We start from the raw sequence: 72,089 nt of genomic DNA, 5'->3' as shown, positions 1-72,089 counted from the left end.
TCTTTTCTAAATCATAAACAACTGTAAAATATCTGCTGTCGGCAACATGCTTTTAGGCACTAACCACGCGCTAAAGGCATTCTAATTCATTTTTTATTATGCAATGCTCAGTCAAGGTGTAACGCAAGTTTCTAGAGCTGTAATAGGCCATACGAATGTTGATTTGAGTTCCCCCTGTAAACGACTTTAAGTAATAACCGAAGAGACCTGTATATTAAGGCAGCTACTCAAACAAATATTGGCTGAATAATCAAATAGGAATCACATTCCTGAAGATCAAATGGAAGTACTAATATCCTTCTTACTTCCATCAATATTTATTTATTTATTTATTTATTTATTTATTCAGAATACCCCTAAGGGCCCTCTCACAGGAGGGTATTACATAGGGGAAGGGGGGGGGGCTATAACACATACAGGTACATGAAATGATTAATAGAACCAGAAAACACACAAACTAAACACCGTACAGCTACTAAATACATTAGAATAAATATAAGGTCAATATTCTTACCGCATAATCTTAAATAATCAGAAGAAATAATATGAGTCAAACAATAGTAAAACTAAAAAAAAATATTTTAAAATTGAACTACACAAAGAAGGAAATAGAGTCACAAGAGTACAATAAAACGCAATCTAGCTTACTACAAACACACGCGCCATTAAGCATAAAGAAATGGCAACATCACCAAAATTACGTGTGAATAACTGAAGTAGGCAAACACAGCAATAAATAACACGAACCATGAACATACGCAGTTTCTACAAAAAACACGGTTTGCAGAAAAAAGAAAAAAGAGGGGGGAATGCCGCAAAAGGTTCACACGCTTTCACTCATGTTTAGTAGGTTCTGAAATTCAGTGATATCGGTGACGGTTGCAATGTTTGAAGGTAAGTCATTCCACTCGGTTATTGTGCACGGTATGAAGGATCTAGCATAATGAAAAGTGCGACAAGGGAAGCGTTCGATTTTAAAGGGATGATCGCGGCGCGGAAAGATGGCAGGGGGTGGCCTAAAGAAGTCCTCGTGAAGTGATGTGTGATGGTAGAGCTTATGAAGTAGTGATAAGCGAGCAATTTTACGGCGACGTGATAAGAGTTCCAGTTCGGCACGAATTTTCAATGAAGTGACACTGGTGTGACGTGAATAATCAGAAAAAATAAAACGTACAGCACGGTTCTGCAGGGCTTCGATGTTTTCAATAATGTAGTCTTGATCGGGATCCCAAATAGCTGAGGCATATTCTATTTTAGGACGGATTAGGGTGATATAAGCCAGTTTACGCAAGTGCGAGGGGGTGTGTTTCAAAAAACGTTTAAGGAACCCGAGTGAGCGATTTGCTGAAGCAAGGGTGACGTTAATGTGGTGATGCCATGACAGGTAAGACTGAATGTTAACCCCAAGGTATTTATAAGAACAAATTCAAGTAGAACAATTATTCAAGTAGAACAATATCTTAAGTTGGTGCAGCCCTGAACAAAAAAAATGTGAAAACCTCTGTGGTTTCTAACAGCCAAGTTCGCTAGCCTTACTTGTTCTTGCCAAGTACAGGCATGCCTCGCTGATAATAAAACACGCTCGATATTAGTAAGTTGGAGCTTTAAAAGCCTTTCGCTAAGTTGTTTTCTGCGGTGTATTGTCTATAACTGCTATCTGAACGAAATTATTTGGCTCTAACATAACAAAAGAAATAACAAGTATCTGTGCTAGTGACACTCCGCATGACTATACCTTGCGACTTCTGTATTGATGAAAATATGTTATTGTCTGGGAACCATTTACTTCGACTGGTGAACATCTGGCACATTTCGCCCAATAATGTGAATGCACTTCCTTGTTGTTTTCAACGAAGCATATCGAGCCTACAAACCATTACCTCTATGCTAAAAACCGATTACCTCTCTGGACTTGGGCACACATGTTGCCTTGCTGTAAACTCCCGGAATGAGGCAAGTCGATTCCGTATGCTGAATTCAGTGAAAGGGTGACATAGATCTGCATTTGTGAAAAGCTCTGTGATTAGCAGAACTGCGGGTTGAATCAATAGCACTTCAACTGCAATTTAAGAACTGAAGTATTACGTTTGTTTTGTGGTGCTAATAGTGGATCTATGGTGATATATATCACAGTGAAAAAAAAAGCCGGCTAGGGAAATAACAAGATATAGCAAAAAATGTACATGTCGTTCTAAAGACAGTACTGAGAAATTGTATCACCTTATGTATTAAACATTTTGCTAAATGAAATACTTATGCATATTATACGTGCGGTATCGCCTTGCAAATATTTCACCAAATCCCACTTCTTAAACAAGAACATGGTGAGCTCTTTGAACTTCTCCTAAAGGCATTTAGAGTTGAACAGCATAGCTTCTTGGCTACAGGGGTGTGCACGAAAAGAAAGCAGCACCTCCCCCCCCCTCCTTGTCAACACCTAAGAGGAGGCGGTGCTGTGCAACTACCAATAGTTAGCCACACTAGACTTTAGAATATTAGCAGCTGAACAATCCTGATGTAGCCTCTTGGGAACTTTATTGGTTCCCATCTTTAGAGCTGGAAAGACAGGGACCGAAGATGGGCCTACTGAGAAGCACGCCATCTCTTCATTTTTTTTGTGACGTGTAGATGCAGGCGCTATTTATTTACAGTGTGCGTTTCGTGTTAAAAAATAACGACGAGAACGATGGCGCACGTGCAAGAATACGCCACGGTGGCAAGCTCGACAGGGGGAGAGGGAAAAGAAGAGCCACGTGCGGTAAAGAGAAAGATAGATGACGGCGTTTGGCGTTCGACGGAGTCAGGCTACCGGGCCCAAGGGTGAACACCTGGGACGTGGTCCGACTTTCTTGCGACGGGCTCAGTGTGGTCGCTGACGTGACCTGCCTACCACACAATTCTTCTGCAAGGCTCCAAGCTTCTTTGTAGCCTCCGCAAGCCACCAGTAGCCTCTTCAAGCCAGCCTGCAGCTCTCGTATTGGCGCCACATCATCGCATCGCCCAAAGTATTCGACTCCCTAATAATTTAGCTTGTGCCGGCCTAGAGACACTTTCTATTAAAACGCTACGCTAGTGAGACTCTCGTTAGCTCATTGGTTTGGGTAACTTAGCTTACTTAGTACGTCTATGTGATTGTTTTTCTCCATGTTTGCAAAAAGTGTAGTTGTTTTATAAATTTGTTTTATAAACGTTGCTTTCTTACATAACCACTAGTCTTCTTTAATATTCGATTCAACGAATGTACGCATTAAATTTTTTTAAGACATATTTATCGTTTTTGCGAGTCAGCGACGTTAAAAGAACGCAATTCAGTTATATTATCCAAGAACGCAGTTCTTGGATAATATAAAAACAAAGATCCTTGATATCAAATAGCTTCTCTGCATATTGAAGAGGCATACATACTTGGCTCTCAACATCGACAATCTCAAGCACGGTGTCGAAAAACTGCCGGTTTGCCACCTGCTTGGAGACAGCAAAGTGGGCCAGCTCGTCGTAGATGGCATTGTCTTCCGCGTTGTGCTTCTGCCAGCCACCAAGCACTGGGATTTGCTCTTCTGCACTGCAGGCGATAACGACGAACGCAACCATCCCGAGCCCATACAGGGTGAGTGTTGACGAAGCCATGGTTGCCTGTAGTTCTGTCGTTTGTAGTATAAAGAGGAAAATATGAGTTGTTCTATTGAATAGATCTAATTTACAAACAACACCGTTATATTGCGTTTTTAGCGCACAAAAACTTTTCCGCCTTCGAATATTCGGTTTGCGTAGAGCAATCGAATATGCTTGAGACGGCCATATTTTACCACTCAGAAGATCCCACTTAAGGAGATATTTGTTTTTTTTTTCAATGACACTATGGGTCAGACGCTAAGGTTGCATACGAAAGCTATCGACACAATGGTGTGAAATTGAAAGAATCGTGTGGGACCAGTCCTGAATTGAACCAAACTGATTTCTTAGTGTACGCAGTGGCAAGATTGATCACTCAGTTATATACTTTCGAATCACCTTTTCTAACAATCAGACGTAAGCATATTGCATGCTAAGTGGTCAGCATTACTTCAATCCTCGCACGCGTACTTTTATTTATTTGGAAAACAGTAGGTAACGAATCCTGAACACTACGTCAATCCTTGCTGATGAAGCTTACAGAGCCTTTCATAAAAAAAATCAGAAGAAAAAAATCAAGCATTGTAGTTAGAACCTGCCGAACTAAATCTAAACTGGAAAAAAAATATTATCAGAGTTATGACTTGATAGTACAAAATTTATAATTTCTTTCGCAATTGGTGTTTTGAGCTTACTGCAAGGTGCAATAACTATACATTAAAATCTCTTCGCCTTGAGCGGAACTTTAACAAACAGTAACACTCAAGCGATATATGTATGACACCTTACGAGAACTGATATTGAATAGCTCGGTATCTGGCCAAAATTCATGGAACATGGTTTATTTATTTCTTTCTTGAAAGAAGGATGTTTTCAGTGTCACGTTTAAATAACCCGAGCCTTTCATTACACAATACAAAACACGTGGTTGCGTAGAGACAGTTTACTACAACTGATGCTGAATTTTAATTGAAAATAAGAGAAACATTTCAACTTCAATGTAGGGCCTACGAAGCTATGAAGCCTAAGAAATCCAAGCTTGCATCTGCAAAATTTATTGCTTATTCAGGGATGCATTCCGTAGCACTCATAAGCTTTCTCTTTTTTTTCTGTTTATCCTCAGAGATCAGTCTCTGCTGCTATGAACTCTTTTCATAATTCACAAGTCTGCTTCTCTGCACCCGATATTTGCACAAACAATAGCAGCATCTGTCGTGCTTCAAGTGCATAAATGGTACTAGTTTAACGTTCTTGGGCTTGTCTGTTATGAGTGTTTATATCAAAAGAGCAGACTCTACAACTTCTATGTCCATCCTTAGCAAACCAGGCGTCAACAGGCTAGTCGCAGTAAGTGTTGTTTAAGCTAACTAGCTCGATAGCTAACTTTACAATTTTGAAAAGAGTGTACGTTTATTGAACAATTTCACGAAAGAAAAAAAAAGTTATCCAGAAGTTTCAGGAATGCGCACACTCAAAACTCGTCTTCCAATTGAAATACCAGCTATTTCGTTTTTCTAATATTTACTCATGCTAGTCTAGAAAAGATGTAACAATATGTATGAAGGTATAAAAAATACATCTAGCAGAAACTTCTTGGGGAATCCTTTTGAGTGGAAACCTCGTAGTTTGCCTTTACGCTTTGACCTTTGCTTCATACTCTGAATAGTTTGATTGAGTTCAGGCATAGCGGTTCATCTTTTACAGGGCCGTTTACTACAGCAGAGTGTGAGGCACACTAAAATCAAAGTTTATAGTGCTACCTACATATGGTTTTCGCAACAATGGGATCAACGTAAAATACTTCAAGTGGGGCAGCGATAATATTATGCAGTGAAGTCATCGGGAATGAAGCTGCGTGGCACTTTAATGTTTATGTAAGTTCCGGGGAGTGGACAAGCAAAACCTTCAGCAAAAATAGTATTTGCAGAAGTATATTGACAGGTCTAGATTTAAATGTGTGAGCTAAAATACGGTTATAAAAACATATTCTAGATAAAGCTCTTTGCAATTGCAATAAAAAGATGAATTAGTGGCTGCTGTACATTTATTCAAGTATGGCGTGTCACAATGAAAAAAGTTACTTAATTATCACCTGCAATACCAGCATGAATGCTCTTGTACCCTATGCCTTGATGAAGTTAAAGCTATTTCAGCTCATCAGAACAGTATTCATATACACATTGTTGAAACTATCATACTTATTTATTAGAGAAATTGGTATTTAATAAGTATATATAACAAGGCTTGAGATGCTTTACTACAAAAAAAAGAAAAAAGGACAATGCACTTGTCAATTTCATATGATGCATGATAGGTAGGTAGATTTATCCCACGGATGCTTACAAATCACGAAATATTACTATTATTTCTATAACTAATTTTTTCGACTGATAAGATATTCATGCGAAACACTCCATCAGTTTCTACAACGTTGCCACCTTAGCTGCCCTAAATTGCATAGGTGTTTGCTGCAAGAGAGTGTAAAAAAGATCAGGAAGGTGGAATGCTGTGTTTCTGCTTAGCTTACGTAAACATCTGTTTTGATCATAAAGCAATCAAGTAACCTCTATGAGGGTATACATTAATGAACATTTATTTATAGTATAACATTTTACTGCAAAATGTACATAAAGTTGAACTCACCGCTTACGCGTCGCCAATCGGAAAGCTTCCTTGAGAAGGTTGATGATAAAAACAGCACGGTCTTCGAGTTTCCTCCGTAAATACACCACGAGGCTCCCTTATGGCTTTAGGTTTTCTTTTTATACCTGCCGCGCGCAGGGGGCAGGCAGGCAGGCAGAAAAGCTCTCACAAAACCGGATAAGAAGGGCCGTTGTCGCTTAACGCACCTCTTCGCACTCGCATTCTTTATTTTCCTTTTTTTCTTCAGCGGCTGGGTATCACGGTCATCACGGTGCTAGCTTTTATTGCAATCGCAAAAGGCTACCCTTGTAAGGCGATGCATGATTAAGCCCGCTAGGTAAACTTGTTGCCGGCTCTGATCACCGCGTTGGCTTCAATTGGCTCACGACAACTGAAGGCCCTCTGCCGCAATTCGGTCGGTATTCTAATAATGCAGTGAGTTTATTTTGAGCTATTGGAGCTGGCAAATAGGCTGCAAACTCAACATAACTCTGTGGTGTGGACATCTTCTAGTTGCGACATAAGGTGGAAAAACATGTTAATGGTATTTCATGCGTGTACACTTGCTTTAAATTATTACATAATTCAGCTTAGCACTGCATGCAACCCAACGCTAGTGGGAAAAAATCTGATGTCATATTCATAACCCAAATGGACGTTTTCCTCTGATTACGTGCAGTAATAATGCACGTAATCAGAGGAAAACGTAATCAGAGCACGTAATCAGAGTAATATTGCAGTGAGTCTAGTTTGAGCTATTGGAGCTGGAAAATAGGCTGCAAACTCAACATAACTCTGTGGTGTGGACATATTCTAGTTGCGACATAAAGTGGAAAAAGATGTTAATGGTATTTCATGCGTGTACACTTGCTTTAAACTATTATATAGTTGAGCTTAGCACTGCATGCAACCCAACGCTGGTGGGAAAAAAATCTGGTGTCATATTCATAACCCAAATGAACGTTTTCCTCTGATTACAGCCACATGACTGGCAATACAAGAGGATGGGTTGCCAGGCACAAAAGCAAGTTTAAGCCTCTAATCTGGTAAACACAGCCGCACTATAGGTTTAGATGAATGCAACTCATTTTCCAAGAAGATCTGTGCAACACATATTTGCGGCATGAAAAAAAAAACGTTGTTGTTTAAGGTGGCACCAAGGTGACATCTGCACCAAGACTGTACGTATAGCCATGCACTTGTTCTTTGTAAAAAACGCGTTAGAGAACACGGCACCACCGCTAGTTTCCTGCCTTTTTGCAGAAGGCGGCCTCTACGTTTATGCGGATGCACTAAAATAGTGCAGTGGTATGTTTTTGTATAACAGCATATGTTGAGCAGGCTGCGAAAACTTTACTTCATGTTTACGTGTGAAGCAGAACACAGAGACAGGTTACAAAAGCAATGAAGTGACGGATAACTGCTGCACTCACATCTAGCTTACGTGAGTATAACGTGATTATTATACACCCATGGCAGCATACCCAGTGTAACCATGACGTTTTAGTTACAATTTCGGCGATGTTTCTAAAAAGACACTTCGTCAACGCTTGAAACTACTTGTGCTATTATGGTGTAATCCTGCTTTATTTGTGGGTGGAAAGAATGTCCTTTTCTGGGGATAAAAGCATGCTTACAGACTCCAAGCGCTGCCATCTAATGTGAGAACATGCATGAACTGTTATTGATCCCTTTTTTTCTGAAGGCTTCGTGTTAACGCGCCAGCTAGTCTGTTTGATGTAGAGTGCCCAACTCTCACGTATCTAACGATGGGTGAGGAGGAGAAACAAAGTTTGTCCTTGCAGAACAGCACGAGCGACATCTGCAGTCACAAATACGCCACATCTGAGCACGTGCGGCGCTAGTGATGTGCCTGTCTCACAATCCTGATTCCTGTTTATCATCGCGGATGCAACAAACGCTTTGGCCGTTTAAAGAGATCTGAACGATTTAACAAAAAAAAACAAATAGCAAGAAAAAACACGAAGTGAACCATTTTTGCTGCGATATGATATCACGAAGCGAGTATAAAAGGCGCCTATCCAGGCAATTGCTGCTTTCTTTTTTTTTCGGTTCTATATTGTTGGCAGTGCTTCGACAGTCAAAACAGTCATCGCGGCCATGAAGATGAAGGGTGGAAATTGCAGGGCAGGCACATCAGTGACGCAGCGCATGATCAATAAGGCATATTTGTGACTGCAGATGGCGCTCATTCTGTTCTGCGAGGACGCTCCGTCGTAATAGACATGAGAGTTGAGCACTGTACTTCTTTCCACATGACATAGGCAAACAATAAAAAAGCTAGTGTGACACTCAGCAAACAGAGGAGGATGCCTAAAGGTGCACCGAGACCAATTTCTGCCGGCCATTTACGATTCAGCTTGGTAGATCTTTTTCGAGCTTGGCGCAGTAACGACATCTAAGCCAAATTTGTGGCTAACACAGTTCAGATTGTGTACTATTTTGTGTGCATAAAGCATCGAGACGACCTTATTTTCATTTCCTTCGAAATATCTATACTCTTTGTGGTTGTGTCTAGAAAGACTGAAGTGCCGACTTCTGCGCTGATATGCACAGAACTCGCTAGGAATAATCAGAATTGCTTAGAAAGTGGGTACACGCCACTGTTTTCTGAAACTGAAACCATTTCGAATCACAAACTTAGGCTGACCAGGGAAGTGACCAAGATATTTCACATCACAAAACCAAAAAGTGATTGCATTAGCTAAGCAGCAGTAGTTCTGCGTGATGACCAATTCTCTTTTTTGGAAAAAAACAGGAAGCTGTTGTAACATGAACGTCATGGTCAAACGTGGTACTCTTTCGGATATTGATTCATTGATTGATTCATTGATTGACTTGTGAGGGTTAGCGTCCCAAAACCACCATATAACTTTGAGAGACGCCGTAGTAAAAGGCTTCTGAAATTTCGACCAACTTGGGTTCTTTGACGTGCATTCAAACCTGAGCACACGGGCCTACAGCATTTTTGCCTCCATCAAAAGTGAAGCCGCCACAGTACCCTTTAGGGTTTGTGTGTATGCCACATTTTCTTCGAAAACAAAAAGCTACTCCAGAGAGCACTCGTTCTATTTTCTTTTCGTTGGTTTTCATACTAAATATTGCTGAAGGTCTAACGCCCCGAAACTAGCATATAGTTATGAGTGACGCCTTAGTGGAGGGTTCTGGAAATCTCGGCCATCTGGATGTTGTTTAGGTGCACCTAAATCTAAGCAAACAGACCTCAAGCACTTCCGGCTCCAACAAAAATGTGGCCGCCGCTTCCGGTATTTGATACCGCGAATTGCGGGTCAGTAGCCGAATACCTTAGCCAATAGAACACCATAGCGGGTTTTCGTTCCTTTTGTAACTCGTCTATGTGCTCTGTATTAAACGTAAACATAATTTAGCACCAACTCACTCAACTTCAACTTTACTTGTTTAGTTTTTTTCTCACTATTCCCCTCACCTTAACACCTGTCCTTTCTTCTTCCTTCTCTCACTTGCGCATTCACTCTTTCCTCTTATTTTGTTTAGGTTAGAGCAGAAGGGTACAAAACAAGGTCACGTGTGCTTTCAAGCCCATATATGGTAACTCTGGCTGCAGTTATATCCGCGTTCCAGCACTTCTAAATGCGATAGACTCTCTTAGGATACTTCGACAGAAATTTTGGTCTGTCTGTCTGTCTGGCTGTCTGTCTGTCTAGCTGTCCGTTCGTCCGTCCGTCTGTCCGTCCGTCCATCTGTCCGTCCGCCCGTCCGTCAGTCAGTCAGTCAGTCAGTCAGTCAGTCAGTCAGTCAGTCAGTCAGTCAGTCAGTCAGTCAGTCAGTCAGTCAGTCAGTCAATCAGTCAGTCAGTCAGCCAGCCAGCCAGCCAGCCAGTCAGCCAGTCAGCCAGCCAGTCAGTCAGTCAGTCAGTCAGTCAGTCGGTGAGTCAGTCAGTCAGCCAGTCAGTCAGTCAGTCAGTCAGTCAGTCAGTCAGTCAGTCTGTCTGTCTGTCTGTCTGTCTGTCTGTCTGTCTGTCTACGTGCCTGTGTTTCTTGCTTTTCTGTCGTTCAATGAATTAAGAAGAATGGTGAATGGGGAAGCGACCCGTCATCTTTATCTAGTTTCTGCGTTATTACAATCTGATAAGGTGCATTGGAAGGAACAAATACTACGCATATTTTGGCGCAACATCAGTACAAGGCCATTGGGTATTGTGGGGCTTCATTTTTAAAATGAATTCCATACTGTTGTGTTTGGCAAGCCACCTTTTTGCCGTGGCCGCCAGAATGAAAGAAAGGTTGCCGCCTCGTTTTGTAGAGATGAGAAGCAGCGCTAAGACGCCTTGCTGTTTCCGTGTACTGGGTGCTTCATGACTGAAATTACTTGATGGAGCACCACTGTCCTTGGCGTCTGCACAGAGATGCGACACGTGGCGTCTTCGTGTCGCAGTAAAATTCACAATGCCGAGCTGCCGCCGATTACGGACGTCGGACCACAACGCTGAGCGTCTTTGACTGATGAGCCTGTTAGATGGCGTGCATATCTCACGCACTGCCTTCTCGCCAATTGTCTCACGCAAAGCTCCAAATAAACATTTCATTCTCTCTACAGGCGACGCACTATGGCCTTTCGACGAACTTTGACAATGAGGAACACAGATACGCTAACAATTTATTTCTTTTCTTTGATGTAACTATTTGTCTTACATGGCTGCGTCCCAAACAACTTGGCGTAATGTGTATGAAGGACGTACGCTTGTGCAGTGTATCTCATGCGTCTAAACAATTAACAATGCTTGCAGCGTTATAATAATTTTAAAGCTATAAAACACTAATACCCAAGTACCACTGACTCTTCGGTGAAAGTTTAATGACCAAGAAAGATTCCTTTACGTGCCTAAAAGGGCTGTTTCGAGCGGTATTGCATTGCTCTGTTAGCTAATTGCCCAAGAAACAGACAGGTGGCTAAATAAATACCAATTGTATATCCAAGTAAATCATACAGTTCCTTACAAGATTTAGCTCTTATACGGAATACTTCACTCTTACCCTGGACAAAAAATTAATTTCGGTGTTGGGGTCACTAAGCGCTGGCACAAAACAATCGTTTTTTCGTAAGATTGAAAAGGGTTTCCTAGAACACGTCAAAAGCCTGTTCACCTTCTGAATGAACAAAGGACGTCTTAAACTCTGCAGAGTATAGGCGGCTGTGCTTTTGACGCATAGCACCTTTCACTGGCAGAAACATACATTTGTGTTATACTCTTTTATCCTCTTAAAGTGACCTGGTGACGCAAAATAAGACACAAGCAACGTAGCAGCTAATATAGTTAATATGTGATGTTCTCCTTCACGTGCCCGTCCACGTGCCTCTACCATAGCACCTATATCGAAATGCAACTGCCGTGGCCGAGATCGAACGCATAGTGGCTGCGACACCAATTCTATAATAGCGTTGAATGCATTATGCGCAAGATACCACATTCGTGCAGCAAATACTGTGTGGGGCACAATTTATCTGCATCAATGGCCGTGTACTTGAACGGCTCTTAATACAAGGTACGCATATAACGTATCTTGACTATATGGGTGCGGGGCCTGCCACTTAAAAAGCTTTCCCCGATGGGCGACTTGATCGTTACGCTGGATCAGCCTCTTGGCTGTCTGCTTCGAGAGCACCAACGCCCGCTAAAGAAATTCAGAATGCCAGCGACAATATCAGTCTGATTAACTTGAAATAATTCGCGCTTCAGTTGTGTATATGTTTGACATCAGCTGAAAACACTGCATTATGCAATCGCTGTCATTCAAGGCGCGTTGTGCGGTGTGCGAGTACCCTTTGTCGCAGTGTCGCAGTAACCCTTGTTAAACTGGCAGCCTTAACTGCGAATAACGTCTCCACGGTTACTTGTGGCCGCAATTTCCTTATGTTACAATGTATGTGAAACCGCGGTTTTGCCGCTAGCAGTGGTCGTAGAAACCGCTCTTAGCAACCTCGGTTAGGTGGTTATTTGAGACAACGGCGGCATTCATGCAGGATGCGTTAGCCGCCTTAACCAAGGGCGCGTTCGCACTGTGTAAAATATGTGAAACCATGCCTGGCCTGAACCGGGGCTAAACACATATAGCCGTGGCTGGTCGTAACTGCAGTTATCTTGCCTGCGCAGAAAAACTATGAGACGCTTCTTACAATGCTCCAGCAAGTTTAAGACGAGAGCACAAGAAGAAAGAAGCACACAAGACGGGGCTACACTTTTAACTAACTAAAGTTTAATAAAAACAGTACTCCCTAGGGCACCACCACGCATGCGTAAAAACCAGCAGCGTAATGCCAGCATACAATTATGCTCTGCGCCTCCTCCACCTTTTTTCTCTATCTTCACCACACCTTTACTTGTGTGCTACATGTTAAACTTCCTTATGTGAAAAACTTCGCATATTTCTCTTTTAATTTGGTTGGGTTACCTACTCACAATCAACACACGGCCAAAGTACGGTGTGGTTCCGCACCTCTTGCACTGCTAGGCCAAGTGCCCTCCTGTGCAAAATGTCAGGAAATCACGTGCTGGAACCTTGCAGTTCATATTGTGGACTAACTGGCCAGAAAACCACGCTAAACATGTTACTGAGCTTGTTGTCAGCCTTTTCACGTGTTCCTAGGATAAGAAGCCCTAAGCTTTGACTTTAAAATTTAGGAGTAGTGAAGCGCCATCGGGTAAATGGCGTACACGGAGCCATCACTTCCACGATAAAGAATATTGCTTTGGCGTTAGTCCGGGATGTTCCCTCATTAACAGAAATCCCTCACTGAGAGCCCCACCTTTCCTAGTGTAGGAGAAGTCATGAGCGGCTAATGACACCTTTGCCTTCAAAGCTGGCCCATGCATTTCACATCGTTAAAGGCCAACAACAACAATTTTTCGACCATGTCCAGGTAATGGTGTTTCTATGTTCCTGAGACACTCTTGTGTGAGCCCAGTAGCTGAAATGCTCAGAAAATTTTGAAATAATTTTTATTAAGCAAAAAAGTGCACTACCGAAACCGAAACCAAAGCGGGCGCCCTGTCCACTGATGACGTACTATTCGTTAAAAACCGGAGTCCCGCCGGTGCGGAGTATGAAAACTGTGAAAGCCAGATGAGACAAGTGCCGGCCAAACAACACAGAGGAAGGAAGAAAGCTCTCCTGTGCTATAGCCGTGCTAAACACCCCCGCCGTCGCCATTGTGGCCGCACGATAAACGCTGTAGCGGTCAAAGTACCGATGCCATCGGCTGCGTCACTTCCGTTGACAGGCCAAACATGATGTCAATAAGACAGTGTTGCCAATATTTCTGGAAAGCGAGGCGTACTTTTGGAGGCAATCTTTAAAATTCAATTGCAAACAACCAGTGCATTTCTCAAAACTCTAATTTTGCATAAATGACAGAAACGGGCAAAGGACGTACACAGAGAGTTTTATTGAGATCCACTGACCTCGAAAACATTGCCGGAGTTATCTTTAAACTACATGGCACATTACAGTATTAGCGAAAACGCCGTTTCTAGTTCCAACCACAAGAAAACCACCAAATGAGAGGACAATGTTTCCTTCTAGCAGCTTCAAGAATTCATTCCCACTGCTTTTGATCCTTCATCTCTTCCACCCCACCCAATATTCCTGATACTGCCCCTACTAAGGAGCGAAGAGCACGGTGTACCACTGCACGTGGGAAAGCCCAAAACCACTGGGATACCGCACTGCTCCTTCACCCTCACATTCCTCCTGAGAGAATGCGCTGACCAGTGCGCAACCACAGGAGTAGTGTTGGCTGATCCAGCGACTACATGGTTTGGCGCGAGCCGACAGGGCCCTGAACTAAGGGCTCCACCCAAGGAGGACTATCTTTTAGGCTAGCATTAATAATTGCTGTTTCTCTCTCTCCATGGCACCCTTTAAATTAGGTTGATTCACTGCGTACCTCCCATGTCCGCCTTGTTTGCTTTCTATGGGTTTGTATGTATTCTTGTCAAAAACCGGTGACGTCTTTGGCGGTATGTAGGCGCAATTTCGACACAAAACATGCTGTAAAACTGCGAAAAATTTTGCAGTGTAGGTGCTACATTGCACTTTCTCGCAGTTAGCTTTTACACTACTTTGTCGCTCCTGGCTGCATTGATTTCTATGTTTTTTCGCTCTGATTGTTAGCGCATGCATATCCTTGTCTACTGCCACTGTTTTCATCGCTTTAGTCTAGTAAATGGTACGTAATATTCACTCACCTTCATGCTGCGTCATACAACGCGTTTCGCCTCATAGGCTATTTTAATGTGACAGCAGTCGTGAAGTGTCAAGCTTTAGTATATGCGCGTATTTATGGTATACATACTCCACGTTCATGGAATGAAAAGAAAGATGCAGAAATCGAAAATACAACAAAAAGGGATGCCATGTGTTCATGTTTGCTTAGCCGCAATGAACAGACTGCACTTTACAATAACGAATCTGCGCGATATTGTTTGCTAATGACAACAATAAGTGTACATCAGCATGGATCTATTTGCCTATTTACGTTAAATGAACGTACAAGAACTGTGAAAATTACAAAAAAATGAATCATATTAGGACGGTTTAACACCCAATAAGCGCCAAATATACTTTTGAGAAACTATATTTGAAACGCTTTGCTAACGCTCACGCAACGGCGACTGCTTGAAATGCTCGTGCACTACTCGATCAGTTTTCATTAAGGCTGCATTGTGGTATACCGTATTATTTACACAGATAAACCAATGCAAGGGTTGTACGTCACATATTGCGCCTTTAAAGAGTGTCTGCCTTTTACGCATTAAGCTTGTGTACAGCATCGCGGGGACCGCGCCGTTTTTACATGGGTGGTCAAAAGCTCTCAGGCCGCTATCCGGTGTATTTCTGTGAAAACTCGACCAGGGAATGTCTGCCCAGGACTGTAAAATCATCATTCACACTTAGTAAACAGGTTGCACCGGTAAGCAGTTTTACGCGTTTTTTTTCTTCTAAAATCAATATTTTCCTGTAAACACTTCCCTCGATTCCTATAGAGAGTGAGAGAGAGTGAGAGAGAGATGTGGTATGAAGAGAGGTGGGGATGTTAACTAGAAAGCACGTGTCTGGTTTGCTACCCTGGACTGGGGAAAAGTAAATGAGAGACAGAGAAGTAACGAAAAGGGAATGAGAGAAAGAGCGTGGTACGGAAGCGAAAGCACACAAACACTTTGAAACGCCAAAAACGTTCGACGAGACGGGTCGATCGCAGACACGTCAGGAGGGCCTTCGTCGCTTTTTGACGTGAAGCTTGATCTTTCCGGTATTCCAAAATAATTTTTCCTGCTGACCCGCAGGTCGCGGAATCGAATCCCGGCTGTGGCGACAGCATTTCTTATGGAGGCAGAAATGTTGTGGGCTCGTGTTCTCAGATTTGGGTGCACGTTAAAGAACCCCAGGTGGTCTAAATTTCCGGAGTCCTCCACTACGGTGTCTCTCATAATAACATGGTGGTTTTGGGTCGTTAAACACCACATATCGATCAAAATTAATTTTTCGGGAAGCGGCTGGTTGTAGAGGTGTGCAAACACGGCTGACAAGGACTGTCTCTGATAATTGTACTGAGGGAACTGACACAAAATACGTTCAATGGTTTCGTCAGCGCTGCAATGATCACATGCAGCACTGTCTGCCCATCCGATGCGGCTAGCAACGGCGTTCGTAAAAGACACCCTATACCCCATGCGACAGAGAACGGTTGTCTCAAATCTGGATAACCCACATGGAATGGAAAGTCATAGGTATGGGTCCAGACGGTGAAGACGGGTGTGTAGAAACCAGGGGCGTGTTCCACAGAGAATTGGTGACATCGTGCGCGAGCGTAATATTTCTTGCTGCTACGTCGCTTCTTCACAGTGGATGAGATTCATGATGCCATTTTCGTGACCGTTATTTGCTGCAGCGTTGGCATGCTCGTTATGGATGATTCTGAAGTGGTCCGGTAACCATTGAAAAGTTACATCGGGTCCTTTCTGTAGCACTTACTGATACAATTGTTTTGTTTCAAACATCAATTGGTCTTAAGGTCTACGACGTAGCGCGAATCGAGTACAATACAGAGATGGTTCCAAACCGGTGAAAATGCACCATTTTAGAGGTGCTTCTTGATCAATCCTGCGGAGTGCACAGTGGAGTGCTACGAGCTCTTTGGCTGTCGGTGTTGTTTTGTAAGACGTTCGAAATTGGATGGTTTCGGATTTCGCTCGAAAGATCCCAGCTCCTGCAGATCCCCAAACTTTTGTCGAACCATCCGTATAATGTTTAACGTTGTGTTTGTATCCTTCGTGCAGCATATGTAAAATCAGCTGCTTCAAAGCTGGTGTCGAGAGGTCCGACTTTTTGCAAATTCCTGTCACTGTCAAGCGTAGGTTTGTACGGTCTAAACACCAAGGGGGTGTCCGGATACGTTTCGGAGGTGTGTGGCCTGTTGGAAAGCACTCACGGTAACTCAAAATTCTCTTACAGAAGGAGGCACTTGGTCGATCTTCTGGAAGCGAAGCGAGGTGGTGGGCAGTGGTGCGAGCAAGGTTCCTAATATGCTCTCGAAGCACCTCTAGACTAATGTGCACTGAGGCCGGATGGTCTCTGGCGATCGCGATGGTCTCCGCTGTGGATGTGCACCGTGGTAATCCAAGACAAACTCTGAGTTCCTGACCCTCAGCGTTTTCAATTTTATGTATGCTTTTTGCAGGTGTTCGTCAAAACAGGCAAGCTGTACCGCAAGTACCCCTGGAACAACGTCCTGTTTAGCTGCAACGTGGCGTGCACTGACGTGTCCCACTTTTTTTCTCCGAGGAAGTTCAAAAGTTGGAAGATGGCTGGTATGCGCTTTTTAAGAGTGGCCACATGGGGATTGCAGCAGAGATTTCAATCAATGGTGGCTCTCAAGAACCTGTGTGTGCGGGTGTACAGAAAATTTGTCGATTAATGGTGATGGGATATTACGTCATTGCCTTCCGCGTGAACGCAACCAGCACTGATCTGTCTAAAAAATATCGACATTTTGCTCTCTGAGGTACACCGAAATAGGGTTCGCAGCTTTCTGAAGTTTCGCACACATCTGCGGACGTGTTACACCAGATGTCCAAACACCAATATCGCCTGCATAAATAGTTATCTACACACACTCTGGTATAGTTTCCACAAGGCCGATCATGACAAGACTGAATAGTGTGAAGCTCAATACACCACCTTAGGAACACCCCAGTGTATGTAATGCTCAGATGGCGGCCCATCATCAGTTTCCATAAACAATGATCTCTTATGAAGGTAGCAGCAGTTCTAGCGGTACACTCACCCACCCAAGCCAACGGACTCGAGGGTATCAAGTAGGGCTTTATGGGAGGCATTGTCATAAGCTTCTTTGACATCCAAAAATTATGCTCTAGATAGCCATCGGCTAATTTTCAGGTGTTGTGCGAATGGCACCTGATCAATGAAGTTGTCGATGGAGCTACGAAGACGATGAAAGCCGGCCATGGCGTCTGGGTAGACTATCTAATGTTCTAAGAGCTACTCATGTCTGGCAGGAATCATTCACTCAATCAGCTTGCCCACGCAACTAGCTAGTGCTATTGGTCGGTATGACGTCAGCTCTAGAAGTGATTTTCCAGGTTTGATAACTGGAACCAAACGGGTGTTTTCCATTTTCTGCAAAGCGCTTCAGCTCGCCAAGACTCATTAAATTCGTCCGGGAAAGCACTACGTGCGCGATCTTCGAGGTTGCACAATGAATTGTATCATATACCATCTGGTCCTGGCGACGTCGATCGATTACAACAAGCAAGACCTGCGTCCAACTCTTCCACCAAAAAAGGCAAGTTCATACACGGATCAAGGGGATGTGGTGCGGAAGCAGCAGCAAGGACCCCTGTGAAATATAATGGGCCTGCAATCTTCCTACAAAAATGTTCCGCCATCCTGATGTCCTTTCTACGTTGAAAAAGTGCCAGGGCTTTAAACGGAAAACCTTGTTCGGGAAATGTGCGTAGGCTTCACACGGTTCTTCATATTTGAGAGGGGGTTTACGAGGGTCTAGAAAATCGCGAAATTTCGCCCACCATTGGAACTCCAGTTTATCCATACGACGCTGAATCATGTTTTGCATGCGCCGTGCTATGCGTAAATCTTCGATGGACTTTGTGCGCCGATATGTGCTCTCTGCACACCGATGAATTGCGCAAAGTTGCTCTAACTTTACGTCAATTTCTGAAAGCCTTGAGAGCACGCCGGCGTGCACATCGCGCTTTGCGATGCTCCTTTAATCGCTTGCTCAATGCCAGAGGATAAGCATTTCACACATGTATCTTCTATGTTATTTGTGAAAGGCAAATTGATCCCCTGGATAGTTTTTGGCGGTTGACCCCTGGCGAAGCCTTTCAAATTGAGATAGCTGGGGATATGATCGTTACCATGCGTCTCGATGTATAAATACCACTTGACGCTTGTGGTGAAGTGACGCGACAGAAATAATAAGTCTAAGCAGCTGCTCTACGCGGACCCTCGTAGAATTGTAGGACACTTATCATTAAGTAGAGAAGTTCAAGGGCCGACAGAAATTAAGACAGTTTCCCGCCTTTTGAGCTTCTCCGGATTGGGTGGTGGTCGTTGAAGTCCTCTGTAACTATCTATGCATCCGGTATGATCGCAAGTATGTCATCCAGACTTTTTCGATCAAAACGAGCTGAATTGTTAGGTAAACATACACTAGTGTGAAGGCGAGGGTCGAAAAGTTAGCGGTCGAAAAGTTAACATTGCGTAGAAAAGTGACTTCATGTCATGAAGGTAACACGAGATCACACGGTAGACTTAAATAGTCGTATGCGTGACTGCGTGCTGAGTGCCGATGTTGGACGGGGCTTAAGTCTCGCGCGTTATTTTTAGCACGTGCCATGCACCCACAAAGGAGGGGCCAGATTTTAATAATTTTTTTGTGGAGGGCCAACCAGCTTTGATGAATGTGCTAGTGTGAACCTACGAGTGCGCGCAAAACAATATATGTATTTCAGGGCGCGAGAGAATTGGTCGTCCCAAACTTCCTCCCGCCTAACCGCATTTCTGGTCACCGACAAAAACAGTCGTAGCATAATCGAGCTGCATACCATGACCATTCGTGTATGAATAAGTTTGCGCAAAACTAACGTCTGCTATACGAGTGCTGTAAGTCCTTGTTTAGGAGTATTACGCAAATAATGCCATACTGAAATTCAAATTCTAAAATAATAGGTATTATAGGTTGTGAACCATGGTTTTTATTAGGCAGAGTACTGCGCTGAGTAGACAATTTATACGAAATACGGCACTGAGCTGTCGTCGACAGTCTATGACCATTAGAAGACGACTCAATGCGAGAGTGAGCAAGTCCACCAACGGCCTCGTAAGAATGCAAGCAGTAGGAATTCAAGGGCTCACTTTTTGTGTGTGTGTGTGTGTGTGTGTGTGTGTGTGAACACAATGCCACAGTGTTTATAGAGAACTAATAGTTTTATTGTCTGTTCTCAGGAACTGTCATGTAGTATTACAAGGGCACACAACAAGATGCTGGCAAATGACTCACTTTCAGGGCACCGTAATGTATTTTTAACACTAGTGTTCGCAGCAGACGTCGTCACCTTGAGCTTATTGACGCGTACATTGTGGCTCATCCTCGTGCAGAACTTCTATTTGACTCTGCACATGCGCACTGGGCCACCCCCACGTGCTCGCGTCTAGCATGGTGTGACTTGCACTGTAATAAACCTAATAGAAAGACAGCTATTGCGCGCGGGTCAAGGCTGAAAGGGCGCAGCAAGCGCACTGGTCGTTAAGCTCGCAAGTAAAAATGGCAGCGAAGAAGAGGAAGTGTTTCGAGTGCGTGCACAGATACCCTCTGTCGGCTGCGTTGCAGCAATGTGACAGCCGGGGAAACTTAGTCACGCGGACACGAGAAGCTGTGTGTATTGGGTCTGGTTTACCTTGTATGCTGTTTGTCTTTGACGGCCCTCGTGTATACGGACGCGACCAGCGTTAGCGCAATTTCTCGAGCACTCGTGTCGTGCATTATAGCTATCATTGAGCAAGCATCTAACGCCACCGGATTTCTTTAACACTTGCTTTACGCTTCAGTCGTACAACTTTCCTTATGGAAAAAGGAGGGCGTATACAATTGATGTATGTGTTAGCTTGTACTTATGGAGGCCAGTACTTTAGTAACCACCTCCGTGAAAGACTTCTTTTAACATAAGGCAAAAAAGAAGATGAAAATTAGGTGCTTTTCATGTGACCAGACTTGATATTATGTTCGTTTCATAGAACAAGACAGTCCTTCACGATGGGCCCCTTAATATTTGCTTCATTTGCCTTACTCAGGGTAGATCATACAGATGGCATATCGCAGAGAGTTCTTTTTACGACTCGGTGTCATTCCGTGAAAAAATATTTCATATTTCCATGAAACACAGGGTGCAATATTTAAAGCTGAATGTGATTCACACATAGCTCAGGAAACATGGCGATGTACATAATCTTGTGCGCCTTTGTACGTGGAAACTAGTTTGCCACAGAACTATTCTCCTCTCTGCATGGAACAGAAAATAATAATAATAATAATAATAATAATAATAATAATAATAATAATAATAATAATAATAATAATAATAATAATAATAATAATAATAATAATAATAATAATGCCATTGTCATATTAACAATAACAATTATAAAAATTATAATAACTGAGCAGAAGTATGTCCTTATTATAGTTATTATCTGACAGAGGTTTGCACCCCAAAACTACGTGATTGTGAGAGATCTTATTGTGGAGGGTTCCGGAAGTTTTGACCTTCAGTCAGCTGCCGAGCACCATAACAGATTGATTGATGATAGATATGTGGGGTCTAGCGTCCCAAAACCACTTTAGATTATGAGAGACGCTGTAGTGGAGGGCTCTACCACCTGGATTTTTTAACGTGCACCCAAGTCTGAGCACACGGGTCTACAGCATTCTCGCCTCCATCGAAATAGCAGCCGCCGCAGCCGGGATTCGATCCCGCGACCTGCGGGTCAGCAGCAGAGCAACTTAGCCACTACAACAACGTGGCGGGGCAGCACCATAACGATTGTAGCAATCAAGCGGAAAGGGGTAACTATCACCATGTCAGCAGCCCCTTCGATTATATTTTATATGAATAAAAGAAAACATAACCACTGCTCTACGCAGTGGAATGTCTGTTTTAATTACACAAATACATACTGCAGTAAGAAATTTAAAAGTACTTTCCCATGCTCCGCATGCCATTCTTGACCATGTTGTGTGTTCCTTTTTCGATATAGGTTTTTCGCCACTCTGAGTAAATGATACTGTCACCACACTTCACGCTAAGCAGGAAAAGTGAAAGACCTGTTCAGGCTATCAATCCTTCATTAACTGCTCATCTCGATTGTCCGGTCTCTCAGCTAACATCTGAAAGGCGGAAACCCAAATCCTAAATTTTATTTGCCTTCGAATAAAATAGCATACGTTTCCTTGTGCCAGGTAGTAGATGAAAGTCCAAACGATAGGACTGAAGTAAGTTAAATAATTAGGATCAGGCGGAGCGCAATCTGAAACCATTCTTAAAATATGAATAGTATTCGAACAGTAACGCTCCAGAGGAAGGTATGGAACAGCTGCATCATACCGGCACAGAACAAAAACCTGGAGGACTACGAAAAAGGGTTCAACCTAAATTGAGGACACCACAACGAGCACTTGCAAAGCAAAATAACACGTGTAACTATAGGAAGACAGGAAGAGAGCAGAGTTGGTCAGGTAACAAATGGCGGTTGACATATCATAACAGAAATAAAAAAAAGAAATTAACATGGGCCTGGCATTTAGCGCGTAGGCAGGATAACCGCTGGTCATTATGGATAACTGAGTGATATCTAAGAAAAAGCCTGAGGGAGAGACAGAAAATTAGGTGCTAACAGGAGATTGAGAAGCTTAGAAAGGTCATGGGAGTGGCGGCCGCTAGCATGCCCATTATAAAAAGAAAAGAACAATGACGATTGCGTGTGGCATGTGGCACACGGTAGCCGGTGGCAGCGGGCAGTCGCGGCCCGGGCTCCAATCAGTAAACATGGCTCTTGGTCTCGCCCTGCTCCTGGTCCACCTACGCGTCGAAGACAGTCGAGTGATTGGGAAACCTATATTGTGTGAGTGTCGTATGAGTATTATGCGTGTGCACGTGCGTGTGTGTGCGTGCGTGAGTGTGCGCGCGTGCGTGGATGAGTGCGTAACTCTCCAAAACTAGGCTTGAGGGTTCCCCAATTTTTTTTTAAATAATGTGTAGGAGTACTAGCTTTCATCAGTTTGATTGTCTCAATATTCACTTTCATGTAAAATTTGCGCAAGCGTCGTACCGGAGGAAAGCCATAAAGAGAACAGACACGGGGAAACCAATGTAGACAATTAAAAGATATTTTCCTGTTTTAACAAATATTTTTTCTATATGCGGAATTCCATAGAAATGGTTGTCCTCCCATATGCATACGTAAGCAACCAAAGCGCATAAAAAAATGAATTTACCGAAGGGCGTTCATAATATTTACAGACAATAAAGACACCAAGGAACAGTGAAATTAGACGTTTTTTATGTTTAGATAAACTGCATTGTGCTTAGGTGCTACTGAAGCTTTTGCTTACCTGAACGCGTATATAAAGAGTTATTTCGTTGAAAGCAATGGAATTGTAATGGTCATCCTTTATAACAAGCCATGTACGTATTCAAGCAGAAAACCTACCAATATTTGACTAATGTCGCTGTGAAGCAAAATCAATTTATTCAAGAACTGGTTACGCTTTGTCACGACTGATTGATAGATATTTGGGGTTTAACGTCCCAAAACCACAAAACCACCATATCACTGTGAGAGACGCCGTAGTGAAGGGCTCTGGAAATATCGACCACCTTGGTTTCTTTATGTGCACCCGAGTCTGAGCACATGGGCTAACAGCATTTTCGCCTGCATCGAAAATGTAGCCGCCACAGCCGGGATAGGATCACGTGACCTGCGTCAGCAGCCGAGTGCCTTAACCAATAGACCACCACAGCGAGTCTGCCTACATATTTCCCTATATTCGCATTAGAATATGTAGAAATAAACACACTAACACAATATCTGCACCTATTTGTCAAAATGTCGTATGATGCTCTTCTTTAGGTAGATGTGCTGCTTCCTTCGCAGGTGAAAGAAGACACAGATCGTTCATTCAGCCAAGGTACGTCGTATATAACTGCTGTACAGGTATCCTTGACCGTCTGCAGAAAAAAAATACAAATTGAAAGAGAAAAACCAAGTCAAAGAACTAGGGCCACAAACACAAGGTGAGTGTATGTTTTGTTTGGGCAGATAATTTTATATTTAGTTGGACCAGAATAAAAGTTTCTATGATGTCGTTCTATAAATATGGACAGGATAGCTGTGTTAAAGCTATTCTGGCACAAAAGGCTTGTGTTTGGAACAGTATTTAAATACGGAGGCTATCATTTTGATTTCCGGGTTCCTATAATCAGTTCCTACTTCTTTAACGCACAAACATTCACCATTGCTCTGTATTTTTGTGATAATGTGCGCATTGGTGTCCAGTATGCAGCCTCTGTTTCACTAATTTTCCAATGATTACATGCGAGTTCATATTCATTTTTTGGCCTGTTAGTTTGACGATCTATTATGAGTGTTGTTTCTTAAAGGCTTCATTTTTTGATAACAGCAAGAATCAGTTCACATGTTTTGAAATGGCAGTTACGTGTCTGTTATCTCCCACATAAGATATCTGATGTTTCTTTACCTACGTATGCAACGACATAATTTTTGCGATCTCTTTGATATACAAAAGCAATTAATGCACAGTTGCATTCGCTTCTTGGCAAGTTACTATAGGTTTTTCCGTGATGTTCAAAGATGTCAGGTGACTCATGTAACCCTTTTTACCGCCAGACCGTGATATTAAAACGCATTTGACTATACTCAACTGTACGTGAATAAACACAAATAAGTGCAAACAGCATTTGGCACGTTAAGTTTTCCAGCGATTACCGCGAAAGTTCATTAGCGCGAATATTGATTACACACATCTCAAAAGTTATGATGCCTAAAGGAGTTACGTTCGCCGCTGTCAAGTTGCTGCGTCAGAACTTCAAATGTGCAACACCAGTTTTCAGTGAAAAAAGATATTGAACGAGAAGAATTTACTTTAGGAACTATAAGTTTCCATATTGTATGTTACTTCAAATAAAGCGGGTTAGAAGCCATATGTACCGTAAACTGATTTGCAAGTCTACGAAGACCTGCTAGAGGTTAAAAATTGATATATGGCATAAATTACATTTTTTTCTCAAGGTATGCTAATTATCACCATGTAATCGTTTGATCGATTCTTTATATCGTCATCTTAGTCTGTAGAACTGCCTTCCTGAATATGATGATTTTTTTAAATATATTGGAATTATTATGCTTCAGGGTTTCAGCAGGATTACCCACCTCTCTAGATTGTGGAACACAGGCCTCCTTGGTGTATGTTTCTGTTACCCTGCATGTGGATTCGCCCACCTTGAACTTGATTCGGTAGTTTGTTCCGGCCACAACCTGTGTCACCATGAAGTCGAGGAAGTAGGCAGGTTTTATCTGTGATATTTCTCAGTGTTGGCACATACTTCTTACATATGCAGCGACGATACTGTACGTGCCCTTAATGAAGTACCTCAATCAAGCACAAAATACTACCTAAATCAGTTTAGGCCTACATGAAAGGCCAGGCTATATAAGACGCCCTTGTGCATGGAAGCTCATACTGTGTTCGCAAGGCATCCGACAATATCTTCCACGATCAAAATTAATTTGTGGCCCCTCCGCTCTTCTGGTACTGTTTTGTGTCTGCAAATCACGCTGAGAAGCTACGCATTTATTTACACAGCTTGATATTCTACCCCTGTAATAATTGATAATACTGACGCTTATTCAATACGTTTTAACGCCAATGTTACAATGACGTCATTGGTGCAGTAGTATTATGTTGTTGCGCCATCAACGATGTGAGGAATGCAAATACTTTGGGTCAACTAATGACACCTACAACTTACGCATTTATTCCCATAGCAGAATTCTATGCACATGCCGTAATGTTTGATTGATATGTGGGGTTTAACGACCCAAAACCACCATATAATTATGAGAGACGCCATAGTGGAGGACTCCGGAAATTTCGGCCACCTGGGGTTCTTTAACCTGCACTGAAATCTGAGCACACGGGCTTACAACATTTCCGCCTTCATCGGAAACGCAGCTGCCACAGCCGGGATTTGATCCCGCGACCTGCGGGTTAGCAGCCGAGTACCTAAGCTACTAGACCAACGCGGTGGGGCTGCCATAATGTTTGATACGGACGTTGATTTAAGACGTCGCAACACTGTTGTTATAATTAAGTCATCGATGCAGTAGAACTTCAATGGTATTGCATGCCCAACGATGTCTGGTAAGCATTACTTCAAAAATACATCTACAGCGACTACATGCTGTCGATTCCCAACTAAGAATCGAGAACCGGCAGCGAATTTAGCAGTGACACATTGTTACCATAGCCCCGCCACGGTGGTCTAGTGGCTAAGGTACTCGGCTACTGACCCGCCGGTCGCGGGATCGAATCCCGGCTGTGGCGGCTGCATTTCCGATGGAGGCGGAAATGTTGTAGGCCCGTGTACTCAGATTTGGGTGCACGTTAAAGAACCCCAGCTGGTCAAATTTCTGGAGCCCACCACTACGGCGTCTCTCATAATCAAATAGTGGTTTTGGGACGTTAAACCCCACAAATCAATCAATCAATCACATTGTTACCATATTGAGAAAGACAAGAAAATGACTGCAGGAGGGCAGCGCGTTTTTCGCAAAATGTCAGGGCTTATGGTGACCTCTTCGACAAGTTTCTGCGCAGTAAAGGTTCTTTAGCTCCGCTATGTCTAAAAGCCAAGAGGTTCGTATTTGATTGTGCAGAAGGCGCTGGTCGGTCCTAACTGTCAGTGTGGAGTCAATGATCTAAAAACTGTCGAGTACACTTAACGCTACTTTTACCTTAGAGCTACACATATCGTACGTTGACTGCAGAAAAAAAAAGCAGAAGGAAGAAATCAAGATCTCCATATATTTAGATCAGCATGTCAACATAAAAAAGAAACCTCTTTCGGAGACAATCACAACCCCACTGTTCCTTTCAGAGCCTAGATATACCGTTATTTTCATATATTTTAAAAATTCAAGAACATTCAACTTCATGAATGCGCTAGTTTTTATTAGCTCAAGGACGTTTATATTCATTGAATCAAGTCCGTAACATTCTATTATAATCGGAAGTGCAGTAAGGATGTAAATTATTGACGTTAAGTCCACTAAGCGTCCCTTTTTCTAATGTTTCCAAAATGCTCAAGATTATTTGAACTGTGTTGATGTTCCTTATTTTTAGAAGGTGGCTGGCTTGTGTTTATTGCTTCTCCGTGGCATCACATGTAGAAAGTGACTTCCGGATACTGACGCTTATCGCACATACATTAATTTCTTTATGACAAGTGGTCTCTTTCAAAGTGTCATCCCAGGTGGCACGAGTACGCTCTTAGGGTCAGTCTGTGAAGAAAAAGCGAAGTCACAACCTCTGAGTTCACACTATTTTATAAGGATTTAAAAATATTTTTGGACAAAAACTGCATAGCACGTGGTACAGAAATGGAGCTAAAGACGTTTACAAAAAAACACAAAATACGTATTTAACAAACATCTTTTTGTGACATAAATTTTTCGCACTGTTTCCATCAAAGGAAAAATAAACCAGCAAACACTTAGATATTGCTGGGACTGTCTCTTCTAGTGCAAACAATTTTGATGATGCCTCAGCCGAGAGTGCTTAGCAAGCTTCTCACGTGAAATTGAAGTGTTTTTTAAAATTAATAAATCTCTTTTGTAACAAGCCTAACGGTTCTACTCAATTTTACTCTTACTCTTTATAATAAAACCGTTCACTAAAAAGAAGAAATTGCGTGTGTCTTAAAATTATTGCATATAATTCTGCCATGCTCAGAGAGTAAAGAGTGAAACCAGTATTTATTCTACATATCGGGATGTTCCCTTTTATACCAGGGACATTCGTCTTCGCGTCAACTCATATATTAGATATTTCAATAAGTAATTTTGATTGCTGAACGCCACAGCCATCGTGGAGGTGAATGGCTTATGTGTTAGGCTCAGGAGAGGCATGTTATATTGCCATGCGTAGTCAGAATTGTCCCTTATGGCGTTCGGTATCGCTGGGAACCCAGTAAATTGTGAGATCGTATAGCACAATTGCATTCAACTATATTGATACTGAATTGCTGTCTTACTTATATAATTTTCCTAGTTAAGCCACCGTATTGTTGGTCAGCTTTGAACAATAACAAGAACAAAAATACATGTATCAGCAAGCGCGCAAAATAAAGTTCTATCTTTTATTCTGCACCACTTACGTCCCTGCAGTTTATACGTACCTGAGTCTCTACATCGACCAGTTCGAGCACAGTGTCGAAGTACTCCCGGTCACCAACTTGTCTTGATATCGCAAAGTGCGCCAGCTCCTCAAACATGGCGTTGTCGCCAACGCTCTGTCGATGCCACCCGCCAACAAGCGCTGACTGAGCGACACCGATGAAGCAGATGACAATCAGGACTGCGACGCCACACGGGGTGATTCTCAAAGAAGCCATGGTCCCCTGCAAGTTTTATAGGCTAAGGCCAACGAGACTCTGAAGGGCACTTTTTATTGGAACACAACTGGCTGTCCTAAATTCCACACTTGGCATGCTCGCATTCGTAAAATGTTCGAGCCTTGCAATTGAATTGTATGAATTCACCATTTTATTGTCGGAAACCATCGCACCATACGCTGTTCTCTTTTAGACAGTATAGTTATTGTTCACAGGTGGGTGGCTCTTGCCTATTTCGGATGAGAGTAAGCCAGTTACTGGGAAATGCGCATAAATTCTTTAGGGGGGGAAGGAAGCAACAATAGGGAGAAGCAGGGAGGTTAACCAGAAAGACATCCGGTTGGCTACCCTACACTAGGGGCTGATAGAAGGAGACAGAAAGATGAGACAGAGGGAAGTGAATGAAAGAAAAAAAAGGAGAGACAGAGAGTAAATTCACTGAAGCGTGTAGAAAAAAATCCGCCGCCAGTCAGTGGTGGGGCTAGTGCATCGCCCTGTCTCATTTAAATATGTCGATACTGTAGTGAAGAAGAGGAGCTTCAGCGGCATTTCTCGGCGCATCAGGGGCATCGCCATCAGCATAAGCTCGTGCTTGCTGCGCTTGGCCGGACGATGCTGACTGCTTCGCTTTCTGCGTTCTGCGCTGCAAATAAACCCCGTTACAAGTGGTGGATTCTGCTGGGTTTCGATCACCCTGGAGCTTCGGAATCGCATTCTACCATCCATTATGCCTACCGACGCAAGCGCCGCTCCAACTCCTCCACCGGCACCGCCTACTGTTCTCTGCGCCGGTTCTCTGCGTCAGCGAGATCCCCCTGTTTTCTCATGCACAGAAGACAAGAACGTTGACGACTGGATTTCAATGTACGAGCGAGTGAGTACTCACAACAAATGGGATGACACCGCCAAGTTGGCCTACGTCTCTTTCTACCTGTCGGACGTGGCCAAGCTGTGGTTTATAAACCACGAAGCGGAACTCCCTACATGGTCGGTCTTCAAAACGAGCCTCACACAAGTTTTCGGGCGGCCTGAGGTACGTAAACGCCGTGCCGAACAACGCTTACATACTCGGTCCCAGCAGCTTGGTGAGAAATTCACAAGCTATATTGAGGACGTTCTGGACCTTTGCAAGCGAGTGAACGAGTCAATGTCCGAAGAGCTTAAGATCAAGCATATCCTGAAGGGCATTGAGGACGATGCTTTCCAAATGTTGCTTTCTAAGAGTCCTCGCACTGTTCTAGAACTGACCGAGTTATGCCAGAGTTTTCACGAGTTGCGCAGGCAACGTCTTTCCACCCGACGTCCCTCGGTGCTCGACGACTCTTCGTCCAGCCTTTCCACCCTTGGCATAGGAGAAGTCCATGCCCCTCTTCTCTCCAAGATCCAAGAGTTCATCTGCGCTGAGGTCGCTCGTCAGCTCTCTTTGATGTCCTGTGTACCCGATCAACCACGCAGATTGCCGTCTACACTCCGCGACTTCATTCAAGACCAGGTCGCACAAGTTCTTCCTCCCGCCCGTGAACCTCCCCCAGTCGCCGCACCTCTCACGTACGCCGAAGCCGTTGCTCGACCTCGACAGCCTGCGTTCCAGCCAGCGCCTATGTATTCACCGCCGCCCTTTTCGCCGCCGACCTATTCACCGCCGACCTATTCACCGCCGACCTATTCACCATCGACCTATTCACCGTCGCCTATGCCGATACCACCTCGGCCGCAGTTTTCTGCCCCCCAGCCGCAAGTCGGAGTCTACTCCGACCGATGGCGGACCTACGACAACCGTCCCCTATGTTTTGCTTGCGGTGGTGTTGGCCACGTGGCACGTTATTGTCGTCGTCGCCAGGCTGCCCAGAACATTCGACGAATGCCCTCTTTCGACTCTCAGTTTTCGTCTACGCCTTCAAGCCCTCCTTCCTCTTCCTTTCCTTCTGATCGTCCACACGGCCCGACCCGCCGCTCCCCATCTCCACGTCGACGTTCGCTTTCCCCTATGCGTCGCTGTTCCGGACCCACCGACCAGGAAAACTAACGGCCGCAGTTCCCAAGGCACGAACTGCGTCCCCGTCAATGAGGGTGGCGATTTGGGCTTGTTGGTATGGTTGCATGATGATGGATGGTAGCGCAGACAACGAACACGGACAAGAGAAGGCAGGTGTTGTGTCTATGTGCCTTCTCTTGTCCGTGTTCGTTGTCTGCGCTACCATCCATCATCATGCGTCCCCGTCGCCATGCACAAGTCCTCGCCCCTGTCCAGCTAACGTCATTGAAGTGTCAGTCGATGGTATCGTCGTCATGGCGCTTGTTGACACCGGAGCCGCTCTATCCGTCCTGTCCATCAACCTGTGCCGCAAACTCCGCAAAGTTCTGACGCCATTATCCGGCCTCTCTCTTAGAACGGCTAACGCAGAAAGTGTAACACCTCTCACAGCCTGCACCACACGAGTCGTCATCGAAGGGATTGTGTATATCGTCGAATTCGTAGTGCTGCCCTCGTGTTCCCATGACATGATACTCGGCTGGGACTTCCTTGCGAATAATAATGCCGTCATTGACTGCTGTCGCGCTGAACTTGAGCTATCTGCACTTCCTGATGTTGACGCTGTCGAAGCCTCCCTGCCGTGTTATAAACTGTTTGTTTCCGACGACACCACCGTACCACCGCGCTCTTCTCTGCTGGTGACTGTGTCGTGTGACGCTATTTCCGACGGTGATGTTTTATTTACGCCCTCTGCCCTGTTCATTCAACACAAATGTTCTCCACTACCCATTGCTCTCCTTACTCTCCACCATGGCGTCACGAAGACGCTCGTGTATAATACGCTAGAAGGGCCTTTACCTTTATTCTATGGTGAATGTCTCGGTAACGTGCATACGATCGACGCCCGTCACATTTTTGACGCTCCATCTAGTTTACTTTTTACGGACCTCAGCGCACTCATTTCTGACTCTGTTGTTGACCAGTCACTCCTTGACGCTTTCCACCGCTCCATCGATGTCGCAACGTCTTCTTCAGAACGAAGCCAGTTCTTGAACCTGCTGCAAAAGTTTCGTACTTTTTTTGACAGCCACGCTTCTGGCCTCAGTCGCACATCGAACATATCTCACAAGATTGACACAGGAAGCCATACGCCTCTACGGCAGCGCCCCTACCGAGTCTCAGCGTCGGAGCGCCATGTTATTGACGACCAGGTTGCTGACACGCTCCAGCGGGGTATTGTACAGCCTTCTAACAGTCCCTGGGCGTCACCGGTCGTTCTTGTTAAGAAGAAGGACGGCTCCATTCGGTTCTGTGTGAACTATCGACGTTTAAACAAGATCACCCGCAAGGACGTTTACCCGTTACCTCGAATAGACGACGCCCTTGACTGTTTGCAGGGAGCAGAATACTTCTCTTCGCTGGATTTACGGTCTGGATACTGGCAAGTTCCTATGGAAGCATCTGACCGACCGAAAACAGCATTTGTCACACCTGATGGGTTATACGAATTTACCGTTATGCCTTTCGGCCTTTGTAACGCTCCAGCCACTTTTGAAAGAATGATGGACGCTATTTAAAGAGGCCTCAAATGGAACACATGTTTATGCTACCTCGATGACGTAGTTGTCGTTTCCACCAATTTCGACACCCATTTAAATCGTCTCGAGCACGTCCTCACACGTCTCACCGACGCCGGCCTTCAACTCAACCTCAAGAAGTGTCGTTTTGGTGCTCGGCAGCTCACCATTCTTGGCCACGTCGTATCGCGGGACGGCATACTTCCCGACCCCGCCAAGCTTCGAGCAGTCGCCGATTTTCCGAAGCCAAAGAACTTGAAGGAACTTAGAAGTTTTGTCAGCTTGTCGTCATACTTCCGACGCTTTATTAGAAATTTTGCTTCCATATGTGCGCCCCTTACGGACCTTCTTAGCGGCGACAAGGACCTTTCCACCTAGTCACCAGCATGCGACGATGCATTTACCAAATTACGCCACCTGCTAACTTCACCACCCATCCTCCGCCACTACGATCCTGCCGCTCCCACGGAGGTTCATACTGATGCCAGCGGTGTTGGACTTGGCGCTGTGCTCGCGCAACGAAAGGCAGGGTTTGATGAATATGTCGTCGCCTACGCAAGCCGTACTTTGACGAAAGCCGAGGCTAACTACTCCGTGACCGAGAAAGAGTGTTTAGCTATTATTTCGGCCCTTGGAAAATTTCGCCCCTACCTGTATGGTCACGCATTCGACGTCGTCACTGACCACCACGCCCTTTGTTGGCTATCCACACTTAAAGACCCTTCCGGACGACTTGCTCACTGGGCGCTCAAACTTCAGGAATACGACATCCGCGTTATTTACAGATCTGGTCGTAAGCACACGGACGCCGACGCCCTTTCTCGCTCACCCATAACGGATGAAGGTGTTTGCCTCTCTTCCCTCGAGCCTGCACTTGCGTCATCCGCCTTGCGCAACATGACGGTGGAACAACGAAAGGATCCCTGGATCAGTGGCCTCATAAGCATTCTTTCTGATCCTCTCACTCCTTCGCCGTCTCGCGCTCTCCGGCGCCAGGCTAGCAACTTTTGCCTAAGGGATGATCTTCTTTATCGACGCAACTACCTTTCTGACGGTCGCAAGTGTCTCCTTGTGATACCCCGCCATCTTCGAGCTGCCATCTGCGAAGCTTATCACGCGGACCCACAGTGCGCCCACGCAGGCCTCTTCAAGACATACGCTAGGCTTCGACTCAGATATTATTGGCGTGGCGTGTATAACTACGTGCGAAAGTTCATTCGCTCGTGTGCTCAGTGCCAACGACAAAAGTTACCTCCCGGGCAAGTCTACCCGTCACAACCTCTTCCTTGTCCTAGTCGACCTTTTGATCGCGTCGGCATTGACATTTACGGACCACTACCATCAACTCTAGCTGGTAATCGCTGGATTATCGTTGCGATCGACCATCTGACACGCTATGCCGAAACAGCCGCGCTGCCGACTGCCACAGCCCGTGACGTTGGAACGTTTCTGTTGCAACGTTTCATTCTGCGTCATGGTGCCCCTCGCGAGCTCTTAAGTGACAGAGGCCATGCCTTCCTTTCTGACGCCTTGAAGGCATTACTCAACGAATGCCGAATCGTGCACCGCACAAGTACAGCGTACCACCCTCAAACAAATGGCATGACGGAGCGCTTCAACCGTACTCTTGTCAGTATGCTGTCGATGTACGTCGCCTCTGATCATTCAAATTGGGACCAAGTTCTCCCGTTCGTCACCTACGCGTATAATACTGCCGTACAAGCTACTACTGGGTTTTCGCCATACTTTCTTTTGTACTGACGAGAACCTTCAAATACAGTAGACACTATTCTTCCATATAAACCTTATGAGTCCAAAAGTACAACTCTGTCCGAAGCTGCCCGACATGCTGAAGAATGCCGCCAGCTTGCCCGCTCCTTTTCTACCGAGGACCAGTGGCAGCAGCAATCCCGCCAGAATGGGGACCGTTCGGCTCCAAACTTTCCACCTGGTTCATTAGTATGGCTTCGTGCACCTGCTACCGCGCCTGGCCGCTCCGCAAAACTTCTTCCCAAATACATCGGGCCATACCGCGTTGTAGAGCAAACGTCACTCGTCAACTACATCGTGGAGCCCATCATCCCATCCACAGACCTACGCTACCGCGGCCGCGACACTGTCCACGTCTCTCGTTTCAAGCCATATTACGACCCATTAGTCGTTTCTTCTCCCTAATCCGCCAGGATGGCGTCTTTTTGTGCGGAGGGCGATTGTAGTGAAGAAGAGGAGCTTCAGCGGCATTTCTCGGCGCATCAGGGGCATCGCCATCAGCATAAGCTCGTGCTTGCTGCGCTTGGCCGGACGCTGCTGACTGCTTCGTTTTCTGCGTTCTGCGCTGCAAATAAACCCCGTTACAATACACTTAAGAGCGAAACATTAGAAACAGTGAACTGCACGAAATGGCTGCATATTCGAACAGCAACAGAACGCAGCCCGGTTTCGATTTTCTCTGTGTGCTTGAAGAGATGCGAATAGCATGATTTTGTGCGATTTATCTTCCAATATATAGCCATTTCACCTTGCCAGCCGAGACGTACGGAGGCATGCACTGTATATATAAAAGTCGTTCCCACAGACAATAACCCATCTAAATGGCGTGAAACGAAAGACAATGGGTGTAATACGAACAAATGAGAAACGAGTAGGGTCGGTCACAGAATAAACAAGGATTCGTTACACCCTAGTGAAAATGCGGGGGGGGGGGGGAGGAAAGTAGACGTGAGTGAGTTACGTCGTGTGAAAGACAGGTAATCAATGGCCAGTTAGAGAGGCGCAGTTGACGCCAAGACTCTGAACATGTAACCGACAACGGTGTGGTTTAGATAGGTTTAAAATAATTAGAAATGTGCAACCATTCAAGGAAGTAAACACGAGCCGAAGTAAGCATGTTGGCTGTCGCTGCAAGGGTTATTTCTATCAAGGTGGACACAACGTAGGTTTTTATTATAGTTACTATAACTACTATTATTATTATCATCATCATGACCTTATAACCACATCACTGTAACCGGCTCTACCGGGCCAAGTCGCACAAGTCTTTGGGACAAAAACAGCCCATTTCTTTGTATTTTTTATCAATGTTTATTATTATTATTAATATTATTATTATTATTAATATTTGTTGGCTACACAAACCATAAACTATGCGAAATAAGCTTCTCAGCTCTCATGCATTATTTAAATTTTGCTATTGACTTAAGAATAGTTTCGTAATTTTGTTTATTGCGCTCTTATATTTAGTTTATAAACAGCGGAGAATATGATAAATATGTGCCGAAAACACACACCAAACCTTTTCGACAAATGTAGCATTCTGAAGAAGACTTAAGATGTCGGGCTAGTAACCGCGGCCGTGAGCTTACATCACGCAATTACATCCATAGTGATGTCAACGAGGCTGTGTTTTTGTGAGTTTCTGTTTCTAATAGCAAGTATAGGTGATATGAACGATGGTAAGGAAATTGAAATGCGATAAAAGTTTAATGGTATTCTGCTGCCTGATCACGATCATCCATAGAAAGGCAATAAAAGGCGGAGGTGCGTGTTTGAAGATTGAACTAACGTAACATGCAGTAAACTTCGATTAATAGTAGTGCATGGAAAACGTTTTGCAGGAATGCTGCCGTAATCACCTATATAATTTATCTCCGCGTTTTCTACCTGTATTGAGGTTTCTGCACACAAATGCAGACCAATCAACTGCAAAAAGCAATCTGTGCGTTTCATGACAATAACTACAGTAGTGAGAAATAAATGAAGATTATATGAACTGTTTTCATTTGGTAACGTGAGGTGACAAATCAAATGATGTATTTTGGCATATTCTACTAATCATGTAATCTTTAAATTACCGTGACAAGAGCGAAAAGCTGCTTTAAACAGCTTTATAGCTTTATCTGACCATTGTGCCTAACGAGGTGCGCCGAGAGGTGATTGCCGAGGACAACGCACTTATTACATTCGAATCACCATGGTCTATGTTATTTTGCGTCCCTCTTGCTAAAATTTTATGGTGGAAAAACTGTACATATACATTAGTCCAAAGCGATGATTCTTCAGCGTGAATACATATGCCGGTAGGTAATCCCATCGGGCCGACAAAGTGCGTTCGAACTTACTTTGCGAACTTCAGGGATGCCAGCCGAAAGCAAGTGCGCTCTTGTTCAGCTTAAAAAGCAACCGGCAGAAGTCCTGATGTGTCGCTAAGAACCTCCGGTCAAGAGACTGGAAAGATTGTGGGGTGAGCTGCTGTGGAGAGCCCGACTATGATTCTGGGAATGGTGTCGTCTTCGAGTGCCTCCCAAAGATAGCCCAGAGTGTCTCGACGCATTTTCTTTGGATAGCTCTGAGAAAATAAAAAAAGAGGAGTATAGAAATGTTGGCTGACCTGGCTGCTGCAAGCACTTAAAGAATGCGGGCGCCGCTCGTTGCCATGTACACTGTGCAGCTGTGCTAAACAGAAGAATTTGTTTTGCCAGGTAAAAGCCCTCAATGGAGCTTCGAAGCTTAATCTCACTCGAATTATTGTTTCTATTTTAACTTGGGTCAGCCGCTAAAAATTAGATCTCCGTGCTTCATTGTTATGCTTTTTTCACGAGGAGGTGCTTATTATGAGAAGTAGGAGGGTGGCACTAATTATCGAAAAGTAAGTTTATTTGCGCTAATACGCACCACTTCCATGTCAGCCTACTGGCCCAGCCACACGCCTCTCTCACGCCAAAATTTGGTAAACAAAGATTGGGCTAGAACCAACGTTCCGACAAACAGAATCGTCTTCTTCAAGACTTTCTACAACGTTTGTGTGTATATGGCTGATGTTCACAATGGCTAATGTTAATAAATCCCACGAAATGCAAACATTATGATTGTTTAACGTCACTCTGATGCATCCATTCCTCTCAGCTATGCTATCAATAACGTCCACCTTGAATACGTAACCTCGTATAAGTATATCGGAATTCACATAACAAATAACCTTTCTTGGCTTACACACATTCAATACATTACTAACAACGCCAATAAATCACTCGGGTACATACGCAGAAATTTTTCCAATGTCCCATGCCATTTAAAATTGTTACTTCACAAAACACTCATAAGACCTAAACTCGAGTATGCGTCTTCTGTTTGCGACCCCGGTCTAAAAACATTAAAATCCATTATTGAGTACGTTCAAAATCAATCAGCACATTTCATGATGTCAAACTATTCCCACACAGCTAGCGTTTCATTAATGAAATGAGATCTCGGACTACTTGATTTGCAGCTTAGAAGGAAAGTTTCTCGTTTATGCCTTTTGCCGAAAATTTCTTCACTTGAACAATTAAATGAACGGGAGCTCATATCACGACCGTCATACATATCGTCTCGTCTTGATCATGAGCATAAAGTTTTCACTCCTCTCTATCACACTAATGTTTTTTCCGACTCCTTTCTGCCGAAAATCAGTGCTGAGTGGAACCGCCTTCCCTCCTCCATCTCGTGTATTGAAGACGCATCATCATTCAAAACAGCACTGAGAGATTATCTTATGTGCCTTAAATAACGTTTTGTTGTTAAACATGTGTTCTGACTGACTTGTATTTTTATGTTCTACTTTTACTGCATTTTGGTTGTATTACTCACAACCTCTGTAACGCCTTTATGTGTTCTGAGAGTTATCGAAATAAATAAATAAATAAATAAAGTAATAAATATATAAATAAGTGAATGAATAAATATGCTTCGTATCTCCTCTTGCAATAAAAAAAAAAACAGGAGGCGAGGGAAGCTGCAAAAGCTGGGGCGGAGCAGAAGGAGAAGGCAGTGGGACAAATATGGTCACTTCAGTCTAAAGGAGAGACGTTTTCCGGGAAAAGAACAAACGAAGATAAAGGAGGGTAAGCGGTGGCTGATGACTTGCAGAAATATGGTTGTCAAAAGGAAGTGCCACATTGCCAGTGGTGAAAATCCTAGACCTAGATTTGAAAATCCTAGGCCCCGTTCACCATCTGGGTATGCGACTTGCAACCGGTGCTTCCAGGACAAGTCCTATCCAGAGTCTCTATGTAGAGTCGAATCAGTGGTCACTTCACCTGCACGATCCTATAGCAGTTTCGCTTAATTTTTAAAGGTACGCGCAAACATAAAGCATCCTTTTTATTCAGCTATAAACGATATGACCGCTGCCACCCTCTTCCGTATTCGACCCGCAGCGAGAAAGCCGTTCTCTTTGCGCGTGAGAAACTTAAGTGAGGAAATGGTTGTTCCGCTGCTAGAACTTTGTGCTATGCCCACAACAAAACATTTACAGCCGTGGCAGTGGCAGCTTATACATTGTAACACTTCATTTGCCGAGATCACTAAACACGCACCAGAAGCACATAATAAAATGCATTTCCGACAACTCCAATCAAACTACTCATGCATAGAGTTTTATACCGACGCTTCTAAGTCGCATGCAGGGGTGGCTTATGCAACCGTCGGATCATCCTTCTCGGAATCTGGTGTACTGCACCCAGAAACCAGAATATTTACGGCTGAAGGTTATGCAATATTGTCGGCTGTGAAGCGTATACGAAAATCAAATATACAAAAATCAATTATATTCACAGACTCGTTAGGCGTCGTGAATGCATTAAGATTCCTTTTCAGATGGAGAAATCCGGTAATAATTGAGCTGTATTCCGTTCTGTGTACAGCGTATATGTCCAACCAGCATGTTACTATTTGCTGGGTACCTGGCCATGGAAGCATCGCGGGCAATGTGTTAGGTGACCAAATGGCTACGTCAAGTACATTGCGCGCTATCAACCCTACCACTACTGTCCCTGCCACAGATCTAAAACCCTTCCTACGCAAGAAACTGCGAAGCCACTGACAAAGCTTGTGGGACAAAGAAATAAATAGTAAGCTTCACTTGATTAAACCGCGGTTGAGTTACTGGCCCTCCGCTATAGGAATACGGCGAAATGATGTCCTATTTTGTCGCCTCAGAAAAGGACACACTTATGGTACCCATAGCTTTCTTCTGACTGACGATGAACCTCCCACTTGTGGTAGATGGGGCGAGAGGCTAACCGTCCTCCTGGAGTGTCCGGAAGCTGAAAGAGAGAGAAAGAAGTATTTTGCTTTAGCATACCGCTATCATCTTCCTCTACATCCTATTACGTTTCTCGGCGAAGAGCCGCTTTTCGACGCAAAATCAGTCCTTGGCTTTCTAAAAGAATGTTTTTAGCCCAACAAGTTCATAGCGCATCCTCTGTCTAGACGATACCGCTGTGATAGCAGCTTTCAATGAGCCCAGGCCTCCATGCTCTTGTTTTAAGGGATCTGCCGAAGCACTGGTGCTCCACGCCAAGTTTTTATTTCATATAGGTATCATGTTAAAGCATTTTATGTCTCCTTAGCACACATCATTTGTCATTGCCATAACTTTACTATATGTATGTTTTACGCACATACAGCGACTGTTTTAGGCCCATTTACAGCCATCTCACATCTGTTTTATTCATACTGCATATCGCACAGTTCATTATCATCGCTCTGGCGCTCTTTAACCACATCTGGCCCTTGTGCCAATAAACACCACTAAGCATTGCAAGTGTAAGTAAGGCCGAAAAGAAAAATAGATGGACAGCTACGTTAAGTAGGTTAGAAGGCCGTAGTTCACATTAGCATTTAGATATGTATGTACAATATCAGATGAATTCAAAAGTCTCATTTGAAACGTTTAAAGCCTAGCGAATGCATTTCACTTGGCTAAGACGGCGTTGCTGTTCTTATTGCTCTTATCAATACTGCTCGACCGTAAAGTGTGTGCTGCAAAATCAAGCAATGTGCCATTGTTGTGTTGTGAGTACCAATACGACCTTTGAGTGATTCGACTGTCCGGCAGTACGTTTTTAGCGCTCATGCTCGGAGCAGTGATATAAACAGCTTCATTCTTAAGCAAAGGATTGGCTGCCACCAAACAAGACTACAATAAAGCCACGCCTAAACAAGCACAACGTTTTGGAATGGTTTCAAATGTTCTAAACCGGCTCAATACAAGACGCAAACAGTTCGGCACATCCCATATAATGTGTGCGATCTCCAAGTGTTCCGTTCGAATGTAACACGAACAACTTATATATTCACCGCGTTTGAGCTTGTTTCCAAATAAAGCCATAAGCAGGCTTGGGTAGCATACATATATAACACACTGGGGATATATTAATATACTAGGCCCAAGAAATTCCGCCAACACACAGTTCAGAATGCAGTAAAATAATAATAGTAACACAATGCATCTAATTTAATTGAACGTAATACATACATGAATGTATCACATCAAATTGAACCGTCAGGTTGTGCGCGTAATGCGCAGCACAACCTGATTTTCTTTCTTTTGGGGCCACTACTCAGCGGTACAGTCACGGGGATGTTTTATTTGAGTTCAGGAATATATTTGTGTGGTGAAACAAATCTCTTGCTATTGTATGCGCGCCTTACATATTTTATTACTGCATGACCGCTACCAATGTCACAATATAGAAAACTCATTCTCTACTGAGCAAATCCCCTCCTCTGGGTAGGAGCCATAATGGGAGGCCGGAGGGAAAAATATCATTAAAAATTTCCTGCAAGGTTACCGGACCAGCATCAGGTCATCCAAACATTTTGAGTGGTGAGGCGCAATCTTTGCACCTCAGTCTGGGCACAGTTACAGTGACAGCTGGAAGAGCTGCTTTTTTATAATTTCTTCAGCGCTCTTGGGGCCACCATTGCATGTATATATATATATACTCTTGCATGTCTCTAACAAAGTGCTTCAATGGGCTGTTTGGTGCTGCATTTTAGACGAAGAAGTTATTTAACAATGCAAACGACAGGAGAGAATAGAAGAAAGGACAACAGAGCGTCTGTTCTCGTCTCTTCTATTCCCTCCTGTCATTAGCGCTATTAAGCAATTTCTTCATCTACCTTGTATGGATACCTCTACCACATATGTTTACATAATTTTTGCACCGTGATAGGCGTCTACTATGCCATTATTCTTCTGTCTTTCCGAAAAGCATGGTACTTTCTACACAATTGTAAGGCATTATGTTTTTTTAATCGGCGCTGTGGCTGACGACGAGGGATAATTCGACGTCAGGCTTTTGTAGAGAGTTTGAGCACATAACGACCAATTCGTTACGTGATTCGTATTGGGTGACACCTGCTTGTTAGTTTACAGTTCTGAACTGCTTTACTGCACATGCAAACGCTGTTCTCTTCCTGACACGAAGAAGGCAGAGAAAATTTTAATGGAGGGAGGCACTGGTGTAGTTCAATGGTAAAGTATTGGTACCGGACAATGGTCGCCAGTGCTCATCGCCACGACTGTGCTCTCATCATCGCTTACATAGCCGTTCATCAGTTCATACGACATAGAATGCAATTTTTATGTCACGTGGCTACTGAAGCATCTAGTGGCACGATGTCACGCTTAGGCAATATCCTACAATGGATATTGCCTAAGGAAATACCAGAAAGCCTTCTCCTATGCTGCGATAAGACCACGAAGCCATGTACGTGATATGAGATGCCTGAATTATCAAGTATTGAGCTTATTTGCCATGGTGGTATCACGCGTGTGTTGTTCAACTGCCGACGCAATAACCGAGAATCGCATCCCGGCCGTGGCGAACGCATCTCGGTGGAGGTGAACTGCTAAATTATTGCCTGTGTGCTGCGCTATATCCATTCAATAAACAACGTTAGTTGGTCAAAATTTCAAGAGTACTTCTCTAAAGTATACTTCATAACCATATCGTGGTTCAACACGTAAAACCTCATGTATCACTATTAATAATATTGTTACGTGGAAATAACAGTGGACAGTTCGTAGCCACAACACAGATCAACAACAACGTCAACCTCTTCACCTGCAGTCTGAGGCGCCCTTTTAGGCTATGTCCCATTATGCGCTGTTACCGTCAGCCGAAACCACGTAACATAACCCTAGGTGGCAAAAGCGCCGACTCAGTGAGCATACGGGGCCACAGCAGAAGTAGTGTGGCAACGCTTGAGCCTTGATACGTGGACGACGTCGCAGGACAACAGAGTAGAAAATGTTGATGGATCATCAGGAACAGTTTCGTATGTAGTGTCAGTCAGCCGCCTAAGCACGTGGTATGGGCCCCTGAAACTAAAAAGAAGCTTTTCTGAAAAGCCTGCACATCGCATCTACCCAATCTTGTTAACACATCTTGTTCCATTTCAACGTTTCCTGCTATAATTTTTCGTCTTTTTTGTGCCTGTGATTTCCTGTATGGGTTTGATAGTTTTGTTTGTAGATATTACTGTTCTTTTTAAACTGCAATCCATGGGATCTACTTGATTTACACACCGTTCATGCATTCTCATAATCTTTATTTGACATTGCTTTGACATTCTCTGCTGTTCATTACTCGCTCCGTCACAGTAGATAGTGTGTGATAGTGATAGTTCACGTGTCAGGTGCCCTTGATATACCATGCCTATTTAAGAAAAACGCATTTTTGTATCCTGTTTTCCCTGGGGAAGGCCGGTCCCTGGCTGAAACGTAGGAAAAATAAAAAGTTTTGTTGGGCCCGTCCTCCGCTTTTTAGTATATATATATATATATATATATATATATAAATATATATATATATATGGCACAACGGGAACGTTGTCAAGAAGGATAAATATATTTAATTCCCAACAGTAGAAAAATATATTTATCCTTGTTGACAACGCTCCCGTTGTGCCATATCTCATACCTTCACGAAGACTAACTGGCTTATTGAATTATTACTCCCACTATATATCTATCTATCTATCTATCTATCTATCTATCTATCTATCTATCTATCTATATATATATATATATATATATATATATATATATATATATATATATATATATATATATATATATATATTGTCGCGGTGCAGCGCGAACCAAAGGCTGATAAACGTATAAACGTTCACACAGCGACTCTCAGCAGCCGAACAGCAAGATCGCCTTCTTTATCTTCAATCAGCCAGAGCTCCACTACCTGGTGTCCGCCAAATCCCCTTATTGTTGTTTTGGTCCACCAGTACACACGCGTCATTTGCCCCCCCCTCTTGATGAGCGTCGCCCCGATGCTAAACCAGTAGTGCAGTTTTTTTTGTCTGTTCTTTAAGAAGTGTCTTGCGCAGTCACTACCTTTCATAAGGCTTCATGCGCACAACGTGAACTAGTTCAGGACGGTGCTGGCGAACCCTCGTACTATATGAACTGTCGGGGACGACTTCGTACGTAACATCACTCAGTCGTCGCAGTACTAGATATGGGCCAAAGTATCTCCTTAGGAGCTTTTCAAAGAGTCCTCGTTTCCGTATGGGCGTCCAAACCCATACTCTGTCGCCGGTCTGGTAAACGACTGTTCTGCGGCGAGAATTGTAGCGGCTCGCGTCGTATTCTTGTTGTTGCTGGATTCGCAGGCGTGCTAGTTGCCTTGCTTCTTCCGCTCGTTCTGTAAACATCTCGGCGTCTGGTTCGATGTCGTCGCATTCGTGCGCTAGCATCGCATCTAACATGGTTCGTACTTCCCTTCCATGAATTAGGCTGAACGGGGTCATCTGGGTTGTTTCTTGCTTGGCAGTGTTGTATGCAAACGTGATATATGGCAAGATTTCGTCCCAGTTTTTGTGTTCGACGTCTACGTACATTGAAAGCATGTCTTTAATTATTTTGTTCAGACGCTCTGTAAGCCCATTCGTTTGCGGGTGGTAGGCGGTGGTCTTGCGATGGGTTGTTCCACTCAGCATGAGGACTTGTTCCAAAAGAGCTGCCGTAAATGCGGTTCCTCTGTCTGTGATTACGACGCTTGGTGTACCATGCCGCAGGACAACGTTCTCGATGAAAAATTGTGCCACCTCCGCTGCTGTACCTCTCTGGATAGCCTTTGTTTCAGCATAACGGGTAAGGTAATCAGTCGCGACAATAACCCAGCGGTTCCCAGCAGTAGAAGTAGGAAGTGGGCCCAAAATATCCATGCCAATCTGGTCGAATGGTGTTCTTGGGACCTGCACGGGCTGCAGGAGGCCAGCTGGTTTAGTCGGTGGTGACTTCCGTCGCTGGCAGTCGAGGCAAGTACGAACATGGTGTTTTACGGCAACGGTCAGTCTTGGCCAGAAGTAGCGCTGCCGTACTCTGGCCAACGTTCTTGTGTAACCTAAGTGGCCTGAAGTCACCTCGTTGTGGCATGCTTCGAGTACTTCGGAGCGAAGGGCTGCTGGGATGACGAGCAAATACGCAGATCCTGTCGAAGAGAAGTTTCTTTTGTATAGTACTCCGCTCCGTAAGCAAAATGATGACAGCGCTCTTACGAAAACAGTTGGTGCCTTCTGAAATCTCCCCTCCAGGTAATTAATTAGGGCAAGTAACTCAGGGTCGCCACGTTGTTGCTGTGTAAAAGCGGTTGAGTCAAGCACACCGAGAAATGCTGTTTCCTCCTCATCGGATAGAGTTGCCGATTCAATGGGTGAGCGGGATAGACAGTCGGCGTCCATGTGGCGCTTTCCTGACTTGTGTACGACAGTCATGTCATACTCCTGCAGCCTGAGACTCCAACGCGCTAATCTCCCTGTAGGATCTTTAAGAATTGTCAACCAACACAGTGAGTGGTGGTCGCTGATGACTTTGAAAGGGCGGCCGTATATATACGGGCGAAATTTCGTGACCGCCCATACCACGGCGAGGCATTCCTTTTCAGTCGTCGAGTAATTAGTCTCAGCGCGTGTTAGTGTTCGGCTTGCATAGGCAATTACTCTTTCTGTGCCCTCTTGCAGCTGCACAAGCACAGCTCCCAAACCAATATTGCTGGCATCCGTGTGTAGCATCGTTGGGGCTTTCTCATCAAAGTGGGCAAGCACTGGAGGCGTCTGTAGTCGCTGGCGGAGATTCTTAAAAGCAGCTTCTTCTTCGTTGCTCCATTGGAAAGCAACGTCTTCTCTCGTGAGGCGGGTCAACGGTGATGCGATGCGTGCGAAGTCCGCGATGAATCGCCTATAATACGCACATAGTCCGAGGAATCGTCGGACAGCCTTCTTATCAGTCGGCACTGGGAACTGTGCAACAGCTGCGATCTTTTCAGGATCAGGACGAACGCCTGCGTGACTGACAACGTGGCCAAGAAATTGCAGCTCTTCATAGCAAAAGTGGCATTTTTCAGGCTTCAACGTCAAGCCCGCAGACCGTATGGCTTGTAAAACTGCCTCAAGTCTTTCAAGATGCTGGTCAAATGTTGCGGCGAAAACTACGACATCATCAAGGTAGACCAAGCAGGTTTTCCACTTCAACCCAGAAAGTACGGTATCCATAAGTCTTTGAAAGGTAGCAGGCGCTGAACATAAACCAAAGGGCAAGACTTTAAATTCATATAAGCCATCTGGTGTCACAAAAGCAGTCTTCTCGTGGTCTCTTGGGTCTACCTCGATTTGCCAATACCCACTCCTTAAGTCCATCGATGACAAGTAACGAGCATGTCGAAGTCTGTCGAGAGAGTCATCTATACGAGGAAGTGGATACACATCTCTCTTTGTCACCTGATTGAGTTTTCGGTAATCTACACAGAAGCGCAGGCTGCCATCTTTTTTTTTAACGAGGACTACAGGTGACGCCCAGGGGCTTTTTGAGGGCTGAATGACGTCATCTTCTAGCATATTGTCGACTTGCTCTTGTATCACTTCGCGTTCTTTTGCAGCCACGCGATAGGGGTTTTGGTGAATTGGTCTTGCCATGTCCTCGGTAATTATCCGATGCTTGGTTAGAGGCGAGCGGCCAACTCTTGATGTTGTCGAAAAGCAGTCTTTGAATTCGGCCAGTAGCTGAAGAAGCCTCTTTCGCTCGTTCTTAGGCAAGGTAGTGCTAACGTCAAGAACTGGTGTCGAATCAAGTTTTGGTGCCTCGTCGACTACTGCCAAGCAGCCTTCTGCGTCTGTGATATCGTCGAAGTAAGCGACGGCCATGCCTTTTGGAAGGTGCCGGCGCTCATCACTAAAATTTGTCAGAAGCAAGTCCGTGCGTCCAGCGGCGACACTGACGATACCTCTTGCGACGGAAATGCCGTGTGTGAAGAGGAGCGATCTTATTCGGTCTGCTACTCCTTCGCCGTCAAACTGGACAGCGGCTGCCACAGAAACAAGCGTGCATGACCGTGGAGGGAGAACCACATCGTCATCAGTTAGACGCAATTGATTCGGTCGCGCCTGTGTACAATCAGGTGCGCCCGAACTGTTGCGGAATGTAATCAAACTGTCTGGGATATTGATGACGGCGCCGTACTCTCGTAAGAAGTCCATACCAATAATTAGATCCTTGCAGCATGCGGCGAGAACGACGAACGACGCAACAAAAGAAGAACCTCCTATGTCCATTCTCGCTGTGCATCTTCCAGAGGGCATCAATAACTGACCACCTGCCGTCCTTATTTGAGGGCCTGTCCACGGTGTCTTCACTTTCTTGAGGCGCATGGCGAGGTCCTGACTGATGATAGAAAAGTCGGCACCGGTGTCGACTAAGGCTGTTACTTTCTGGCCGTCAAGAAAAACACTCAGGTCAGCGGTCACAATGTCGTCGCTCTCACGTCTTGTCGAATTTACAGCGTCGTGTAATGGGGGCTTTTCGTCGTCATCTTCATGGCCTGCAACCTTACCCCCGGAGGTCGCCGCCCTCAGTTTCCCCGTCGCGGGCTGGGTGACCTTCTTGCGTTAAGGTCCGCGGAGGTACGTCGGTGTGACGAAGGTGAATGAGCGGGAGAAGGAGAGCGGGATTGACGTCCCAAACCTGGCTGGCAGGTAGGTATTGCCTCCTCGTCAGAAGTACGGTATTCGTAAAAGTGAGAACGAGCTCCATGGAAAGAGGCGTCCTCCCGGCGGGGTATGTATTCTTCGTTCACACGTCGATCGTCAGACCATGTTCGAAGTGGGCGGAACGAATCATTGCGGTGCCAGCAATGACGGGCAATATGACCTGCACCTCCGCAGTTGAAGCATAGTGGACGTCGATCGATTGTGCGCCACGCGTCTGTTCTTCGGAGTGGTGGACGTCTGAGCCTCCCTTCTTGCGACGATGTCCATGGTGCTGCTGTGGACGCCTGGTGGTACGTCGGTTGGCTTGGCGGTCGGCTCAGGGTCTGCTCTTGCCGCGGTGACCAAGGGGCCGTCGGCACTGGGTGATATGGCGGCGATGTACCAGATGGTGAACGTCGCAGAGCATCGGCATAGCTCATGGGACGGTGCTCGTCACCAGGACCAGCGGTAGAAAAGGCGTGGCGGATTTCGTCGCGTACCAGTTCAGCGACGGACGCAACGGGGGTTTGAGCAACCGGATTCCGGAACTTTTGAAGTTCTTCGCGAACTATCTCCCTAATGAGGTCTCGCAGGGAGCTTTGATCCTCAGGTATGGCGGCAGCATTGATTGGGGCGCTGCTAGACATTCGATGATACTGCCTGCATCGTTGATGGAGCGCCCGCTCGATAGCCGTAGCCTCCTTGATGAAGTCAACTACGGTACTTGGAGGATGGCGCAGTAGCCCGGCGAAAAGTTGCTCCTTAACGCCGCGCATGATGTAGCTCAACTTCCTATCTTCACTCATGTTCGAGTCAGCTCGACGAAAAAGACGAGTCATATCTTCAGCAAACATAGAAACGCTTTCATTGGGTTTTTGAACCCGTAGCTCCAATAGCTGCTGCGCACGGTCGCGTCGATCGACATTGGTGAACGTATCGACAAGCTGTTGTCGGAAGTCGCCCCAAGTTAACAGACTGGATTCTCTGTTCTGATACCATATTTTCGCACCGCCGTCAAGGTAGAAATAGGCGCGTGAGAGCTTTTCTTGTTCAGGCCACAGATTAATCTTGGCGACACGCTCGTAGTGCTCAAGCCAGTCGTCCACGTCTTCATGGGCGCCGCCACTAAAGTGATATGGAACCAGTGGTTGAAAGATGGTTACCTGTGAAGGCTGTGTTGGCGGGGGGCCTTGGGGCGCTGGTTGCGGACTGGCGTTGGCCATTTGTAGAGGTAATCGGCACATGCGAGGTTCCGTGGAAGGCGTGAACTCTGGAGCGAGGCCTATCAGCCGCCGACTGAACCGGTGCACGGGAGTTGCAATGGGTGACAATGCGTCCGAGCTCGATGAACGGCTCCCAGTGGTAGTATGGAGCATTAGGTAGGGTTGCGTCCCAGCACCTCCACCAGTGTCGCGGTGCAGCGCGAACCAAAGGCAGATAAACGTATAAACGTTCACACAGCGACTCTCAGCAGCCGAACAGCAAGATCGCCTTCTTTATCTTCAATCAGCCAGAGCTCCACTACCTGGTGTCCGCCAAATCCCCTTATTGTTGTTTTGGTCCACCAGTACACACGCGTCAATATATAAGTGTTTGGTCGTAAAGGTAAAGGCAAAACTTTGCAACTGCCCCCACCAGTGCTAGGCATTCGCGCTCTGTGATAGAATAATTTCGCTCAGAGGGGGACAGCAGCCTGCTGGCATAAGCTATCACGCAATGCTGCCCGCGTTGTCACTGAGCAAACACAGAACCTATTCCTTAACCAGTGGCATCGGTGCGGACTTCGGTTGGTGCAGTAGGGTCGGAGTGAGCCAGACCAGGAGAGGAAGTGGGCAAAATGGTGAAATTGAAGAAAGCGGCTGCTTGCGAGGGATCCCAGGTAAAGGTCTCATCTGGGTTTAGTAAATTTATCAGGGGCCAAGCTATCTCCGCAAAGTTCTTGATGAAATGTTCAAAGTAGCAGCAGAGCCCCGTAATGTTGCGGACATCTTGGGCGGTTTTTGACACAGGAAAGTTCTTCACAGCTCGAACTTTTTCTCGGTCGGGATGCACGGCGTTAGCGTCAACAATATGCTCAAGTATTGTAATGCGGTGGCAACCGGATCGGTACTTGGATGAATGCTTTTGAAGGCCGGCGAGGCAGAATAGATCAATAATTCAGGAAAGTCTCTGAAGGTGCGCTTCAAAAGTGAAAGTTTACACAGTTACGTCATCTAGATACCAAAGACGCGTAGACCACTTGAATTCATGGAGCAGGGAGTCCATCATTCGTTCGATGGTGGCAGGGGCGCTACATAAGCCGAAAGGCATGACCTTGCATTGATGGATGCCACCAGGTGTTACAAAAGCCATCTTCTCTCAGTCCTTAGTGTCGACAGCAATATGCCCATAACCAGAACAAAGGTCAATGGAAGAAAAGTAGGTAGCACCATGGAGGCAATGAAAAGCGTCGTCAATTCATCGCAGAGGTTAGGCGTCTTTGTTTGTGATGTGGTTAAGGTGGCAATAGTCCACACAAAATCGCCATGATCCGTATTTGTTTTTAACTAAAACCACCGGGACTGCCCAGCGACGGGAGGTTGTTTCAATAATGCCCATTGCTAGCATCTTGTTCACTTCTTTCTGAATGATGCTCCGCTCAAAAGCAGACACTCTGTAGGGACGTCGGTGAACAGGCATCACCTGTGTGTATGCGATGCTGGACAAAGGACGCCTGCTCTAAAGGTCGGTCGCTAAAATCGAAAATATCTGGTAGGCCTCGAGAGGACGCCGTAGGGCTTCAACTCGAGGAGGTGGAAGATCAGTGGTGATCATTTATACAATCTGACAGCTGCCCAAATGTGCTACGAGAGGTGTGCGCTGCGTTGGAACAAGGGTGTCTAAGGTAAGCACTTCCATTTTTAAATCGAGCAACAGACAAAGGTGGGCTACAGAAATGCCTTGTGGAAGCACTTGATCCATGTAGCCGAAATATACTAGTGGTAGACAAGTTGTTAGCTGTGATGCTGAGCACTGTGTAGAGAACTGCAACATTATGCGCAATGAGTACGTCGGTGAGAGGCGTACCGCAATAGTCACTATCGGGCACAGCTGGTGAGTACGGGAAATTGACATACGTCACAGTTTTGGAGGGCATGTGAACAAATTTGCTGCATTGTAATGTGCATGTAGATTGGTACGGCGCGTCACTGATTTGTGGCAGTTCAAGGCGGAGCACGCCAACGGAGCAATCAATCAGAGCAGAATTGGCGGCAAGCAAATCGAGGCCTAGTATGAGGTCGTGGGGGCATGTTGCAAGGGCGGTAAAAAGAGCGACCACTAGAGGATCGGCTACAATAAGTTGATCTGTGCACATACCGACGACAGGGACTCTCATGCCATCTGCAACTTGCAAGACACTGGCCAAGGGAGGCGGGAGGCGCCAGGACATTTTTCATGCGACGACGAAAATGTGAACTCATAATAGAGACGAGCACCCGTATTAATCAAAGCTTCAACAGGCGTGCCACCAACCTATATTTAAAGGTGTTCCGGTTCAAACGTAAGGGCGACGGAGGATTTTCGAGTAAGGTCAACTGGGCAGCTTCACCTCCAGAAGCTGCGCAGCCTAGTTTTCCGAAGACATGCGGCGGTTAAATGACGGCGAGGGAGAGCGATGGTGCGTAATTGAACGAGAAGGGCGGCTTTGAGATGGCGGCGACGTCGGGACAGGATGGCCGTGGTCCTCAGGGGCAGTAAATGCTGTAGACACAGTGCGGGTCGGATAACGGTGGTTTGGTGGCCGCAATGAGTTACTGTAAACGGGATACGAGCCAGAAGGGATAGATGGCCACTGGCTGCGGCAGTAACGAGCGATGTGTCCCGCGCGACCACAGTGGAAGCAGATTGGCTTATCATCAGCTGTTCGCCATTCAGACGGGTTTCTGGTTCGAATAGAGTACGGGCGGCGACGTCTCATGTCCACAGAAGCTATCGAGGGATCAGTATTATCCGTGGTAGATACAGCAAACAGGAGCGTCAGCGTCAGGTTAGGGAATTCCTGGCGGAAAACAGCATTAATCAAAAAGGCAGCTAGCGTAGAGGGGTCGGGCAATGTCGGTTTGTTGGCAGCCGCGTATGCAGTCTGGAGTTCACGTAGGATGATGCGCGTCACGTCTTTGGTTCTAGGAGTGGCTTCGCAAGAGGACGTTGCAGCGGTATCGGGTAGGTGCTTGAACTGGTGCAAAATGCGTCGACTCTTCGCCTGCTCGAGACGACGACACTCTGTAATTACAGCTTCGATGGTCGTTACGTTTGTAAAGACAACCAGATTGAACGCATCGTTAGCGATTCATTTCGAAATGTGCGATATCTTGTCAACCTCAGTGATTTTGGGATCGGTCTTTGACACAAGGCTAAGACGTCTTTAACATAAGTGGGGCTCGTAGGAAGTCTGTGAACATAAGAACGATTGCTTTTGGGCATCAGGCTGTTGACCAAACGGGTTGCGAGAAAGATCGCGGAGCAGTTATTTAAACATTTCCCAGCTTGTGACTTTGTGCTTGTGGGTCTCAAGCCAAATGCAAGAGGTCTAGATAGAATATGACATTCGCAAGCATAGCGGTTGGGCCACAGCCATATTGCTTGCTGACGTGCTCGAACATGAGCCACTTGTCCACATTCGCGTTGTCCTCTCCAGTAAATGTACCGGGATCACGGGGTTGTGTTAGGGCGACTTACCAAGTTGCTGTCGTTGCCGAGGTAGGTGGTGAAGGCGTATCTTCACAAGGAGCCTTGGCAGCAGACTGAAGGAGGTGTCCACTGCGTAGCTCCGCCAATAAAAAGGTATCCCGCATCTCCACAAAATTGTTACGTGGAAATAGCACTACACAGTTTGCCGCCACGACGCAGCTAATCAACAACGTCAACCTCTTCAACTTCAGTCCGAGGCGTCCTTTCGGGGCATGTCCCACTATGCCCTGTTACCGTCAGCAAAAACCACATAATAATAATAATAATAATAATAATAATAATAATAATAATAATAATAATAATAATAATAATAATAATAATAATAATAACAACAATAATAATAATAATAATAATAATAATAATAATAATAATAATAATAATAATAATAATAATAATAATAATAATAATAATAATAATAATAATAATAATATTATTATTATTATTATTATTATTATTATTATTATTATTATTATTATTATTATTATTATTATTACTATTATTATTATTATTATTACATGTGTTAGTTGCAACATTTCGAAGCACATCATCGCAAAACACATTTCACAATTTCTTGAAGAGAGCAAATTCTTATATTCATTCCAGCATAACTTCCGAGCTGGACTATTGAAAATTACACAGTTTATCAAAGATGTTCATAATTTTGCGGCAGCCTTATACAATAAGCAACAAATTGAAGTCGCTTGTATAGACTTTGCAAAGGCTTTTAATAAAGTGACTCATGATAAGCGAATTTTTAAGCTTCAAGAAGTAACTTGGATAAGAGAATACTTGAAACACCGAACACAGACAGTAAATTTAATTGATAACTAGTCACATTCACTCGAAGTGTTCTCGGGTGTTCCCCAGGGTTCTGCATTGGGCCCTTTGTTATTTCTGATATATATGAACGACATCTTTTCAGTGGTTGAACACCCGATACGGGTGAAACTTTTTGCAGATGACTGGTTAATTTATTCTACTGTGACGAGCAAGCACGATGAAGTTAGCATTAGTCATTGCTCGGAAAAATTCAGCCACTGCTGTAACCTAAGGAATATCACAGTATACTACAAAAAAATAACATATACACGTATGACTAAAAAACAGGCATTATGCCCTTTCAATATTGTATTGACGGGAATTTACTCCTCCATGCTAACCAATTTATATCTTTAGGAGTCACACTTACTGAAAATTTGGGCATGGCATACATACGTAGAGAATGTGTGCCTGAAAGCGAAAGGTTTCTTAAGACAAAAACTACATGAAGCTACGCGAAATGTAAAACTTGTAGCTTACAAAATCTTCGTTAAACCACTACTAGAATGAGCCTCAGTCGTGTGGAGTCCGCATCAACACAGCCTGAAAACAAAATTAGAAAATTTCAGCGCCATGCCGTCCGCTTCATATGCCCGAATCATCGCCGGCAGTATTCTGTCACGCAAGTGGTGGAGTCCTGTGAACTGGAATCACTTGAGGCATGAAGACAAAAGAACCCATTGAAAGCACTTTTCAGGATACTGCCAGGATAACTAAAAATCAACAAAGATTTGTACCTAAAAGTGCCAGGGAAATGAAGCAGCCTGGTTAATCACGACTGTGTTTTAGTACCGTACTCTTGTCGGAGTGATGTGTTTCGTTATTTTTTTTTCAGCTGTGATTGAGCTTTGAAATGCGTTGCCAGGCATTGTATTAAATGCAAGCGATCTTGGCCTAATCGAAAAATTGTTGGACATGTATTTGTGTGATGGAGCTGCCAGATGATAAGTCTGCAAGATTCCTTGGCTTGAGTTTTTTTGTTTTCTTTTTCCCAGCTGTGTTTAAGCCTTGTAGTGCGTAGCCAGGCATTGCTGTAAATGCAGGCAGTCTTTGCCTATTTGAAAAATGTTACACATGTATTATTGATTGCGCTACTATTTAGCATAGATGTATTATGGTTGGTTTATATTTGGCTGTACCCTCCCTGTAAGAGCCCTCAAGAGAGGGCTGACAGTATTACGAAATAAATAAATAAATGCATAAATATTAATATTATTATTATTATTATTATTATTATTATTAAAAACATTTCAGCTTTGCGCTATATTGTTTGTTGAAATGTCGACGTCGAATTAAGATCACTGCTATCGGAAAATCAACAAATGAAATATGTCGGCCTTTCCACTATTTCTTCAAATAATGATCGCTAATCTTTCAAAACAACAGGATCTAACAAATGACGATGCCTTAAAAAACATGTGTACCCTCTCCAGGCAAAAAAAAACTGCTACTTTTGACTGAAATGCCAAATGGGTATTATTAGAGTATGTCGTGATCTATTTTATGCTATATTGTTTAAGACCATTTCGATGAAGCAATTATATATTGTATGTCTGAAACCTGTACAATGTTTAAGTAATGTACAGATGATTAAATGTTCAAACATCGCATCGCGACATATTTTCCCCTTCGTTTATGTTTAAAATTACGTTTCAGCTGAAAAAAAGTTCTTCATGAAAAAAAGTGCAATGAATTTAGAAATTTTTTATTCTTAAGCACACTTTACTCAGTAGCGAGAACAAACAAATTGGGGTCTTTTACTGATTCTCACTAGCTGAACGTACCCTATGTCACTGCATCAAAGCACAAATAAAAAAAGCTATTGCAATATACAATTACGCGGCAAATAACGCCCCGGCAAATTACGCCATGGTGGCCACTGTTGCAAGTCTAATATCTTATCATTCTCAAGAATAAAACACAACAAAACACATCCACACACAACACAAATATGCTATGGCTACTGAATATCCTATGCAGGAAAATAACTTATTAAAGCGCCTGTGCAACGAGAAATGGTTTCTTTAATCTCTCATATGTTATAGCCAAAAAAAGTGAGACTAAGGTGACTCCACCAAAGAGGCCAAGTCTCCAACGTTCTTGGCCTTTTTTTAGAGCTGTCGCACACTGACAGCTTGTGGGAGCACTTCTTTGGCACTTTGCAAGATACGAAACACATCAAATGGCGTTTCTAACCTTTCTTGTGTTGAGTTATTGCTAAACTGTTTTGCTGAAATCTCAACTACAAGGGATATAAAAGAAGCACTACGCACAATGTTGTGGACTAGAAGCAGTGTTTTCAGAAGTCTAGTAATATGGTGTTACGTAAACACACCCTTTCCGGAAAACATTATTCATTGCGCCCAGCCATGGTGTCCGCCCTTCTGGCCGCACCTTATTTTGCTCAATTTTATGAAGTAGGGGCCAAAGCAAGCAAGCAAGCAAGTAAGTGGCATTGAGCATTAAGGTATTCAAACTTCAAGCATATTTAATGTGTCCTTATGTAAGAATCATACGTCGTCATTGCCTCTTTATTTAATAAAGGTGTGCTTCATATGGAAAGCACTAACAATGTCCAAAAGTTCTTCGACGTGTCGTGCTCCGCCAGCTGGCTCAAATATGTGTTGTTTACGTAAGTCACCCAATTCAACCCATGAGAAAGTGCCCACATATACATTTGGTATCTCATTGCTTTTATAAAAAATGTAGCCTAACTGCTTGTTAATAGTGCATTTACACTTGCACCATCTTAAGATTGAATGCTAAGCGGCAAAAATCAACAAAGTGCTTGCTTGTATTTTTGCTCAAGAGTATTGGTGGCCTTGAAATACGTTAGCCCAAATTTATACTGCCCAACCCTAACCCAAAATGACAGTCTGTAGCGATTGCTGTGTTGAGAGGGTTAAATAGTGTGCTCGATGGCGATCGTGCAAAAATTACTAATAATTCATAAATTCAATAAACAAGTGAGAAACGAATTCCAAGCCACTATGTTACGCACACTGCCTTGCTATGTCTGTTGCGCAACAGGGCGTAAAACATATTTAAATACAGTGTGAAATAGTTTTTGTGTGGTTGATAAAGTGAGTGGAAATATACTTAGGTGGCAGTTGAAACTTTTTATGAAGTTTAGCATAAATAAACTGAGTTTTACAGGGGCTCAAACTGAATATCTTACGGCCAGTTGAAAAAACGCATAAATAAACACTTTACTTCATGAAAGATACGCTTGCGGTTCTGTTGAAGTTGCGCAGAATGAAACACTTCAAGTTAATATTATAGATTCTTTTCAATGAATTAGGTTCTCCTCGCTTCGATATCAGACCGCGGCAACAGAGGCTAATTTCAAGTAAATCTATCTATCTATCTATCTATCTATCTATCTATCTATCTATCTATCTATCTATCTATCTATCTATCTATCTATCTATCTATCTATCTATCTGCCAACGCCTCGTTGCCCTCGGGATCACGAATGAGAAACTTACGCATTGGAAAGAAGGTGAGGAACACCACAGGAGGTTGTTTTAATCGATCCGCTCGTGACAACTTCATTCCCCTCGTTGAGTACACCAATATTTAGCTTGTGTGCATTTTTATGAATATTTCGGCTTACATATAAGCACGGAATATAGTTTTGTTTATATAAGCAAGAACTTTAGAAAATTTGTTGCGTTAGGTGTGTGACTGATTTTTTTTTCACATATGCTTGTTTTCTGTGCAAGTGCTAGTGCTACAGATTCTCACATTAAGCTGCTGTATTCCTTCCCGACAATGATTTTTGATTTCACATATGTATACACACGCACAGAAACGCGCACGCGAAGGTCACATGTACGTGTATGTACAAATATGTTCCTGCGTATATAAATACCTCCGAATGCAGAGATGTTACTTCGCTCGCGCCTTCGGCTTGAATTGAGTAAGTCGGTGTGAAGCAAGAAGTAGACATCGCGTTTCATAGATGCGTAGGCTGTTTTGCTTGGTCAAGTCAAGAACGAGCTTCTAAGCAGAAACACGTTTTTCGCCAGGTAATGAGGTTAGTAATAAAGTTGTTAACGTAAGGCACTTGTTACAGCAAAAAAAGATCGTACATTTCAAAACAGCTATAAAACAAAGTGCCACAAGCGTATAATTGACATTTTTCGACTAACGAGTGGCACGTGGTGCCTGCCACCACAGCCATAGAGTTAATATATATCAACTCTAAGGCCACAGCGATGTGCAGTGTTGTTTCTGTGATCTGGCATTGCCCACTGGTTATAGTCGCCACCAAAATTCTGTGCGTTTCTCCACGCTTTCTTGTTTGGAGCCGAAACAAGCATCGCGTTAGGTTCTTTTGTTGTTTTTTTTTTCAATTGAACGCCACAGCGTGTATTTAGGCTAACCTGGCTCGTGAGGTAACGCAATTTTCAAAGTATTCGCCTTTCTATTCACCTGTGGACATGTTTGTACTAGGGTGGATCGAAGTTATACGTGAAAAAATAAAAACGTTCTGAAAAAAAGTGATTCGTATCCTTTTGTTGAACTTGGTAAACAAGAGAAAAAGCGGGGGTGAGGACATCGCCCTCGCCAAAATTTTGTCTTACGAGGTGCAGCAACGTCTCTTTGCATGATGGTGAAGGGGGAGGCACATGATTAGAAAACCCATGACAGGGGCGCCTCTTTTTTTTTTAGAAATTTTTTGTAGCTTTTTGTTGCAAGCGATGCTTTTCTGAGCGGTAAACAGCGCCCTAGGTGGTACGAAAGGATAGACTAGGCTCACAGACACAACAAAGAGTCAATTTTTCACTGAAAGAGACGGAAACAACGAAAAATGTCGTTGTATTTTAGAAACACAAGAAAGGACTTTGCCGTTACAGAACACTTATGGATCACCACCGGGCTGTTATTACGCACGTGTGTGCAGGTGATACATTCTGTAACACCAGGGACCTCAGCCATTTCATGAAAGTCCAGTATAACTATAGGAAGTGCTACCGGCTGCGAAAAGCGCCCCAGCATTGCGTACAGGTGCTTTTAGATGAGTATAGCGTAACTTTTCTGGCTGAACGGCGCACTGTCGACTACGAAATGCGGACAAGATTCCCGATGACTGTTTGAAATGTGCCAACGCTGTAAAACCTGATCGCCATAAGTAGCTGTAACGTTGGAGGCACAGGCTGTCTTCAGTGGTCCCCACCTTCACGGAGTGACAAGATAGCCAGCAGCTCCCGCATTGCGTTCTTCGTAAATCTGTACCGAGCGTGGAATTGTTGCTCATCGTACAACTCCATCGAATTTCTTGGATTACGCAAAGCGGGTGAAGCAATCTTCGACAGGCAGTACACCTCAAGAAATGCTACGCTTATGGCAAGGCAAACAAACTCAAAAGCAACCACCTCCGCGCGACGTGCGTTTGAGAGGTGGCCATGTTGGAATAACGCATGAGTCGCTTACAAGCTAGCCATGCTGCTGATTTGAAAGTTGTCCTGACTTCGACCGAGCCAAGTCGCCTTCAAGTCACCCGCAAGTTCGAGAACAATTTATGGCAAGCGGCAAGGCTGTCTTGAGTCAAGAACGAGTCAAGTACGAGTGAAGTAACATCTCTGCATTCGGGGGATAATGTCGGTGCATTCCTAACGTGCACGCATATATCTGTTCTGAATATCAACAGCCAACATGAACAAGCGAGTTTTCGGAAGCACACAACCTTATTCATTAAAAGCATGATAACAATAACCGGTGAACGCAAAGAAACAAGCCCTTTTACTGCAATTTTAACTATTCCTTGCCTTACCTCAATATACACTGCCCCAGGTCGTTCTGTAATTAAATGGAAGGCAAGCGTATTAGGGTATTAATGGAACAACAGGACTCCATGAGATACATGCAACCATCAGCATGAGTCGTAGCGTTGTTACCTCGAAAACTAAGAAGACCTTGCTTGTAGCAGTGTAGCAACGCAACGCACAAGTGATAGCACCTTGCGGAGAGACCTGTATACACATTATCGGTTGCCATCTTCAAATTCAGGCTTGCTAGACCTGTTCTTCAATTATAAATATAATGACGTTCACCGAAGTGCCTCGATGTTTGCGAGAACAGCACAACTATTCCCGCTGTTTCACCCGTGAAATCTTTTATGCCAATGAGAATGACATGATCCGCGTCAAGCACCATTTTGCCTTCGACAAAGCAACATGATCCGAAAGCATAATCATGAAACTTCAGCACTGAGCCAAAGGAAACCATTGCGGAAGTGCGGTGTTGACCCTGTCAAGCACAGCCACCTTTCCTTTTTTGAACAGAGTGCCAGCACACGGAGTTTACTCTGGAGTTGGTATTGCGATTACCTTTGTCAGCGCGCACAACATATCCCGCTTAAGAGCGATCTGCTGATAATATTCATTGGGGTTTGAAGTCACAAAATCACGATATGATTATGACGGACGTGGTAGTGGAGGGCTTCGCATATTTTGATCACCTTGTGCTCCTTAACAGGCACTTACATCTCACAATACAAGGACCTCTACCATTTTATCTCCATCCAAATGATAGAATGTGCTCAGGTCGCACACAGCGACGACAACGTCATTATATTTGTGCAGTATCTGATATACTCTCGCCAAACTAGATACTCCAATGATACTGTCATGCTAAACTACTTCTATACTTGGTGCAGGGCTGTTTCAGAAGCAGCCAACGACCTTCGATGCGTATTTGCTCTAAGAAAGACGTCATTCTCTTGGTCCACGAAATTTATTTTCCACATTATTGGCAAGACTCATTCGCAAGAAGTAGAGCATAGTTTCTTTTTCACTACGTTGACATTCTTGTTCCTTCACAGTTGAATGACGTGAGTGAGCACTCGTTGAGCCAGGGAACGTCATAGACGACAGCTGTGCAAGTGTCCTTGACCGTCTGTGGAACAGAAAACACACAAGCATTCGAAACGCTTTTATTTTGCACTGAAAACTCGTGTTTAAAATGAATACAATTGGCAACAACAGTTACACGCTTACTTTCTACGAAGTGTCGAGTATGATGAAAGCAATTACAAAACATGCTCACGAGCTGATGCGTTTTGTCTCTCTCCCGCGCACGATCACGTGCTGGGTTCTTGCTATTGAAATACGAGCCCTTAACGTTAACCCCAGGCACCTCGAAGTCGCTTCATGCAATAGATTTGGAACACAAACCAATATATTTTATCCTAAAAAGTGTGTCTAGTAGTCTTATTTTTTGAAGGCGACGAATATGAGACTCGCATAGAATAAAGCTTTGATTGTTATGCAAGTGAGGCATCATTGTGAAACCATTGGACGAAATAAAATGCAGTTCCACAAAAACGTTGTAGGCAGCATAGCCGTTCATTTAGGAAGTTTCTTGTGAGCTTTGTTGAATTTTGCACTAAAACTGATATTGGTGAGATAGAGGCCTGTTTTTTGCGTATTGTTTGATCATTATCGATGGTATTCAGTCTGTTTCATAAAACCTGCCTGAAAATCTACACAAAAAAGACAGCGATTTGTCGCTTTCCATCTTTAAAGTGATTTTTGTGGAGCTGCAGATATCTGCGATGAATAAAGACATCAATTAGGCAAGCTCTCAAGAACTTATAACAATGAAGTATGAATTACTGTTCGGGTGCAATGACGCGGTAGAATGTTTGGGTGCAAGAGTTGGTCGGGTGCAATGATAAATGTAGACCTTTTAACAAGGAACTCTTCAATAAAGTCCTTCAAGTAACTAAATGAATTCGGCCTCACAGCCACTCTAATAACTCAGATAAGTGCCATCTCGTGTTTATTGGCGACTGATTAGATGTGAGCCATTTATCTCGCGGAAGCAAAAGTGAAGCGCTAATGAATGCCACTGGAAGACACTGTTAAAGGCGTCACTGTTAAAGACAATTACAATGGGGCAAATCCTTTTTCATTTTTTCACGTGCGTGCGTCATGCGTGCTACATTCTCAGACGCAGCGCACATCCACACGAAGCGTAGTCGAATGATAGGTGAGACAACGAGGCCCGCTCATTCTGGGCAGTCCGGGCGAATGTGCCAGTCAGCCTACACCAACTTCATTCCCTCTCTACGACCCGATTGCAAGAGGTCACTTTCTGGAATTCCTAAAGGGCAATGGGCTTTTCGTAGAAAGTGCTCTAATTTTTCCATTTGGCGTTTCCACCTGCCTTCACTGCGTAAAAAGATAATCAGTCCATTAAACTGGTCACATCTCTACAGCATGTGATAATTTTAGACGCACGGCGTTTTGCACTGCACCAACAATTATTTGCCTCTGTAGGTGTCCTTCAAACGTGTGATCTTCTATGAAATGTAATATTTCAATAGGAACTTCTGCTTATTTTGCAATAATTATTGATTGATATGAATGACTTCTAATAGAGGAAAAAATGACTTACCTCTCTGTTTCTGGAAAGGCAGACTTCCTTGTCGTACTCTTCACCAATCCTGCATCTTGACTCTGCTGTCTTGAACTTAATTCGGTAGTTCGTACCGGCCACGGTCTGCGAAGCGTTAATGCAGAGGGAAACAGTCATTTCTCGAGTTTGGTTTCAGAGCGTATATTCGTTGTTCAAGATACTGCGGAAGATGCTTTTTCACAAGCGCAGTAGAACAGTCATGTGAGGGATTGCCGCTGTTTTCTCGTATCTGTAAAAATCTGGTTAAAGTGACACAAGTATTGTTATTTGCTGCAATTACTAAATAGAACTGCACCTCGGCTAAATGTAAAAGTTCAATATTATCAATACTCTTTACAGGTCCTGGCTAATATTTTTTCACTCATATTTGTTTATTTTTGACCCTTCATTTCATTGTAGCGTATATACTCAATTTTCGATTTTGCCAATTTCCTCACCTCCTCTTGTCAAGTGACACTCAGAAGTAGTGGGTTAGCCCCGCCGCGGTGGTCTGGTGGCTGAGATACTCGGCTGCTGACCCGTATGTCACGGGATTGAATCCAGGCTCCGGCGCCAGCATTTTTATTGAAGGAATAAGTGCTGTAGGCCCGTGTGCCCAGATTTGGGTGCATGTTCAAGAACACTGGTGGTCGAAATTTTCGGAGCCCTTCACTGCAGCGTCTCTCAAGATCATATGGTTGTTTTGGAACGTTAAACCTCACATATCGAATCAAGGTGTGGGTTTGTCACAAGAAATGTTGATATCACCAGTGCTTCATGCCTGATAATATGTGTGTTGTGGTCCAAGTAGAATAATTGGACACATTACCTAATTACACGTACGTGGTGCCAAATTTCTGTCTCTGATCAGTTAGCGGAATATGCTGAGATGGAAGGCAAATGTTTGTTTTACTGTATCAACCACAATGAACTTCTGCCTGCTTTTTTCGTTAGCTGAGCAACCATATGAGACAGATTTTTTGGAACTGCGTGATGTATGTTAAAAATAGACTCAAGTTTGCTCTTATTCAAGTAACGTCATCCTAGGCAATACAGCAAGCTTGATATATGACTCTTTTCCATCCGGTTCAGATTGGGCTCACCAAAACTCTGCCACAGACGCCTTTTATATCTATTTACACCGACGATATCTGCATCTGGGCGCCTGGCATAACACGGCCACAAGTGCGCGCACGAATACAGCAGTCGGTAACAATGACATCGGCATGGCTTCGCCAGCAAGGTATGACTATTGGCACAGAAAAATGCGAAGCGGTGTCGCTTACACGTAAACCGATGTCTTTCTACTCATTGTGCATCGATGGCGAATCTGTTGCATATAAGAGGAGCCATAGATTCTTAGGTGTCATCGTAGAATGTGACTTACAACCTGGAGTCCGCATGTCGCATACTGGAAGAAAAAGCTCATTGGCATTGAGAATGTGTCCAAGTTCGTTGCCGGAAAATAATGGTGCCTCTCCGTGCACTCCATGCTGCAGCTTTACACAGCCCTCTTTCTCGAATTTCTCCGGTACAGCCTTCCTGCCCTGTCCCACACGTGCAAGATTAACATCCGTGCACTATACAGCATACATGCCCAAGTACTTCGAACATGTCTTGGCCTTCCAAGATGCTCATCTACAGTGGTAACTATCGTTATCGCACAAAAACAGCCGGTCACAACGTATGTCATTGTCGAGACGCTGAGAGCGCACATTCGGCGTTTATCGCGGCTTCCGTCATATCATTTAGCGTGTTTGACAGCGCGGAGGCCCCATACTTCGTTATGCCGTGTTGTGACGAAACACCAGGACATATTACCGCCTGACTTCAAACTTGCGATGCGTCTAGCATCTGCGTTCTGGAGTCTCCGTCAACCTGGCGTGCGCTTAACGGTTCCTAAAATCGTTAAGAAGGCACGCATGGCACAACTAGCCCTGAAGCAATTGACTTTGCATCTGTTGGACGAAACATATTTTGACCGCATACATGTTTACACCAATGGCTCCACTAATTTCAACAGCTCTACAGGAGCAGTGGTTGTTTCATCTGGTAATGTGTTGGTTCAATACAAGTTCTCTCACACCACGACGTCGACCACTGCAGAACTCACAGCGCTTTTAGGTGCAGTTAATACATTCTTCAGCAGCAACCTAATCAATAGGTGATGTGATCTTTTGCGACTCGAGGTCAACCTTACAGACACTACGGTTTGCTATATACAGCACGGATTACACGATTGATCAGTATATCAGATAAGACATGACTACCACGAAGCTCTCGAGGAATGTAAGGATATTGGATTTCAATGGTTGGCGAGTCATTGCGGAAGTGTCGGCAATGACTGCGTGGATGAAGCTGATCGATCGGCTCATGACCAAAACCTGCGTACGCCCATACCACTCTTGAAAACGAACATTGCAAAGCGACTGCAATCATTTGCTCGCCGTATAACTCTCCTACAGTAGAATACGACGGATTTCTCCAACGCGTGCCTGTATTCAATCGACCCAGACTTGCAGCTTCGTTTGTGATCCGGAATTCCACGACGCGCTGAAACTTTGTTGTGTCGCATGAGGTTGAGCGTGGCACTTACGAAAGCGTATTCTTCTCTCCTTGGAATGGCGAGCAGTTCGGTATGCAACTTTTGCGCCTGCGAGGAGACGCTTGAGCACATTCTATGTCAATGGCCAGCATACCAGTCGGAACGACGCATTATGGAAGCCAAGCTCCGTCAGCTGCATTCACGACCGCTTACAGAAAAAATCCTGGACCTTAGCCGAAAATTTCACATACGCGCAAAGCCACGAAAGCTCCTCTTGTGCCTCTTAAGGACCACCAGACTTACGAGTACCTGTGAAACAACACCATGAGACCTTGCTGTGTAGTCTGGAGCTGACTGTTCATCCATCTCTTTCTTACTCCTTTTCTATCTGTTTTCTTTTTATTAATGCAATAGCGTTAAAGAGCTCGTGTTGTAGAAAACCCGCTGCTGGCGTCAGCCGCGTTCGTTGTGAGCGAAAAATCATCTGTGCTTGTGTGACCGAAAATTCAAGTTACCGAGATAGCCACGGCAAACCGCTACTCGAACACGTGTGCACGCGCGATCACACTGAGAAAGCCGCGCAATCTAAAAAAAAAGAAAAAGTGCTCAAGGTCACAAAGCGCGGTAGTTTCTTTGCCCTGCAACTCCTCCCTGCTTAGCTTCCATTGCTTTCGTCAGGACGAGAGAATAGATAATGTAATAGCAGCATAAGACAAACCCTTGTATTTCCACTCACTGCGGATGGATTTTTAAAACTTTTGCACAGCTGAATTCGTGGGACAAGAGGCTCTGCTAGTAAATTAATTCCATGGTTGCTTAAAAAAGTCTTTCAGGGCCCTTTCAACGCATTTAGTTCGACAGGTGTCACGATGAAAAAGATCTCGGCGATAATGGCGTGTGCTGGTCCAATCTACTGTGAGCGTGTTTGTGTGCGTGCGTGTGCATGTGAAAAAACATATGAATAAGTATGCGCTTACCGGTTGAAGGGTGCACTAGGGGCTGGATTTTGCTATCGCGTTCAACTCTCAAAGGCCAAGCTTAAGAGTCTCCCAATTTTTATTACCCTTTCCCCCACCCCAAGTGTACAGTAGCCTACCATGCAAGCCGAGCTTGGTTAACCTCCCTGAATTCCCTCTCTATTTCTCTCTCTTTTTCTCTTGATTTTAACCAATGTAGTCTTGGACTACCTATATTCTTTTGATCTGCGCTTGCGTGATGAAAAAAAGAGGCATTCTATCGATACACATTTTCGAATATAGCAATATGTGTTACATCTGGCTATGTGCTACGAACTTTGATCTTCATTGCGCATAAAGGTGCATGGCAACGAACAGCTGGTTGTGTAATTTATGAATAAGAACAGTTAATGTAATATAATGCAATTTATACATGTTTGCACAGACGCGTTGCAACGCGGTAAAAAGCTGACACATAACTTAAGGCCAATATTCGAACTCACATCTTGTCAAAAGAAATGCGTGATTTAGTTCTAATAAAAAAGAGAGTACATGAATGCTCATGCAAAACTAAACTCCCTGACGGCACCTAAACAATGGAATCTTCAGTAAAACCTGCCACAACGAGTACCCACAATAAGGAACAAAGATAACGGTGATAGTATTAAAATATTACTGCCATTTATTTTTTAACTAGGCTGTAAAACGACAAATCATATAGATATAACGTTAGAGAAAACTCCTTAGCAAAAGGGAGTTGTTTAAATAGAATTCAAGAGAAAATTCGCGCGTAGCTTGCAATATCAGTTTAACGATAAAAGCATAGCAGAGCTCATCGGCTTTTAGTTTTTCCTGGTCATATGAACTACTGCTATTGCCGAATGATGCCATGTTATGCCAAGTGATGCCACGTGATGCTAAGATAGTGGTGCCAAGTGATGATATAGTTCTCTGTGAAGCACGGTTCCTTCTTACATGCAGACGAGCCATCTGTTATGTCTGCCAATGTTTTGTTTTTCTTTCTGTAGCCACCAGTTACGATGGCATGCATTTGAGGTGCACAGGATACCCTCAAGCGTACTGATAAATTATTTCGTCTCACTTTTCGCAACGTTATTGTAGAAAATATATCAATAAAGTAGACGAAGTTTACCAAACCTCGAGTTTCAATTAGGCCCGAACAGTATTTTTGGTGGTTCTGGCGGGAATAAGTGATGGACTATATTGATGAATAAAGTCAAATACTGCCTATTGGCCGCACGCCACGATTTTCGTTAAGCGTCTTCCCTGCCGACCTTATTCGGTCGCCCCACGTCTGCGTCTGGCGTGCCGCCGCCTAGCGCAGGCATTGTGTGGAACGAAGGAGCACATGAACAGTTTCTTCGGACGTCAGGCTCAAGCCAGTCGTCACGCACAGTCGTCTTGCCTGCGCACTTGTGTCGAAGCCTTGCGGTAGTGAAGGAGAGGTACACCTGTGCAAAACTTTCCTCGGAATGGCGAGAGAGTGTATACTCATGTCAGAACGCAGGTCAACGCAAACGCTCTCTAAACGCGTATCATAACCTATGGGGACCTGTTAGGCCATTTTAGCGTTTCTTTTTCTTTGTGCTACGTTTGTCAAGTTGCGAATTCGGCAGTTTTCTTTTCAGTATTTATCGGCTACTACGCTTGCTGTGTATTTTCATGTTCGGTTCACTTTCTTCTCATAATTTTCATGCCAAGAACATTGGCCGAAATGTTCGGAACACTCCACTGCGGCGTCTGTCGTAATCATATGGTGAATTTGGGACGTTAAACTCTACATATCATATCATCATCATGTCAAAAACATATTATGAGCTAAAGCAATTAGATGAGTGTGGCACCCTATTTTTTATCATTCTGCGTACGAGAACGTGTTTTTGCATAGGAAAAAAAGAATGGTACATCTGCTTGACGATATACAAAACTATGAAGTAATTACTTAAAAAAATATTACGCGAGTAATTTTGCACCCAAAAGGGAGCTTTTGACATAGTTTTGATGACGTAAACGCTTGATACATCGTTGCAACTAGCATCTCTTTCAGTTTTTGCCTTTGTTCAAAGTATAGAATGTACGCACTTGGGTCTCAACTTCAACAAGCTCAAGCACGGTGTCGAAGAACTCTCTGTCGCTGACTTGTTTGGATACAGCATAGTGTGCCAACTCATCGAATATGGCATCCTCCCCAACTTGCTTCCTCTTCCAGCCTCCTTTCAAGGAAGTCGACTGAGCAGCGCAGAGAAAGAAGGTGGCGACTACGAACATTGCGATCCCAAGTGGACTCATCCGGGGAGGAACCATGGCTGCCACCAGTCTATGCCTTCTGAAAGTAATAAATATACATTTTGAAAAGCCATATTAAAATAATTGATTATGTTCTAATCACAGTGCATGAACCTTACAACAACAATACAGATTGTTTAGTTTTTTTATGTTGCTACATCACCAGAGCTGACAATGTCAATGGGAGTCACCACCTAATCGGCCTATTGGTGTTTTCTTTAATTGTTGATGAAAGTTGCACAAAATCTGTATGACTTAGCAACGCCTCTGTATTGGAGTAACACTTCGGTATCAGAGGGGCAAAATTTTTTGTTGACGCAGGATTACACCGTGCTCATTATTTATGCAGCCAAACGCCTTTTACAGCGTAAGCTGATATGAGATCAGAGCATAGGTTACGCGTGGCGCCGTAGTTTTCCGCTACTATGGCCAGTGTCCACAACCAGTATCTCAAGAATTAACAAAAAAAACTCAATAAATAAAAAACACCAAGGCCACAATGACTTGAGAACCCGGTTCTGCTGCGTATCAGCCTAGTATTCTAGGCCGTTCCGGCGCTTGGAAGCCCTTTCTAGACTGGCCTTAGGCAGGCTTGATGTCGGAAAAGAAATGCTGTTATGTCTAATAAAGCGTTTAAGAACATCAAAGGAACAGATAGGCGTCACACAATGCAAATTGCTTAACGAGTAGGCCATACAATGCTACAACTCATTAGAAAAGTTTTTCTTGATCACCGTTTTTCTATTACATGTGGTGCATACAGACTTCAGGCATAATTCTTCATCATCGCCAGCCACTGTATGAAAATCAAATTGCACAGAACTCGTAACAAGCGCGTAGCGGATACCACGCTTTTCCAAAAAGTTGCGGAGGAAAGAAACGACGAAGAACGAAAGAGTGTTTAGAAAAGGCTCTGAAAGGCGTTTCGCTGTGACTGTGCTGCACGTTCTGCGCAAGCCTAATGTTTTATAGTTTTACATCGACATGACTTCAATTGAAGGTTTCCAGAAAAGCAGAAGACGGTTTATGGCTTCGAAAACGTTTCACGCAGAGCATCGAAATTGCACTCTCACGTGAGCTCATCAGTTGGCTGTGGGGGCTTGCCCTAAATATAAGCGTCGGGTGAAATCACTTCATGGCTACATTGAGCCCTATGCTTTTAGGGGTGGCGTAAGTATGTGCTTGCTACAAATTAGCTCCTAGTATAAATAATTACGGTGTCCGTTTAGAAGCAAACCGATCTGCCCATGCGGCTGTACTTTTCCCATAGTATTGTATTCATTCAGCCTTCAAGCGCGAAGCTATGGTCATTTCGGCTACTTGGCAAAGTTGCTCGCGCATGAGGTCAGATTGTGAAATTCACAACTTACCGCTAGTTTGAAAACACAGCAAAATTGCCGCAAGTCAAACAATAGGCAGCTGCAGCAGTAGTGCAATTTTTAAACCGGGCGATGGAGCGAAAGTTCCAAGAAAGAATCTGGGCTGGGAGAACGTTCCAGAAAGCAGGGTGTCCTTCGGGCGATCGTGGAAAATATACGGAAGAGCTTTGTCTGGCGTTTTGTTGTGTTTCGTTTGAATAAACTGTTCGGTGAAGAGGAGAAGACACCGGGAGTGTTTCGTTAGATAAGATGAACAGGCCATTCAGTGGCCACACGTTCTTCAGTGTTCGTCATCTTCACGTGGACATATTTGCAGCACACTATGTTTGCTTGGAAAGACGAGTGCTTCGGAAGGCGGCAGCGTTTGAACCGCAATCACTACACGTGCTTCAGCACTTGAATGAAACTTGTGTCAATGGCCATAAGTGCGTCGCTCAGAGGAAAAGACGTCGAAAGCTTTCGCTTTTGTGTTGCCGCCAATGAAGGCTTATATTTTCGATAGATTATCACAGGAAGGTGCAATGCCCTATAGTATAAAAATAGGTGTCATTTCCTCGCACCCTTCAAACGTGTCTCCACTCGCAACATATAATATTTTTCTATTTGCAGACATCATGTGTTAACCTTCGTGCTTATATCAATGCCAGAATCGGCATCACTTTAAGACTGCTTCGAGTAATTTCTGGAGTAACTGAAAATAGGCTCTGTGCGCCTTTCTCTCAGTTGAACGGAAAAAGGGCGTTGGACAAGCGTCCGTGCAGCGTGAGATACAAATATCCGATACAAATTTCCATAAAGTGTGCTGAATTTTTCACCAAAAACCATTTTCCTGGCAAATGGAATACCATTGCAAATGAGCCAATGCGGTACAGGAATCAACATTATAGGAAGCAGTGTTGGATCACTGGATAAGATGTGCTTCAGGACGCAGTTTCAGGGTGCAGCACGTTCACGTCTCAGAACGTCGACGGTGTTTTTTACCAACGTCTTCTGCTTCATGTATGGTCTCTGTGTAACGCTTTATCCCTCATACATGCCAGCGTAGGTACTAAACAAAAGCACCCACGTCTGCGTATGACAGACCTCAATATCACTAAAAATACGACGCGAAAGGACGCATGTGGACGAGACAAAATTTCAAACGACAATGTAGGACTTCGTGTTATTAGGATGACGACTGATTGACAATGCCATCACCGCAATAGTAAAAGAATAATTGATTGTTGGTGCCATGCCATTGGTGTCACCAATGGCATGTCATGTTTTACGATCAGGGATGACAAAAGACGAGAAAGAACAAAATAACTGCATGGAACGAAAAATGCTGGGAGTAGAGAAAGAATAAGCAAGTAGTGCGAGCGTGAGCACTGGCACGAGAGATTTTGAAGGCGTGCAGAGGAGAATAATGGCCAGAGAGAAGAAGACGGAGGCTAGTCTGGGCAATCTAGGTCTTGCCCCGGTCATTGAGAGCTTTCAGGCCCGCCCAAGTTCCTACCTCGGCAAGCTGCTGTCTTCATGCTCCAGGCATCCAGCTGGCCAGCTGTGCGTTGATCAGCTAGGACGGGTAAGTTTCACGCCGTCGACCTCCAACGAGGCCGAGAGTTCAGCCACCCGTCTGCCATGCCAACTGCTCAGGGGTCATAGGAGGCTGAGAGTGCCAGGAGGGCTTCCCGGCACGGGTCTCATGGCCAGCAACGGGCTTCGCGGGAAAGTGCCGCAGGCTCACAGCATCGCCGCCGAGAGACCCCGCAAGCCAGGGCCTGGTGACAATGCCTGAATGTGACCACAAGAAACCAGCAGTCGTACACAGACGTTAGTAGGCGCAGTGTGGGGGACGCTGGCAGTTTTGGACCCAAGATAAGACATAGATTTATTCGTTCATTCTTATGTGCTGTGATGTTTTTGAACACCTACTTCTGGTTGTACCATTGAGTGGTATGAATTGTGTTGTTGTGCCACACCGTGTTCTACTCAGGTGCCAATCCCACTGACTGAAGCAAAACGAGCAGGGCGAAACCCGCATCGTGACACCTATAGTCCGTGACAACCAAAAAATAAATGTAAGCCCCGCCTGCAGCGGCCCTTGTCCCACCCAGTCTGAGTTTAGAAAATTTCAATTGGTTATTTAGGTGACGTCAGGAATATTTGGCGAAAATCACGCGAATCCCTTGTTTGTACAGGTTTGTGTCCATTTTACTACTTTTTGTTCGAAAACCTTTAGTTCTGGAAAAATTTCGTGAAAAGTTTTGACTGCACTGCTCTGGCATACATAACGTTTCAATTAAGAACGACTAACCTTTAAGCTATTTTATGTGTAGCGTTTGCGCTACACACGAATTAGTCCTTAACGTAAGAACCTAAATCATCATTGATTTTCCTGTTGCACAGATTATTTAAGGCACGCTGCTGTCCTGGGGATAGATCGTGTATTTGTTCTTAGGTTGTGACTGACTATACATACCCGCAATGATATTGTGAAGGAGTCGGTATGCTGTAATCTGTAGACTCTTCACATGATATATATGCAGTAGAGGCGGTAGCACCCAACCCGTTTATCCCAGAGCAATGCATTAAGCAATATCCCGTCTTATGCACGTCATCTTGTTTTACATGAGATGTTATGACGTAAAAAGGAACGTGATAGCACGTGACAGACCCTAATGAAACCTTCAGATAATAAAGGTGAGAAACATGCAGGGGATATTTTGTATACTGAGCGCGTGATATGCAGTAATTAATGCCAAATAGAAAGGAATTGACGTCTGTGAAAAATAGCCGCCACCTGTAGAACCTTACAAGATCAAACATGCCAGAGATGTCTGCCATTCTCTAGTTGTTTCATTCCCAGTTTCTTTTAATAGGTTGTGCCAGTCAAAAATAAATCAGCGCTTGATCAATACGTCTAATTCGTTGATGGCAAAATGTCAGTTATTTTATGTAAATCATGCAGTATAATAATGCCTTGACATGCGTTGGTACTGTTTCGAGAAGCAGCACTACAAACTTGAATGTATCTCGTGGTGAAAGTGTGTATTTATAGCGCCAATGCGACATACACTGGTGAAAGCGTTTGGACAAGGGAAACATAAGTGATGTAGCTCATAAAACCAAGACCGTGGAAAAGATTGTCTTAGAACTTGCTTAAGGATACCATGTCATGCACTGATATTCACGTTATGAGAGGCGCGGTCGTCGTGACATTGTGTGGCAATATAGACATATGCGACAAGCTCAGCACGTTGGTAAGAACACATGACTTCGAATGAGTATACGCCACAAGAAAGGGAGGCACAAGGTAAATATGTAGAGAGCAAGAGCTCTAAATATTTTTATTGGTGAATATCCGAATCCGCATACATAAATTATTTACAAGAACCATGAAAAAATCATAGCAAATATACGGAATGATAATGAATGAGGCGGAGCTTCGGGGGGGAGGGGAGGGTTTTGGTCGGTAAATCGTGAACCTGTTCGTCCGTCCGTTCACCTGTCTGTTTGTCTGGCTGTCACTCACACTACCGCCGCCTGCTGAGTCATTCACAAAATAGGCGATCCCGAACCAGTCACAGCATAAGGACAAATCCACGGCTTTAGAAGCTTCGCCCCTAAAAAACTTCGACAGATTCCACGTGCCTTGACAATCGATGTCATGCGATGCAGGCTAATGAAAGGTTACTGTGTTTCAATTTTTCATGTAGCGAAACGGTAGGAAGTTGCGCTAAATATATTTACAAGTGCACCTACGGCGATGCGCTAAACAGAAGCCTATGTTTTATATAACCAGTTGTTAACACTGGCGTAGCGATGCCAACAGCAACATAAACAATATCAACACCAGAAGCGGTAAGCTGGTGTGAAGAGCTGGTGCTCGTAATATTTCAGCATTGCTGGCCTAGAACTGATCTATGAACGTTAAGATACAGTGTCCGGTCCGACTTGCGGGGCTGCGGCGTGTACTAATACGCCAGAAAATCATCGTTGGTCGATAAAACCACAACTAATCGCGCTAATCTTTTTTCCAACATTGACTGGCTTAAGGAATGATTAAACTTTAACCTTTGCGAGCCACCTGCGCACTAATCGGTTCAGCCAGGTATGACCCATATAATTCCCAGCGAATGTAGGCATAGCGTAGCGGCCTAGTCGATCATAAAATGTCGTCGGCACCTCTGGGCTTAATTCATACAGAATTCCGAGGAGTAAAAATCACTGTACAGTAGAGCCTTGCCATCGGTTATTCTGAATGAATCATTGCTTCTTGTGTACGGTGTCCGCACAAGGAGCGATGAGCATCGAAGTGACGCGCTATTGAGTTGCAGCGCACAGAGGGCGCCACCGAAAGCCGCCAGACGCACTCGCCGGCACTTCGCCGACTCATGTGTGAAAACGCAGGCTTGCCATTCAATATGCGCTTATGAAGTAACATTATGAGATACTTTCGCGCACCTGCCACTTTTTTTAGCAACCAGCTAAGGAGTTTCAGCTCTCGCTTTACAGATGCCAATCAGTACACACTGACATGACCAGTGCACTATAGC

The 72,089-nt window shown here is 44.3% G+C and overlaps 3 protein-coding genes across 5 annotated transcripts in view; all 3 read right to left on the bottom strand.

Annotated features, from left to right (window-relative positions):
* LOC119167642 (cystatin-2) overlaps positions 1 to 6,414 on the bottom strand; it is a 12,307-nt gene extending 5,893 nt beyond the window's left edge. For 2 of the 3 annotated variants that reach the window (XM_037419150.2, XM_037419152.2), the window contains exons 1-3: positions 6,256 to 6,414; positions 3,406 to 3,641; positions 1,903 to 1,999 (exon numbers count right to left, since the gene is read on the bottom strand). In XM_037419150.2, the coding sequence (XP_037275047.2) occupies positions 1,903 to 1,999; positions 3,406 to 3,627 (319 nt within the window). In that variant the 5' untranslated portion in view covers positions 3,628 to 3,641; positions 6,256 to 6,414. The remainder of the gene's footprint in view (positions 1 to 1,902; positions 2,000 to 3,405; positions 3,642 to 6,255) is intronic. The other variant, XM_037419151.2, reaches the window with a different exon arrangement.
* A 16,966-nt stretch (positions 6,415 to 23,380) lies between these two features.
* Positions 23,381 to 35,871, bottom strand: LOC119167643 (cystatin-2). Its single transcript, XM_037419153.2, has 4 exons — positions 35,719 to 35,871; positions 27,833 to 28,054; positions 24,807 to 24,911; positions 23,381 to 23,584 (listed from the first exon to the last, which is right to left on the bottom strand). The coding sequence occupies exons 2-4, from the start codon at positions 28,046 to 28,048 to the stop codon at positions 23,483 to 23,485; spliced, it is 423 nt and encodes a 140-aa protein (XP_037275050.2). The 5' UTR covers positions 28,049 to 28,054; positions 35,719 to 35,871; the 3' UTR covers positions 23,381 to 23,482.
* A 22,809-nt stretch (positions 35,872 to 58,680) lies between these two features.
* Positions 58,681 to 67,744, bottom strand: LOC119168125 (cystatin-2-like). The gene is made up of 4 exons (XM_075865978.1): positions 67,543 to 67,744; positions 65,969 to 66,212; positions 60,365 to 60,469; positions 58,681 to 58,861 (listed from the first exon to the last, which is right to left on the bottom strand). The coding sequence occupies exons 2-4, from the start codon at positions 66,188 to 66,190 to the stop codon at positions 58,760 to 58,762; spliced, it is 429 nt and encodes a 142-aa protein (XP_075722093.1). The 5' UTR covers positions 66,191 to 66,212; positions 67,543 to 67,744; the 3' UTR covers positions 58,681 to 58,759.
* Between the last annotated feature and the right edge of the window lie 4,345 nt (positions 67,745 to 72,089).

Source organism: Rhipicephalus microplus, chromosome 6 (genome assembly GCF_043290135.1).
Source record: "Rhipicephalus microplus isolate Deutch F79 chromosome 6, USDA_Rmic, whole genome shotgun sequence".
NCBI lineage: Eukaryota > Metazoa > Arthropoda > Arachnida > Ixodida > Ixodidae > Rhipicephalus > Rhipicephalus microplus.
This window is presented reverse-complemented; position numbering and strand designations above follow the sequence as displayed.

Bases quoted from the DNA above. Each gene is read 5' to 3' on its own strand.
- LOC119167643 (XM_037419153.2), bottom strand. From the start codon at position 28,048: ATGGCTTCTTTGAGAATCACCCCGTGTGGCGTCGCAGTCCTGATTGTC. The intron at 24,912-27,832 runs GTACGTATAAAC...ATGGTGACACAG, and splicing joins TGGTCGATGTAGAGACTCAG to GTTGTGGCCGGAACAAACTA. The intron at 23,585-24,806 runs GTGGGTAATCCT...TTTTTTCTGCAG, and splicing joins GTGTTCCACAATCTAGAGAG to ACGGTCAAGGATACCTGTAC.
- LOC119168125 (XM_075865978.1), bottom strand. From the start codon at position 66,190: ATGGTTCCTCCCCGGATGAGTCCACTTGGGATCGCAATGTTCGTAGTC. The intron at 60,470-65,968 runs GTGCGTACATTC...AACGCTTCGCAG, and splicing joins TTGTTGAAGTTGAGACCCAA to ACCGTGGCCGGTACGAACTA. The intron at 58,862-60,364 runs GTAAGTCATTTT...TCTGTTCCACAG, and splicing joins GCCTTTCCAGAAACAGAGAG to ACGGTCAAGGACACTTGCAC.